Source organism: Silene latifolia, chromosome 2 (genome assembly GCF_048544455.1).
Source record: "Silene latifolia isolate original U9 population chromosome 2, ASM4854445v1, whole genome shotgun sequence".
Taxonomy (NCBI): domain Eukaryota; kingdom Viridiplantae; phylum Streptophyta; class Magnoliopsida; order Caryophyllales; family Caryophyllaceae; genus Silene; species Silene latifolia.
The window spans coordinates 194,734,342-194,806,430 of NC_133527.1; the positions used below are offsets into that span (position 1 = coordinate 194,734,342).

The following is a 72,089-nucleotide window of genomic DNA, read 5'->3' on the forward strand; positions in this document are numbered from 1 at the left end:
GCATGACGGTTTGGAGCATCTCAATGTCCTCCTTGCTCCGAATCACCTTCCCCTGGATCTGATGCATGCCCCTGAATTCGTTCCTCTGCTGGAAATAAAGGTCGGCGTGCCTCTGAACAAGGTCACACTTCTCCAGCAACTTTGCAACTTCGGCCGCAGCAGCCTCGGCCTTGGCTCTCTCAGCAAGGACCTCCTTTTCAGCGTCCTCCCTGAGTTTTTACTCAGCCAAGAGCGCTTTCTCAGCATCTCCCCTAAGCCTCTGCTCATTGAGGAGATCCAGCTTCGCCTTCACGTCCACCTTCTTAGTGGCATTAAGCTCAAGAGCGGATTGAGCCACGGCCTTCTCCTGCTCTATAATACGAGCATCGGTCAGCTCGTTCCACCTCGCCGACTTCTCGATCAACCTCGCTTTCCGCTACAAGCCGGGAGGGGAAGCCTTCAGGATGAAGAGTCAGTGATGACGTTTCGATCACCAGCCTGCAGTCGGGAGGGGGAAGCCTTCTGGGATGAAGAGTCAATGGCGACGTTATGATCACCAGCCTGCGCGGAGTTCTCCTCCACTTGTTGCTCAATAAAAGCGATGGCCGACAGCGGCTGATCTACAAAATTTAACGAAAGCATCAGTATCAACATGCATAGACATGCCCGAGAGCTGTCATCGCAGCGCCTAATGAACCAAGCTAAATCGAGCCACGGGATAGATCATTACCATGCTTGGCCTTCTTCGCCGGAGGACGCATTTTCCCAAAGCAGCAGAAGCAACGGCAGCGGTAGAGGCTGTCTCCTTTCTCTTACGGACAAGGGGAGACCCCTCCTCATCGGAGTCCTCCCCATTGGTGATATCAACGACCTCCACCGTCTCCTTCCGAGCAGGGGGGATGGGAGGTGGAACTGATGTCGACGCCATCGCCGCCGAAGACTTTGTTTTTCGCGTATGGCGCGGCATGTTACTAACAACCTTCGCCTGGGCCTCCACCACATTCAAGCTTTTCAGCTGCTGATCCATGAGATCATTCGGCGACGTCCTGCGGTCATGGGTTAGAGCCTTGGGATGCAAGTTAGCAACAGTTTTATCTTTGTGCAGCCCCATTCTCCGGAGGATATCCTCAGACAGGTCCGGTCCAAAGTGGTATGCGAAGGAAACAAAGCAAGTGTTAGGTAGAAGAAATAAATCGAAGTTCGAGAAACAGGAACATCGAGAGCGGTGATGGGCCTCACACCGACCCCACTCACCCTGTGCTAGGGCCGGTATGAGGCCGACATGGCAGAGCGGCTCATCCTGGAGGATGATCTGCGTTGGGGGAATCCATCTTTTCGGCACCCCACTCTTGTCCGCCTCAAAGAGCCTCATCGCCAGCTTCTCATCCTCCTTAAGAGGGACCTTGCTGGCATCCATCTTGAGCTTTTTCCGGGTGACCCATCTGTCGTGCTCCGCCTGATATAGGACCATTTTGCACTCTTTTTCCCTCTATTTTCATGCATATTCGACCCCATTTAAAGCGGTTTTGTACCCCCTTTACTCTCGTTTCTAGTCCCGATTCCCTTTACTATGACACTTTGGCCCCCTTGCAGAAATTGAGGCGGGAACGGGCGAAACGAAGCTAGAAAGACGGGATTTCTAAGCCTTGCATGAAAGAAGAAGGGAAGTATGCTGAGATGTACCCTCAGCCGGTAGGCCGGCAGCCGGCTAGCCGGCTGGGAGTACATCTACAAGGAAAATGAAGGAAGAATTGTGAAGAAGCACTCCCAGCCGGTGGCCCGGCGGCCGGCTGGCCGGCTGGGAGGACAATTGAGCTTAGGAAATGCAAAGAATTGGGAGAATGTTACAGGAAACTCCCAGCCGGTCAAATGACCGGCGGCCGGCTAGCCGGCTGGGAGTTCCTCCAAAGCCAGAAGTCAAGCTTCAAAGTCAAAGTTGCCTCAGCCGGTCAGTGACCGGCGGCCGGTTGACCGGCCGTGCACACCTGATGACCTCAAAAATTGTTCAAAACTCCCAGAGATCTCCCAGCCGGTCAAATGACCGGCGGCCGGTCGACCGGCCGGGAGTGCATTTACGAGTTGCAAAGCCCATTTCCAATTTCGGTCCTAATCCTTGTATAACCTATATATACCCCCTCTTAAACCCTTTTGTACACACAACCCTAGATCCAGAAATTTTACCCTTTCAAGCTTTAAACTTTCCTAATCTCTTTGTTAATCTTTCTTTAATTAGAGAAGTTCTTCAATCAATTAGTGATTGAATTTGGGTTTGTAAGAAGATTGAAGGATTTCCTTCTTTATTATTTCTATCCAAATTCCTCTTTCACTATTTTGTTGGTACTAATTCTCTCCCTATTTTCATTTGTTTACATTTTTGCTCTTCTTTTATGTTTGTTTGATTGTTTATGTTAAGATTGTTATTGTTGTTTGTTTGTTGTTGTTAATTCCTTCATTGTTCATCTTTTCATTGTTCTTCCTTCCCTTGTTCCTCTTTCTTTTGTTCATCCTTGGGTAGTTGTCCTCAAAGACTTAATCTTTGAGTTGATTTGGTTAAAGATTGTGTCTTTAGGTTTAATCACTCTCATTATTAGATTAAATCATCTTTCCTTACACCCATTGTTAGATTGTTGCATGTTTAGTAGTGAATTTCATCTTCTCACCATGTTTGTGACCAAAGTTTCCATCTTTATTGTTAATTTTGCAATTAGGACCATGATTAGTGAGTAGTCTTCCACTAGGGCTCGGTTTGACCCGACATGAGTAATTTCATTAATTGAATTTCATAAAGGCTAATTATTTGGGGAAATTGGTGAGGGTAGTTTAGAGGAATGACTTGGGTTATGGGTTGACTCTTGGGTAGTGTTGACTTACGACCCTTGACCACCAACGAGAGTTGGTTAGGTTGTGATTTGGGTACCCGAGACTTGACCCTATTGTTGACCTTGGTTGAGACCGAAAGGGAGAACCGGGGTAGGACACCTCTAAATTAGCGTTTGAAATCGACCCTCGAGAGAGGGAGTGGGATGACCCGGGTATTGACGGGGCTTAATGACCTTAGCGAATATCGGACTACCTCGGGAAAATGCATGTTTTTGGGGTAGTGGGGTATTGAGTTAGGGATTCCGACCTTCGAACCCGAGAGGGGGGTTGGTGGGTAGTGCTAGTGTCCTATTTCGAACCCGAGAGGGGGGTCTTAGGCGAATTAGAGCCGTCACCTCCTCACCTAACTACCTTTGTGATTAGCTTAGAAATTTAACCATGTGGAATTGCGAATAGTTTGGGAAGAACCGAGTCCTAGGCCTTTTTAACCATTTGAACTACAACTTATCTTTCGTTGTTGCTCATTTATCTTGCTTTTGTTTAGATTGCATCTCATTTCATTTTAGGTAGCATTAGTATATCAACCATCATCTTTTATTTTCGACTTAGCTAAACGATCGGATTAGAACAATTAGTAATCTTTTCAACTCCTTGTGGGATCGACCCTTAATAGTGTACAACGATAAAATCGTGCACTTGCGAGGTATAGCTTGATACCATCAAGTTTTTGGCGCCGATTCTTGCCGGGGGAGTTCGGCTAGATATTAATTGTTTTCATTCTTGTTTAGACTAAGTCCTTTGTTACTAATCCCTCTCTTGAGTGTGTAGGACTTTTTGCATGAGAAGGAGAACTCGAAGAGGTCATCCAATACGTCCGATTGACCACGAGATCGAAGCAACCGCAAGAAGACTAAATTCACTTCGTAGAAGAGGGCTTATAGAAACACCGATTCTTCAAGAAAATCCAGTAATTGAGAACCTTCAAGGAGGACCACGGGTCTTTGAAACTTTCGAAAATCCTTTTGCAACACCGGAAACGGAAGTAACAATGGCCGCGGTTCCTATGAGAGATAACTTGGCTCCGAAAAAGGTGGTGAATCCGAGTATTGTGAAGCCACCTATTCAAGCTAACAATTTTGATGTGAAAGCCACCTTGCTACAACTTGTCCAAGGGAACCAATTCGGAGGGGGAGCCACCGAAAACCCCAACGAGCATCTTAACGAGTTCTTGGATAGTTGTGACATGTTCAAGGCCAATGGAGTAACGGAGGATGCCGTACGCCTTAGGCTTTTCCCTTACTCTTTGAGGGGAAGTGCCAAGGAGTGGCTTAAAAGTTGTGAACCCGACTCTCTTCGGACTTGGGATGATGTCTCTAAGGCTTTTCTCAACAAGTATTTCCCACCCCAACGAACCGCAAGAATCAAGAGTGAGCTCCAAGGGTTCACCCAACAAGAAGATGAGACCCTTTATGAAGCATGGGAGAGGTACAAGGGCCTCCAAAGGCTATGCCCTCACCACGGTATTGGAGATGATGAGCTCATCAACAATTTCTATGAAGGGTTAAACAATGATATGAAGATGAACCTTGATTCCGGCTCGGGGAAGGGAGCTTTGGATAAGATAGACCACAAGACGGCGAAAGAGCTTATTGAAGAAATGGCTTCTCGTACCTTTCACTGGAACAATGATAGGCACAAGAGGAAGGGGAAGTCAACGGTCGAGTCGGCCAACAATGTGGAAGTGAAAGAGATGATAGAAGAGCTTAAGCAACAAGTTGCCTTGATGAGCTCAAGCAAAACATCTAGCAATTCTTCTATGAGGAACCAAGTCTATAGTTGTGAGCTTTGTGGAGACCAAGGACACCCACCCAATGAGTGTCCTTTGGTGGTTGGCGATGGAAGTAGTATGGAGCAAGTGAACGGGATATGGGAGTCTAGTCCGGCCAAGCAAGCATTTAACAACAACCAATATCACCCCGGATTGAGAGCCCACCCAAACTTCTCTTATGGCTCTCAAAATGTCCAAAACCCAACCTTCCAACAAAAGTCACAACAACCAAACTTCCAAACTCAAAAACAAAACACGACATTCAATCAAGGTCCACCGGGTTTCCAAGGGAGAACCTTCCAACCAAGACAACAACAATTTCAACCACTCAACCCACCAACCAACCCACCTTTCCAACAAACCGCCCAACCTTTCCAACAAACCACTCAACCTTTCCAACAAAACACCCAACCAAAGTCAAGCTTGGAACTCATGATGGAACAATTGATGACTTCCCAAAACCAACTTGTCAATACTCAAACACAATTCATCAACCATTCCACTCAAAAACATGACGAGACAACCTCATCCATCAACCAACTTAGGACCCAAATGCAAGCTTCTCAACGGATGACGGACAACCAAATCTCCCAATTGGCTACCCAAATGAGCCAACTACAAGCCTCCCAAGGTAAATTCCCGGGTAAAACCGAGGAAAATCCGAAAACCATGAATGCTATTCACTTGAGGAGTGGTAGAGATTTGGAAGACCGGGAATTTGTCAAGAAACGGAAGAGTAGTAGACCGGGCAATGTCATTGAACCTCAAATGGTGGTTGAACCTCCTAAGGTAATTGAAGAAAAGGAGGGGAAAGATGAGCTTGTAGAAATTGTTGTGGAAACTCCAAAAGTGATTGAACCAACAAGGGTGGTTGAAGAGCCTCAACAACAAGTGGTAAGAACTTATGTACCACCGGTTCCCTTTCCACAAAGGTTGGCAAGAGCCAAACTTGAACAAAAGTATGGGAAGTTCATGGACATGATGAAGGGTATCAACATTACCATGCCTTTCATTGATGCCGTAAAAGAGATTCCAAGTTATGGCAAGTTCTTGAAGGAGCTTATCTCAAACAAAAACTCTTTGAGCCCAACAACTACGGTGAGCTTATCCAAGGAGTGTAGTGCAATTCTCATGAATGAAGCTCCTCAAAAGCTTGAAGACCCGGGGAGTTTTTCCATACCTTGTAAGATTGGGACCGTGCACATTGAGAGGGCTTTGTGTGATTTGGGGGCAAGCATTAGTCTTATGCCCCTCAAAATTTTCAAGAAGTTGAAGGGTTATGAGCTTTCACCAACAAGGGTTTCTCTCCAACTTGCGGATAGGTCGGTAAGATACCCTATTGGTCTTGTGGAGGATGTCCCACTCAAGGTGGGGAAACTTGCATTTCCATGTGATTTCTATGTGATGGACATCCCCGAAGACTCAAATATTCCCATCATATTGGGGCGCCCTTGCCTTGCCACGGGGGGTGCCATGATTGATGTGAAGAATGGGAAGCTTTCTTTGCAAGTGGGTGAAGAAAAGGTTGAATTCTCCTTGAACAAGGCTATGAAAGAGCCTTCGGAAGAAAAGTCTTGTTATATGATTGATGTGGTAGAAGAATGGGTTGATATGAAGAAATTTGATGAAGACAAGGGTTTGCAAGGGTTCCTTGAGGGCAAGGTAAAGGATTGCAAGGAGCACCGGGAGTATGCTTTAGCTATGGAAGCAACAATTGAAGAAGACCCGGAAAAAGAATTTGAAAGTTTGAGAAGAGATGATAAGAAAGAGGAGAGATCCACGCCTCCTCAAGTGGAGTTGAAACCTCTTCCTTCTACTCTTAAACATGCTTTCCTTGGCCCTAATGATACTTACCCTATTATTGTCAATAGTGCACTCAATGACACCGAACTTCAAAAATTGCTTGATGTTGTGAGAAAATACAAGGATGTCATTGGGTACTCAATTGATGATATCAAGGGGATTAGCCCTTCTTTTTGCACCCATCGCATTCATTTGGAGGATGAGAGTGCATCTTCCATTGAGCCTCAACGCCGCCTTAACCCCGCTATGAAAGAAGTGGTTAGGAAGGAGGTGTTGAAGCTCTATGATGCAAGCATAATATACCCTATCTCCGATAGTGCATGGGTGAGCCCGGTGCATGTTGTGCCGAAGAAGGGCGGGGTCACGGTAGTCACCAATGATAAGAATGAACTAATTCCAACAAGAGTCACAACCGGGTGGAGAATGTGCATAGACTATAGGCGCCTAAACAAGGCAACTAGGAAAGACCATTTCCCCCTCCCTTTCCTTGACCAAATGTTGGAAAGACTTGCCCAACATTCTCATTTTTGCTACCTTGATGGGTTTTCGGGTTTTTTTTCCAAATCCCGATTCACCCTAATGACCAAGAAAAGACCACATTCACGTGCCCATTCGGCACCTTTGCTTATAGGCGCATGCCCTTTGGGCTTTGCAATGCGCCGGCCACATTTCAAAGATGCATGCTAGCTATATTTTCCGAATATGTTGAGAATATCATGGAGGTGTTTATGGACGACTTCTCGGTCGTAGGCACCTCATTTGATGGATGTCTAGCTAATTTGGGTAAGGTCTTGAAAAGATGTCAAGAGAGTGGTCTAGTCTTGAATTGGGAGAAATGTCACTTCATGGTGACATCCGGGGTTGTTTTGGGTCATGTAGTGTCAAGTAAGGGCTTGGAAGTCGATCAAGCCAAGATTGAAGTGATCAAAACACTACCCCCTCCCACTAATGTAAAAGGAATTAGGAGTTTTCTTGGGCATGCCGGTTTTTACCGGAGATTCATTAAGGATTTTTCTTTGATTGCCCGACCTTTAACTTTGTTGCTTGGAAAAGATGTGCCATTTGAATTTACTAATGAGTGTTTGGATGCATTCAATAGGTTGAAGGAAGCTCTCATCACCGCTCCAATCATGCAACCTCCCACTTGGGGAGAACCTTTTGAGTTGATGTGCGATGCTAGTGATGTGGCGGTGGGAGCGGTGTTAGGACAAAAGAAGAATGGTAAACTCCATGCCATATATTATGCAAGCAAGACTTTGGATGAAGCTCAATCACATTACACTACCACCGAAAAGGAGCTTTTGGCGGTCATATATGCCATGAACAAGTTCCGTTCTTATTTGGTGGGCTCTAAGGTTATTGTGCACACCGATCACACGGCGTTGAGACACTTGCTAATTAAGAAGGAGTCAAAGCCCCGCTTGATTCGGTGGATACTATTGTTGCAAGAGTTCGATATCGAGATTAGAGACAAGAAAGGTGTAGAAAATGTGGTAGCCGATCATCTTTCTCGGCTACTCCATGTCAAGGATAAGGATGGATTGCCAATTGATGACACATTACCGGATGATCAACTATTCGCACTAGCTTTGATGGATACCCCGTGGTACGCGGACTATGCAAATTATTTGGTATCCGGGGTCATCCCACACGGTTATGATTCCCATAAGAGAAAGAAATTCTTCCATGACCTTAAGCAATATTTTTGGGAAGAACCGTGTCTCTACAAAGCTTGTGCCGACGGGATAATTAGAAGATGCATCCCCAATGAAGAAGTCCAACCCATAATCTCTCATTGCCATGACATGCCAAGTGGAGGGCATGGTAGTTCACGAAAAACCGCCGCGAGGGTGCTCCAATGTGGATTCTTTTGGCCTTCCCTATTTCACGATGTGGCCTCCTACGTCAAGAAGTGTGACAAGTGTCAAAGAAGTGGTAACATCTCAAAGAGGCATGAAATGCCAATGAACTACATACTTGAGGTGGAGGTATTCGATGTATGGGGCATTGACTACCAAGGCCCTTTTCCCTCATCAAATGGGAATGAGTATATTCTTGTTACGGTGGACTACGTGAGCAAATGGGTTGAAGCAATTCCAACAAAGACTTGTGACGCAAAATCCGTGACCAAGCTCATGGAGACAATCATATTCCCCCGGTTTGGAGTCCCACGAATTGTGATAAGTGACCGTGGAACCCATTTCCGGGAGAGGACTCTTGATGCTTTACTCAAGAAGCACGGGGTGCAACATAGGCGGAGCCTTGCCTATCACCCGCAAGCCAACGGCCAAGCCGAAATTTCTAACCGTGAAATCAAGATGATCCTCGAAAAGACCGTGAACCGGTCAAGGAAAGATTGGTCTACCAAGCTCAACGATGCATTGTGGGCTTACCGGACCGCCTTTAAAACACCAATAGGAACTTCACCGTTCCGGTTGGTGTACGGTAAGCCTTGTCATTTACCGGTTGAGTTGGAGCATAAGGCACATTGGGCCATCCGTCTACTAAACTTTGACCTAAAGAGCGCCGGGGAGAAGCGGCTACTTGACCTCAATGAGCTTGAAGAATTCCGACTAGAGGCTTATGAGAGCTCTAGGTTGTACAAGGAAAAGACCAAGCGGTTCCATGACAAAGCTATTATAAGGAGGGAATTCAAGGAGGGGGACTTGGTTCTCCTCTTTAACTCGAGGTTCAAGCTCTTTTCGGGAAAATTGAAGTCAAAATGGTCGGGGCCTTTCACCGTGGTCCGAGCTTTTCCATATGGGTCGGTTGAAGTTTCCGATGGAGACCAAACATTCAAGGTAAATGGACAACGGCTAAAGCACTACATTGCCGGAACCCCTATTATCAAGAATGTGAGCTCAATTGCCACTTTTATTCCAAATTATTGATTGTCATTCATAACTCCGTCGAGCCTACGACATAAAACAAGGGCGCTTCATGGGAGGCAACCCATGCATCTTTGTATATATCATGCATTTAGGTAGAATTCGAGGAATTTTGGATGGATAATACTTGTCAATTTGATTGTTGTCGGCCATGAGTGTTGAAGATTTGGGGTTTTTGTTTGATGAACAAGCGTTTGACCATTTATTGGCCTTTATCCGACGTCCCGAGTCGGGTTTGAAAGTTGAAAACACGGAAAACGAGGCCAATAAATGATGGGAATTGGAATAAGGGGTTTATTGAAGAAATCATGATGAAAAGGAGTCCCAGCCGGGTGACCGGCGGCCGGTCCCCTGACCGGCTGGGAAGTTCCTGTAAGTTTGATGGAATTTTGATGAAAAACAAGGAAGAGTAGTCCCAGCCGGCAGGCCGGCAGCCGGTCCACCGGCTGGGAATGCGTATACAATTGAAATGTATCAAATTGGATTGAAGGGAAGTCCCAGCCGGCAGGCCGGCAGCCGGTCCACCGGCTGGGGATACGCTTATGAGGGATTGTCAACAAGTTTTCTTAAGAGGGAAGTCCCAGCCGGCAGGCCGGCAGCCGGTCCACCGGCTGGGAATGCACGTATGAAGGATATGGGAAATGGGTGTTCTCCCAGCCGGGTGACCGGCGGCCGGTCTCCTGACCGGCTGGGAGTTTTCTGATCTTTTTTATGGAATTTCAAAAATTGCACGAACTCCCAGCCGGGTGACCGGCGGCCGGTCTCCTGACCGGCTGGGAGTACTCTGATCGTGTTTTAACACCAAAATCACCCAATTTCCTTCATTATTTTCGACCCCTTCTTCCCCTCTCTCTCACTCTAACCCTAACTCCACCTCCCTCATCCCCTTCAACAACCTTTTTCGCCACCACCCACCACCACCTCAACCACCAACAACCACCTCACCTCCTTCCTAACCTTTCACCCACCATCAAAATCACAATCATGGCCCCAAAAAAGAGAGTGAGGAGAGGAGACTTGGCTCTTCAACAGGCGGAGGCGGTAGCGACGGACATGAGCTCCGACCCCGACTTCCCGGACATCCAATTCACCTCAATCACAATGAAAGGTAAGTTTGTCTTATTCAAGAAACGCCCTATTGTCCCTACCCGATTCATTGATCGTCAATCCATGAGGGAACTAGGATTAGATCAAGTTACTCTTGATTTATTTGATGGGGTGGGAATGAAAATGATGTATGGAATTCATGAGCGGACCTATGTTCGTCTTACTTGGGAGTTTTTGAGCTCCCTCCGTCTTGACAAACACCGCCAAACCCAAAAGGTAGCCTTTTTGCACTTTAGATTGATGAACAAGGACTACTCCTTGACCCTACCGACCTTTGCATCCCATTTTGGGCTTGACACTAGCCCTCCTCACAAGGCACCCGAGACATTTGACCATGGGGCCTTATGGAAGGCTATTACGGGTTTAGATGATGTTAAGGGGGTCAAGAGAGCCGCCAACACAGTCCACAATGCGGCTATCCGGGTTTGGCATAGGTACATGGGTTGGACCATCTTTGGCCGAGAGGAAAATCATAATTTCAGAACGGAGGAATTGGAAATTCTCGGCTCTTACCTTCGCTCCAACCCAACTACTTTCAAAATTGACATTGCCCACCATTTGGCCCTTACTTTACAACGGCTTAGCAATTCTCCGGCCTCTAATACGGCCGTTGTCGTGGGTGGACTCATTACCCATTTGATGAAGAGGCTCAATCGGAGGGTCAACTTGGGTGGGTTGCGTTCCATGATTGGTGATACAATGTTGTTCAAAAATTATATCCACCACAACCTCGGTTGGTTGAAGACCAACCCGAATGATGGCCTAGACTATTGGCAAATTCGGGTTGATGGAGTTGATCGGAATTCTATCCCTCTTCCCAACCCATACAAAATGAAAGTAGTGCCTAACCAAGAATATTACTTGCTTGAGATTGAAGATCTTGAAGATCCCTCCATCCCCCAACAAATTAACCCCAATCTTCGGTATGCTCGTGGCCGACCCATCATTCCCGCAAGGTCTACCTTGCGGTATGCCACACCGACTTCTCCTTTTGTCCCCGGCCCCTTGCAACAAGGAGAGGGGTCCTCCAGTCAACACCAACAACAATCGCCTCCTCTCCATGCCGACCTCGTTTCCTTCATGGCGGAGATGAAGATTAATATGACAAACGCCGCAAACGAGCGGCATGGCCTTCAACAAAGACTTGACCGGATTTACTATGACACCTCTCTTGGTCAATTTCCGGTCTATGACGATTGTATGAGGAACCATTACAAGCACCCCTCCGGCCTTCACCCCTCCTACTATTTATTCCCGGATGGCGGACATCCGGAAGACGGGACCTTCCGCTACGGAGATATTAACTTGCGGCCCGACTACTTTAGCGCTCCGGTTTTTCCCACCCCGCCTACCTCCCAAGGGGAGGGACATGACGCGAGGTGGTTCGGGGGTGCCCCTTCGATCTTCCAAGAGGGCGGGTCTAGTGGTGCCGGAGGGCACCCGGAGATGTTTGTTGGTATGAGCCAACCAATGGGGGATTTTAGCTCGGATGTCCACTTGAACACGGACGATTTCATTCGTGAATCCGAGTTCGGGGGAATTCAAGGTGATGGTGATGGTGATGGTGATGGTGATGGTGATGGTAATGAAGATGATGAAGATGATGATGACGATATGGGGTCTTAGTCCCCGAGTTGATGGTTTCGTTTATCCTCCCAATCAATCCAAATGACAAGTATGATCTTTTCCCCTTTATCCAAATTTCTCATCCATATTTAAATTTTTCGCATGCATTTAGTTAATAATTCATTTAGTTGCATCATATAGGATTGCATTAGATTTCAATTTTGTAATATATTGTCACATTTACTAATTGCATTCACTTAGCGTAATTTGCATTGTCATTTCAATTTAGCATATAGAATAGAGCATGCATTGCATTTTCAAAATAAAAACCAACTAAAAATTGAAAAAAATGACCAAAAAACCAAAAACATGTTAATTTATTTCACTAATATGCCCTCCCATGTTTATAAATAAGTGTGGGGAGGGCCTAAAAAAAAACAAAAATATGTCTTTTAATTTGTACTCCCTCCACACATTTATTTCCATTTGAAAGTAATGTAAATAAATAAGTGTGGGGAGGGAGTTTTCATAAAAAAAAAAAAAAAAAAAAAAAAAAAAAAAAACCAAAACCAAAAAAATATGTCCTTTTAATTTTTCAAAACAAAAATCACAAAAATATGTTATTTTCCCTTTGAAAAATCAAAAATCAAAAAAAATATGTTCCTTTCTTTTTCTTATTCACTCCCTATGCTTTTGTCCATTGAGGACAATGTACATATTAAGTGTGGGGAGGGAAATATCCACTTTGTGCATATTGTTAATATTTGTATATATTACTTGTAAATATTCAAGAGAAATTTCAAAATGACTAAAAATTGAAAAAAATTCAAAAATTCAAAAAATATTGCATTGTATATACATGTGTTCGGCTAACAAAGTGGCAAGGTACATTGACTATCCAAGGCAAAAAGGAGACTAGAAGACCGCCTGGTATAGACGTTCTTATCTCTTTCCTTTTTTTTCCCGTTCTTTCTCTTTTTATATTGTTGTATAATATGGAGGAGGATGGGATTTTTGTTGCTTTGGGTGTCTCCTTGGGAGACCGTTTGGAATTTCGGTGTTGATGTGCTGCTAGGTTTAGCCAATTTGTTGCATGTTTCATTTCATGTTTGTTTAAATTTCCGCATGCATTTGCTCACATGTAAATACTTGTTGCATTTCTTTCTTTTGCATTGAGTTTGTAAATAAGTTTTTAAGGAAGAACATGGTCAAAGGAAGGGAACCAAGTACCCCCATGATGAACTAATGTGCCCAATAGTGCCTTTCCCCTCCTCGTGACTCGCACCCGTGGCCTCTTAGTTAGCCGAGGAAGGGGGAGCTTGATCAATGAGTCTAGACCGATCTTGTGAGACCTAGGGCCGTAGACTAGACCTTTGGCTCGACTTAACTACTCAAAGGTAAGGGTAGAGCCTCCTAGGGCGGGTACATTCATACCCCGCCCTCATCTAGGTTTGAGAGTAGGTCTCCTCGCGAGGCGTGTCACATCATTACGCATAAATGTGTCGCATCGTCCTTAGACCATGAAATTGCATTACATTTTTGTGCATATGATTTGAAGCAAAAATCAGTTTTATGAACCTCACAAAAGCCAAATTAGCTTAGTTTCGTCCCTTGCATTGATTTCCTTTTTGATTCACCCCTCTGAGCCTTAGCCTATTCCTTTTGGCATACCCACTAAAAGAGCTACATCCCAAAAACACCCCTCCTTAATCAAGAATGGGTCATGATTTGTAGAAGTGTCTAGGTGGTGGAGTCGGAATTTGATGATGGACGAAGTACATGTCCATTGGGTCGAAGATTTTGTCTACATTTGGTGTTGTATATAAATAAGAGGTTTTGAAAAAGAAATGAAAAACAAAATAGAAAAGTGAAAAAGTCATGAAAAATCCAAAAAAAATGAGTTACTTGTGTTGTATATATTTGTTTATTGTCAAGAAAAGAAAAAGGCAAGCAACACCCCTACTCATCATTTAAAGGGGTAGAAAAAGCCGTTGCTAAATAAAAAGGGGCACATTGATGTTTTTCCAAAAATGAGTCGGGTTTGCACATTTTTTGCATGGCTTGGGAAACCGAGTCGTTGTTACGGTGTAGACGTTACCATTTGTTGAAATAAAAGGAGTTTTATCAAATTTTTCCTACTTGAGTTGGGTTTATGCAATTTTTGCATAGTTTTGGTCATCATTGCTATGTTAGGGCATAGACGTGTCTCATATGTTGCAATAAAAGATGGGATGTGATGTGTCGACGATTCTTGATTTGAGCTCCACATATCCAAACGGTGCTTGCACCAATCCCGTTTTGACCTTCTCCTTAGCCCCGTTGTAACCCTTGCTTCATGTTTGTGCATTTTCCCGTTGTTTGCATTTCATTGGACATAGGACGGTGTTACACATTAGATTGCGGGCGCGTTTTCGCTAGTCGAGTTAGGTGAGTGATTTTGGTTACTCTTTGTCACAAAAATCACCTTGTTCCTTCATTGAGTGACGAGTGAAAACCGTGAGGATGTCGTTGCCTTGGTCCCCTTAGTCATGGGTCCTTTGGTCGAATCTTGTGTCGGCCTTGTAATTCTCGGCGGTCTTGCCCTTTCTTCCCTTTCCCCGCTCTCGAATTTGTTTCTTGAGCATTGGTCACACAAGGGTTGCTTTTGTCACATTTAGGGGGTTGGCACCTCATTTGGCACTCCTGAGACGGTACTCCCGACCGAGACCATGTTTTGTTATTTGAAAAATCCGACCACTTAGATGAGGAAAGTGGATCATTTTGTTAGATGCATTCTATTTGTTGATTATGTGCTTTCATGATGAATGTGTCAAAAGTTTTGTAGCAAGACCCAACTTGCCTTGCAATAGGGCACTCTCCCCTCATGGGTGTCAAATTGTGAGTTGAAGGGGCGTTGAGTGCGCTAATACTCGATCGGCTTAAGTAGTAGTTTAGTTGAGTGATGCTTATATTGTGCATCCACTCTCCATGTCTATCATAATAATGCTTTGTACATTTGGTTTAAGGACTTACTCGGGGACGAGTAAGGATTAAGTGTGGGGAGGTTTGATATAGGACCATTTTGCACTCTTTTTCCCTCTATTTTCATGCATATTCGACCCCATTTAAAGCGGTTTTGTACCCCCTTTACTCTCGTTTCTAGTCCCGATTCCCTTTACTATGACACTTTGGCCCCCTTGCAGAAATTGAGGCGGGAACGGGCGAAACGAAGCTAGAAAGACGGGATTTCTAAGCCTTGCATGAAAGAAGAAGGGAAGTATGCTGAGATGTACCCTCAGCCGGTAGGCCGGCAGCCGGCTAGCCGGCTGGGAGTACATCTACAAGGAAAATGAAGGAAGAATTGTGAAGAAGCACTCCCAGCCGGTGGCCCGGCGGCCGGCTGGCCGGCTGGGAGGACAATTGAGCTTAGGAAATGCAAAGAATTGGGAGAATGTTACAGGAAACTCCCAGCCGGTCAAATGACCGGCGGCCGGCTAGCCGGCTGGGAGTTCCTCCAAAGCCAGAAGTCAAGCTTCAAAGTCAAAGTTGCCTCAGCCGGTCAGTGACCGGCGGCCGGTTGACCGGCCGTGCACACCTGATGACCTCAAAAATTGTTCAAAACTCCCAGAGATCTCCCAGCCGGTCAAATGACCGGCGGCCGGTCGACCGGCCGGGAGTGCATTTACGAGTTGCAAAGCCCATTTCCAATTTCGGTCCTAATCCTTGTATAACCTATATATACCCCCTCTTAAACCCTTTTGTACACACAACCCTAGATCCAGAAATTTTACCCTTTCAAGCTTTAAACTTTCCTAATCTCTTTGTTAATCTTTCTTTAATTAGAGAAGTTCTTCAATCAATTAGTGATTGAATTTGGGTTTGTAAGAAGATTGAAGGATTTCCTTCTTTATTATTTCTATCCAAATTCCTCTTTCACTATTTTGTTGGTACTAATTCTCTCCCTATTTTCATTTGTTTACATTTTTGCTCTTCTTTTATGTTTGTTTGATTGTTTATATTAAGATTGTTATTGTTGTTTGTTTGTTGTTGTTAATTCCTTCATTGTTCATCTTTTCATTGTTCTTCCTTCCCTTGTTCCTCTTTCTTTTGTTCATCCTTGGGTAGTTGTCCTCAAAGACTTAATCTTTGAGTTGATTTGGTTAAAGATTGTGTCTTTAGGTTTAATCACTCTCATTATTAGATTAAATCATCTTTCCTTACACCCATTGTTAGATTGTTGCATGTTTAGTAGTGAATTTCATCTTCTCACCATGTTTGTGACCAAAGTTTCCATCTTTATTGTTAATTTTGCAATTAGGACCATGATTAGTGAGTAGTCTTCCACTAGGGCTCGGTTTGACCCGACATGAGTAATTTCATTAATTGAATTTCATAAAGGCTAATTATTTGGGGAAATTGGTGAGGGTAGTTTAGAGGAATGATTTGGGTTATGGGTTGACTCTTGGGTAGTGTTGACTTACGACCCTTGACCACCAACGAGAATTGGTTAGGTTGTGATTTGGGTACCCGAGACTTGACCCTATTGTTGACCTTGGTTGAGACCGAAAGGGAGAACCGGGGTAGGACACCTCTAAATTAGCGTTTGAAATCGACCCTCGAGAGAGGGAGTGGGATGACCCGGGTATTGACGGGGCTTAATGACCTTAGCGAATATCGGACTACCTCGGGAAAATGCATGTTTTTGGGGTAGTGGGGTATTGAGTTAGGGATTCCGACCTTCGAACCCGAGAGGGGGGTTGGTGGGTAGTGCTAGTGTCCTATTTCGAACCCGAGAGGGGGGTCTTAGGCGAATTAGAGCCGTCACCTCCTCACCTAACTACCTTTGTGATTAGCTTAGAAATTTAACCATGTGGAATTGCGAATAGTTTGGGAAGAACCGAGTCCTAGGCCTTTTTAACCATTTGAACTACAACTTATCTTTCGTTGTTGCTCATTTATCTTGCTTTTGTTTAGATTGCATCTCATTTCATTTTAGGTAGCATTAGTATATCAACCATCATCTTTTATTTTCGACTTAGCTAAACGATCGGATTAGAACAATTAGTAATCTTTTCAACTCCTTGTGGGATCGACCCTTAATAGTGTACAACGATAAAATCGTGCACTTGCGAGGTATAGCTTGATACCATCACCGCCTTAGTCTCACACCGCAAATTAACTTGGTGCTGAAAGGAGCGGGGCAACGGATAGTCATCCGGCACCTTAACGTACACCCACCGATCTTTCCAGTCCTTGCAAGAAGTAAGTTTGTCAACAGAGACATAACCCTGCTCCGTTTGCACACTGTACCATCCGACGCGGCCAGAGATTGATGGCCGGAGATGATGAAGCCGGCGGAATAAATTCACCGTTGGGGCCTCTCCCTTGAAGAGACAAAGCCAGACAAAGCCAACTATGGTCCTCATAGCCAACGGGTGCAGTTGGGCAACAGCAACGTTCATGGCCCTAATTATGGCCATAACGTACTCATTCAGCGGAAACCGGAGCCCGTACTTCAAGTGCCGCATGTATACGCCGGTGTAGCCCGGTGGAGGGCAACAGACGGCCTGACCCTCCTCAGGGATAACAATTTTGTATCCCCTGCCAAAGAAAAAATGGCCCTCGAAAAATTTCTCGCCGGAACAACTGGCGAACTTATGGGTCCAAGCACGGTCAAGGCGGACCTTACAGGCGTCGCCGTGATCCATAACGTACTGCCTCCCCTCATTAGGACGAGCCTTTTCAGCATCATCACCATAATCGTCTGCGTCATCATCGACATCATCGTCATCCTCCCATTCCTCCAAAATTTGAGGATCAACTTCAGGAGAAGGAGACCTAGGGCCCCCAGACCTTATCAGGATGGCGTCTGGTTTCTCCTCCTCATCAAGACGCGACGGGGAACCCCCTGGCGCAGAAGTGCTAGTCCCGGCGTCAGCAGAAGACATGATAGCAATGATTACTTAACAAAATAAGAAGTGAGGAAATTTGTTTGTTTACCTTGAAGAAAAACACTCGCCGGAGTAACAACTCTGAAAATTAGAAGACAAAGAAGCCCTTGAAAGTTTAGAGAGAAGAAAATTTTGGAAAGAATGAAATTGGTGGCCAATTTCACGGAATAACTGCCCTATTTATAGGGAAAAGCCCATGAAGAAGGACCAATCAGAGAGCAGCCCATGAAGCGCCAGCCAATCAGCAAAAAGACACGTGTCAGACATGCAACCATGGAATGTCAATCGTTGCAACAGTTGAACGTCAATCAATGCAACAGTGACCAAGCGTCTTCAACACGCCCATTCACATCTCTTCGCCTATTCATCTTCCTCAACAAATTCCTAGGTATCCGCTCTCCGCCGCCACATGATCAACCAAGCTACATAGCACCGGCCGGGGGCAATCAAAAACAATCGGCACTCTCAACCCTGGTCTCGGCCAGCGTCACTTTCTCTTCCACATCGGATGTCCTTTACACATCCATGCGGAGGGGGGATATATATGGTACGGCCTAAAAAGAACCAGGCCGAGGTAGAAGAAGCCGGTGCGGAACATTTTTTACAAATTACTTGCGCAGAATATACGCTCAACATAAATCGGAGCCCATACCACGGCATAGACTACGCTGGGGGCAAATTGATGGGGCATATTCTGCACCGCTGATCAAGTCAACACATTGAGCAAGGTCAAGGATATCCACAAAGAATGTCAACGACTTAGATGACCCTAGCCGATGCAACCCATCGGCCATCACACTGGTCTCGGCCGCAGGCGGCAACCGGGCACATATCCACGTACTCATATCCAAGACCCTCGCCCGCCATGGGTCCATCGGCCGAGGGTAGAACGGTCTTTCCACCTGCTAGCCACTTGGCCACTTGGCCACTACGTGACAAAAGGTGAAAGTCTATAAATACTCTTCAACCTTCATTGAGGAAAGGATCCACAATTTAACCTAAGAATCACTATTTATCTGGTAATATCTCCCTTATCTCTCCACAATACGCATTAAGCCAAGTAACAACTTATCCTCTAAGTTCTTCGACTTGAGCGTCGGAGTGAAAGACGCAGCACGGCCAAGCCCCCGATTCGTTCATTGTTGCGGGAGAGGCCGAGAGAGAACGATAGAGACGAGGGATCCAACTCAAGACATCATTCTACATGGCATGGTGGCCAGAATAATACTGGCTTCCTAATTACAATCTTAACAAAAGTAATAAAAATAGTCTAAATATCTCCCTCTTATTGAAAAAAAGAAAAGGAAAAAAAAAATCCACTATTGGATCAAAATACACAAATTACAATCTTTTCCCCCAAGTTAAAAATCTGATTTAATTTATCCGAATCCTACTAAAAAACGACGCCGTAAAGTGTATGATAAAGTGATAAACTACCTTTTCTAGTTAAAACACCGTAATTAATTACCCTACTTAATTCTAACTACGTTAACTCCTTCTTCTCTCTGTACAATAAATTAGGGTTTCCGATTTCCGGCGAAAAATCCCCAAAATAACGTCCTCAATTTCTAATTAATTATTAATTATGGCACTGCAAGCTGGAATGGGTCTCTCCAGGCTCGTGTTCATAGTTGGCGCCGGTAATTTCAACTACTAATTTCTTCGTAATTTTGATTTTGATTTTAATTAGTGTTAATTAAGTTGTGATTATGATTCAATTATTCAGGTTATACTGGAACTATTCTAATTAAGAACAATAAATTATCGGAAATTATCGGCGAAATTCAGGTACTATCTTCAAACCCTAGCTGTTGTGTTTTGTTAGCTGAATTGTAGGTTGATTGTTGTTTAATTGTTGAATTTCGTTGAGTATAGAATTTCGTGAAGGGATTAGAGACTGGTGATTCTGCTAATGCCGACGCTGATCCGATTGCTGCTCAGGTTAATTTCTCGTCGTTTTAGTGTTGGAGATTAATGTTTGAATGGTTTTGTTGATGATTTTGATGATCAGGAATTCGGAGTTGTTAATTAGATATTCATTGTTTATAGTTGAGAATTACGCGACGAGTTATAGTTATCTGTCCTTCTCAATCATTTGTTTAACTTTGATTAAAATATCTCTCGCAAAGGATGAATATCGTAAACAGTTGGCTCAGACGGAGCAAGTAACTATCTTTCAGTTATTAAAGCTGTATATTACTGTGTGCAACAATTGAAGCATTGAAGGCCATTAATATGGTAACTAGACATTCTTATGATTGAGCAACTTCAAAATGCGAAACCTCTGTCAGTTCTTAGAAGATAGTGGTAGGTTAGTGTAGTAGTTTACCGCTCTTGCACTTTTGTCGCGAAAGTGAGAGTCAAACTCAAATTTGTTTACTCCATGATGAATGGTTTCTGTTTTAGAACTTGTTTGGTGCTTGTTTCGCAAAATATGTTTCAATTACTTCAATAAAAGCTTAGCAAACATGCAGGTGCGCTGGTTGGCACAAGAAGTTAGGCAATTGGCTAATGGAAGGCAAATCACAGTGCTTAATGGTAGCTCTAGCCAAACTGGTATATGTTCGCAGTTTGTTTTTTATATGTTCTTCGTTTAGCATTTCGCTGCTGCAATCTACATTAATTTAATCTCTTTATCTTACAGATTTGTCATTTCTTATTTTGCCGGCTGCAACAGTGGGTGCTTTGGGATATGGGTATATGTGGTGGAAGGTAAGTTGAAGCTATCAATTTTTTTTCCATCAGTTCACTTATCCTGTTACTCTGAAAGCGTTGTCTATGGAGAGGAGAGGGACTGCATACATTTGGCCCCATTACCTTGCCATATGCCGGAGCCTTTGTGACAGTGGCGTAGAAGTTTTGTAGTTCAGTAATTTACGTAATTTTATTTTTATGGAGTTTCGCGACAACAATGCTCAGGGTTTTTTATGCTATATTTCAGGGGCTTTCTTTCTCTGATCTTATGTATGTCACCAAACATAGCATGGCAGCTGCGGTAGCCAGTTTAAAAGAAAATTTGCAGAATGTCACTGAAGCTATTGAGGTTGACCCATCCGTTGCTTTTAAACGTAATTGTTGTTTATTCTCTGATGCTAAATCGCTAATCACCCTTTGGCAATGTTTGTAAATACTTTTTGACTATTTCCACCAATGTGATTTATGTAATTATGTAACATCTTGAATGACGTTGGCAATATTTATCGTTTCCCTTTGGTGCATTTTGTTCTGCAGATAGCAAAGAAACATTTGCTGCAGAAGATTCAAACTGTTAACGAAAAGATAGAGGAGAACAAAGAGTTGCAAAAGCTGACTTTGAATGAGGTGCACCTTGAGCATTTTTACTACTTTTGCTCATTATTCTAATTTGATTCCAGGTCCTTAATTCATTGGTAACTTTAACCAAGTTAGTCGGCTTGCCTATTGTTCCTTTCTCCTTTGATTTCTATTCTTTGGCTCTGAAATATGACATAAGTAAAGCACATAGCAAACCGAATTGCATGTCTCCCGAGTCCCGTCTATTGTAAAGTAGTTGCATCTCAATACAATTTTTAACATGGGTCTTATGAAAGCATTGCTTTCTGTTTTCTGCAAAGGGCTATGATTGCAGGGAATCGGTGTAATGTTGTTGTAGTCTGAGCTCTTATTCTAGGTTTATTTCAAAACTGATTGTCAGATGTTTTTGTAGTCGTATTAGGCTCTCATTTTAACTCCCCACCCTCTCAAACAGGTTCGCGATTTGCATGTAGACCTTGGGGATGCTCAAAATCAGATTCTCTTCTTGGTAGGGACAGTTGCCAAATTGGTGAGTGCATCATAACAGCTACTTGTTTCTTGCTTTTGCTTTTCTGATTGAATTTGACACACTCTCTAGCATTGATATTTGGCCCTTCCTCTTCCTCTCATGCTCTTGAAGTGTTGTGTTTAACTCGTTTTAGCTTGTCCCTAAGTATTTGCTTGCATGCTACTGCTGCCATGATTACCTGTATTCTCATTTGTGGACAGCTCTAACATGCAAAGAGAAGTAGGGTTCAAAGACCATATGCTGAATTTTCACAGTAATTGTCCAGTGATGAAAACCAATTTTGCAAAAATGGGGACCTTTTCACAATAGACCTGAGTCAATAATAGTAAAATAACAAATATGACTTTACATATTTGTAAGACTAGAAATGTTATTAGTAAGTTGTGGAAAGGAGTTAGGTAAACACAATAATAATACTCCCTCCATTTTGTTAGACTACCCCATGAACCCCCTTTTTCCTCAAAAGTGGGTCAATCTGGCTAATTCAATAAAATGATGCCTACACAATAACCGCTATTAGCATTTTTATGTACATCAATTTTTGTGCCAGTTACTTCGTGAATCGACAACTATTGACAACCTGTACTTGCTCACTTGAGCCATCTGGTTGTAATATATGGTGTTTATAATAAATGGATCCACTTTTTTTATATTTTTTGTTCTGGCCTGCTTCTCTATTTTTTGCTTCTACATTTTTTGGCTGTTTTAATCATTTTTTCCGCCCTATTCTGACAGGAGGATAAGATGAATGAAGTTGACGAAAAACAGGTAGAGTTGCTTTGATGTTTATATTGGGAGTCCAAAACCTTGCTTATCCAAAAATTATGTGTCCTCAAAGCTCAAACATGAAATCTTTTCAACGTATTGAACTTCCATGTTTTTAGAGTTAGTTTGGTGGATAGGTAATGGACAGGAAGGAATGCATGGGATTTAGAAACTAAAGCAATTAATGGATTCACTAACATCACTTTCCAGTTTGACGGAATTTTATCAAGAGAAAAGAGGACCACGTACTTTTGTTTGGTTCTTTTTACTTGGTTGTGTGTTTCTTTTCTGTAAAATTAAATTGGACAAGGATAATTTTTCTCACTTCCATTCCAGTGCCCTTGTTGTAAACTGCTTACACGATGACACAATGTTAGTGTGGCTTCTGATACAATTTTTTTAACTCAAACTGAATAAAAAGTGGTAGGACATAACAGATATCTTAACTTTCGTAATTATTTTGTTGCATTCTTATCCTCTGTACTTATGTTATATACTATACTGACTCTTATTTTTAACAGAATCTAGCACTTATGGGTCTCGACTACTTGGTGCAATTTGTCAATGGAAAGTCTACCAAAGCTCCTCAGTTTGCCCAGGTTTGAGTTACTTTTATGGATATCATGATGTCGATTGCACATTCTGATTTATGGCCACATGACCGATTGTCTCATAAATGTAGTCTACGATTACGTTATTTCTGGTTGACTAAGCATCATATTTGTGGATCTTGCTTATATGGCTGTTTAACATCTCTCAGGAATTCAGAAGTGCTGTCAAGTCTCGCTGTCTGTTCGAATCTTCAGAAAATCTTGGTCTCCAGGTGACTCATTTGTTGATCAGAATGACAGTCTTTTATATTTGTGATGATTGCATTATACTTTTAGATGCTGTTCATCTGGCTATCAGAATGACGTGAGAAAATCATGGCTTAGTTTAATTTCCAAATTACCTCCTATTGTGGAAAAAAAAAATGTTTTTTGGTTTTAATTTATAATGATGGCGGTTTTTGACTTGGATTCATTTGTCACTGCGATGAAAAATTCTATAAATATTAGGATGGGTCAGTGTTAATGTTTTGTCACATTTTTCTTACATCTGCAGGGCCTCTTGTCCGTTACGGAAGGTAACTTCGAGGATGCCCATCAACCAAAGAACTTTATAAGGTTTGAACTTCTTTCAATAACTCTTATCACTTCATCTCCCCCTATCCTCCCAATCGATATACACACGTAAAGATGAACGGTATATCACCAAAGAATAATGCATCAAATTTCCAAGATCATTCTTATCCCAACACTTCGAAACGTGTGTATACAAAACTTAATTGTAATAATGTATTCATGATAAATGTATCGAGTATTAGCGGTAGTGATAGCATTAGCATATCAGAATAATATCATCATGATGCTTTATAGGTCATAAACTCGTATAAATGTACTTATTACATACACTAATGAAAGGAAGACCTGTATGCAATTCTCAACACTCTAATCACACATACATATTGCACATGACCTTATATGTTCGTTGCACCCGAAATCAAAACATTATTCCTAATGTCTTGAAAGCTTATGGTGAATAGTGTTACGCAAATAACCAAATAATCTTTAGGAGATTATGAGTTCGATTAACCATTAAAAGAGGATTCTAATCTGAGCTATTTTTCATGGGTTTGTGCAGGTCTACTTCAGTTAAGATCGCAATCGTCTAGAGAAGTTGAGTTTCCTAGATTAGGAGGTTTTTATAGGAGGTAAGAAATGTTCTATCTAGAGTAAATAAGGTTAGAACGCCATGTATATTACTTCAGAGCGATTGGATTAAAATCATTATCTATTGCAATGGCTTCTATTATTTTTTACTCAGCATTTACTTGAAAACTCTTGTGGTTTTACTCTTGTAAATCCAGGTAGTTAGTGGTGACTTTGTTTTATCACCAGTGAGTAATCTATTCATTACGAGTAGTATTTTAGTATCCGTTTTCCTTCTCAAGTGAAATTAATTTTGAAACGGACCTGTTTATTGCCTTCTTAGACCGAAGATCTGCTTTTTTAAAAATTTCTTTCGGAGTATTCATTTGCTTGACGCAAGAACAGATTTTTATTTAGCACCAACGCAGATTCGTACACCAATGATCTTCCAGTAGTTTCAAGGAATAGGCACTCTATTAACTGAACTTGTCGAGGCCTGGGTAGAATTCTACATGGCTATGGAAACTAACTATTATACTTCACACTCAATTTGATCCACTTATCATCTAATAATTGTTCCCTTCTCTTTCTTCGGTCTTTGTGCCAAAACTAAAGGCAAACACATTACCGAGACAAAGGGAGTAGTTTACGTAAGTTGTATTGAATGGGCATAAACTACAAAGGATATGACGATATGACTTGTACGCTTTCACGTCGCCTATTAGTGGCTACTTCACATATTACATATAATCCTATATACCTTCTCCTTTTCACCTTATTTTCTACCTTTTCCTCCCACAACCGATTAAAATACCATATATCTTAAAAAGGAGAAGGTTGAAAGCAGACGGCGGATAGATACCCTCTTTATTTTATAATGATAATTTATGTAATTAGTACTTCCTCTATACTAGACATTATAATATGGTAAAAAATTGGATTTTTAAGAAAAGATGGTAAAAGCAGGGATAAAAGAGGAAAAAAATAGGTGGGGTATGTAATAGCATTTTGTGTAAATATCAAGTGGGTATAAGGAAAATTTGGTAATTTTGTGAGTCAAATAAGGAATGTTATCATTGGTGTGATACGACCATATTAGGTAAGTGTTACCGGTAACACAAAATCTCATTGTAGACGGCGATATCCGTCACAAGCTGAAGACGGATACCATTTCCTCTCACAAAATACCCATGAGAGGCAAGTGGGGAAGCACATGGGGGATGCCCCACCTTGTCCCCTCTCCCTTTTTGTGAGAGGTCTTCAGCTTGTGACGGGATTAGCCCGTCACAAGCAAGACACTTTGGGCCGGTAATCATCCGACTGTAGTTTACCTGCCTTTAGTTTCCTTGCAAGTCCTAAAATATGTGTTGCACCCCAACACTCGTGCAATTGTCTTCGGCAGCAATAAAATGAAGATGACATTATTCACATTTATGCAGCGGACTTGTCTTCTTGTAAACTCAAACAGACGAAGAATAAACAATCTAATATATGTCCACGTGCCACGGCATAAGACATGACTCGACAGACTTAATATAATTGTTTTCCACAAATTCTCATTTGTGACGGATGCTATCCGTCACAAGGTGAAGACGGGTCGAATAGTATCATTTTACAAGGAAATGGGTCGAATATAGAAGCAAGTGGCTGGTTTGTGTATTATTTGTAGCTTTTATAGGTGTGTAGGGAGTATTATTATATTACGTAGGTAGTACACTACATCAACACTTTTTTCACATTTGCGTCAGACCTTCTTTCTTCTTTATTCTTTTTTTTTTCCTGTGAACTTCTCTCTTCTTCTACACAGTTTCATTTTGATTTTTAAAACCAAACAACTCCCTCTTTCTAAAAACCCTAAAATCTCACAATCTTCATCTGCCTCTTCCAACCAATTCACTCCCAAATCGTCATCTAAAATTGCACAACAACAACAACAACAACAACAACAACAACAACAAAATCAGAAATGGAAGAGGAGGCAGCTACTTTGACGGTTTAGAGGAGCAAATTTATGTTTTCGAGAACGATGATGGTTTATTGTTTGACGGTAATTGATTACTTTATTGGGTTTTTGTTTTATTTATGTTAAAAAGTTTGAATTTTTTGTGTTTTTTTTATTACTTTAATTTGATTATTGTGTTGGGTTTTTTTTATTTATTTAAAAAGTTTTAGTCTCTATGTCATTTTTTAACTCAAAGTTGATAACTTTAGTAGGATTTTGTTTGATTTATTTTTAAAAGTTTGAATATTTTGTTTTTTGATGTAGAGATCTGGGATTGTTATGGCAAAATATGAGGTTTCTATCCAAATTAGAGAGGCTTGGAGTCATAATTCAGGAGAGAAATTTGCTTTTATTTGTTTCAATTTGATCATTTTGTATTTCCACATGCTTGATCATCAAAAAACATATTTGCAGCTTGAACATGTGAGGAAGATGGTACGATTTCATATCTATGTATCTAGGAGTATGCAGTGGTAACACTGATATCTGAAATGGTAACATAGTTAGAGTGTGTTGTCATCTTAGAAACTGTAATAAGATGTTACTATATTCAGAATGTTACTATTATATTTTTGTTGACATAAAAACATATATGAACTAAGATGGTGACATTGGGGTCGTTTTAGAAATGTTATCGTAATGTAACCATTGTATTATGTTTATTTCGATTTGAACGAATCTTATAATGGAGATCTACATGACCAACTCCACTGACAATTGAGTTTGTATACAAATGTTACCACCTTATTTTGGAGATGTAACAATTTATGAGATGTTTTAATTTGCCTTAAAGTCTCTTAAGATGAAAACATATAACAGCACAAATGGTGATATGAGTATTTGTGTAGAATATTATCATCTTAAAAAACATATAAGAACAAGTTTGAGTGTGTTGTCATGTTAGGAGATGTAATCAAATGTTACCATATTTGGTCTAAAATGTGTAGGTCCGTAGATTGAAATGGATGCCGACGATGAGGAAGATTGAGTTGATCTCTCGCATACATAGCCAAATGGCAATGGAGCTTATGAAACACATACGACAATGAAGGTAACATTTTTATACCAAACTCATGTCACTGTGTGTCTTTATATATGTTATCACTATAAGATTATTCCTTCAAAGCAAATGATGGTAACATTGGAAGTGACTGTCAAATCAAACATCTCGGAAAATTATTACATTTCCAACTTAAGGTGATAACATATTTAACACAAACTCATATGTCATCATGTTTATTCAAATGTGTTATTATTAAAGATCATTTAATTTCAAAATAACATATTGTATAATTGTTACATTTCAGATTAAGATGATATCATTTAAGTGTTACAATATATTTGTTTGGATTTGAATGAATCTCATAATGATAACATATATGAATACAAATGATAACATTAGGGTCTGGGTAGAATGTTATCATCTTTGTAAGTAGATGTAACAAGTTTACAGCATGTTCATTGATTTGAATAAATTTTATAATGATAACATATACGAAGAAACATGGTGACATATGAACTCGTGTTAAAATGTTACTATCTTAGTGGGTAAATGCAACCATTTTATAGAATATGTGAATTTTTTTAAAAGATTCTTAAATGGGAACATATATGACTAAAAATGGTATCAAACTATCAACGTGTATTTGTGTAGCATTGTTATCATCTTAGACATAAATGTAACCATTATACAATATGTTTGTTTGAATTTGAATGTATTTTATAACTATAACATATATAAATAAACATGGTGACATCTCAGTTTGTGTATAAATGTTACCATCTTTGTTTGGAAATTAATATCTCACCCATAGTGCCGTTGCAAAGGAGCCGTTGGCTCCACCTCCAATCAAGCCTTCAAGAATATTTTCCTTCCTCTGTTTTGTCAATTCCCTTATCCCCTTCCATAAATATGATATCTTGTTTGTATATAAATAGAGTAGTCAACCCATGTACACAGACAACTTGGCAAATACTAAATACAATATTACAATTCAGTCTATATCTCAATATATATAATTATAATATGGTATCATAGAGCTAGGTCTTTTATTGGCCGTCTCTTTCGTTTTTTTTTCGTATCTATCGTCTTCTTCTTCATCTTTCACAAATCATGACTAATTCTGAAACCGTCAACACCGCTACGACTCCATCATACTCTTTTGTTCACGTTGAAAACACGGGTCACAGTATCACTCCTGTCGTTTTCAACGGGAACAATTATGATGAATGGTCCCGCTCTTTTCATCTTGCTCTTATGGCGAAGGGCAAACTCGGGTACATTGACGGTACCATCTCCAAACCAACAGCCACTGCCACAAATTTCGAAACATGGCAATCAACAAATGCGTTGGTTACCATGTGGATATTTAATACAATTGCACCTACGTTACGTAATCAAATCTCGCTTCGACCTGAGGCAAAGCAAGTATGGATGGACATCAAGAATCGTTTCTGTCAGATTAACGAGGCCCGCATCTATCAACTACAAGCGGATCTAATGGCGTGTCGCCAAGGCCCAACCGAAACCTTGGTTTCTTATTACGGCAGAATGACTGCAATTTGGAACGCAATTATGGAGCTTGATGCTATTCCGTCGTGTTCATGCAGTCCCTGTTCTTGTGATTGGTTGAACATCATCAATGCAAGACGAGAAAAGAAACGGGTACGCGATTTTTTAATGGGTCTTGATGACCGTTTTGCTACTACTCGCTCTCACATTATTGGTATTACTCCTCTCCCTTCTTTAGATCTTATTTATAATCGACTCTTGCAAGATGAGGGAGTTCGTAATTTATCGTCTACCAAAGTTGACACGACACCCGATGCTATGTCTTTTGCTGCCCGTGTTTCTCACGGGTCACGACAGTCAGGGGGAGGGGGGCGTAGTGATGGTCGACAAGAACGTCGCAATTCTGGTGAAACTTCGAAATATTATTGTATAGCATGTAAGAAATCGGGTCATAGCTTGCGGTTTTGTTTTCAAGTCACGGGAAATTTTCCCGAATGGTGGGGTGATCGCCCCCGTAACCGTATCTATATAGACCCAAATGCCACTGATTTGAGTGGTGCCGTCTTTGTCCCGGATACGCGAAATAAATCCCAGGCAGACCGCACCACCCAACCTGCTTCTGGACCACCTCCCAAAGCCCATATGACAAATGCTCACTCTCCTGGTGCTTCGTCCTCTCACCCTCCACTTGCCAAGTTTGACAAACTTGATCTCAATTCTTTATCTCCACAAGCGTTGGAGGAATTAAGCAACTACTTACAGGCTCGCAAAACTGATCAAACATCAGACCGTCTCAATGGTAATTTCTCTCCTTTTACTTGGATTATTGATACGGGAGCATCCCATCATATGTCGGGTTGTCTCTCCCATTTTTCAAATCTTAAAATAATTAGTCCCCTCTCTGTTGGGTTACCGAACGGCGATCTTACGATCGCTACTCAAAGTGGTGATGTCCATTTATCCTCACGTCTTGTCTTACACAATGTCTTATATGCAGCCAATTTGCAGTGCAATTTAATTTCAGTGTCAAGTCTCTTAGTTGATACATCCCTGACTATCCAATTCTCTCATAATTTATGTCTTATTCAGGACCGTACCTCGAAGACGGTGATTGGTGCGGGTGAGCAACACGAGGGGCTCTATTATTTAAAGGGGGTCCGACATGATGCTGCACACGCGTGTTTGACCGGGACTGCTGGATCTATAGAGCTTTGGCACCGAAGGTTGGGGCACCCCTCTTCCCATATATCCCGTTTTTTACCATTTCTTGATAAAAACTCTCAAACTCATACAAGTTTTCATAGCAAAACATGTGACATTTGTTTACGCGCGAAACAAACTCGCGAACATTTTCATTTATCTAATAGTCGTGCTATTTCTTCGTTTGATCTTATTCATTGCGACCTATGGGGGCCATACTCAAAAAAACGCCTCTTGCGGTTCTACATTTTTTTTAACCATAGTGGACGATTTTTCACGTTCCACGTGGGTTTATCTTTTACGTAACAAAAGCGATACCAAGCAAACTTTGTTAAATTTTTTCAAAATGATCGAACGTCAGTTTGAAAAGAAAATCAAAATTTTTCGAACAGACAATGGTACCGAATTTCGACCCCTTATACCGTTTTTCAAAGAAAAGGGCATTCTTTTACAAACCTCCAACGTTGACACCCCTCAACAAAATGGACGGGTGGAACGCAAACATCGTCACATTTTAAATGTCGCTCGTGCCCTCCTCTTTCAAGCAAGTCTACCTATATATTTTTGGGGAGAATGTGTCTTAAGTGCCGTTTACTTAATAAACCGCACTCCGACACAACTTCTAAATGGTAAAACACCCTACGAATTACTTTTTAATAAACCTCCACCATTCGAAAATATACGTATTTTTGGTTGTCTCGCTTATGCCCGTAATTTAAATCGCTCTCATGATAAATTCGCTTCACGAAGTCGAAAATGCGTGTTTGTTGGATATCCGTTTGGAAAAAAAGGGTGGCGTCTTTATGACCTCGAAACCGGGTCTTACTTTGAATCTCGTGACGTTATATTTGTTGAAACTGAATTTCCTTACAAGAATTTAAATATACATGATTTTGATCATGAATTACCCAGCTCGTCACATGACACTTTGGCTCTCACACTTGAGCCTTTTGTAGTCTCTACCTCCAACGCCTCCACTCAACCAGCCGAGGCCACCACTCCCTCAACTTCTCCGTCTGTCTCACACGAGACTCCCCCAAGTCAGCCCACCACCACCACGGACACACCTCCCACCTCCCCTACCACAAACACGCCTGACTCGCCACAATTGGGACGGGGTAAGCGACTAAAAATACCAAATTCAAACCTACAAGATTTCGTCGTTCCCAAAGCTCGCCCCTCGTTGCACTCACTTGTTGCCACACCATCGTCTTCAGGTACCGCTTTTCCGATATCTCATTATCTAAATTATGAAAAGTTTACTCCTAACCATCAAATTTTTTTATCGGCCGTGACTCAACATCACGAGCCTAGTTTCTTTAACGAGGCCGTAACCATTTCAAATCTCTTAAAATGAAAACATATCGTACTACCATTGGCGACATGAGGACCTGGAAGTTTGGAACCATGGTAAGGAAGACAACATAAGTTAGTAAATGTAACCATTTTACAATTTGATATATGACAAAAATGGTTACATTTTGGTCTGTGTGGAATGAATCAGCAATGTTGCATATAAATTCGTCTTCAAATGTTTTAATATTAGTTAGAATGTGTCGTTGTCATATGTTTATTGGTGTTAAAATAAATGCAATATAATAGTAACATATTGATACTCATGCTCTGCAGAAATTCGTATGCAACCGCAGCCGATAAACGTGGCTAGAATAAAGTGCGTTAGACCTCAAGTACCATCTTCGGTACACCCGTGCTATAGTGAAGAAGGGAGCAACTAACTTGGGCGGTCCTCCAAAAGGTGGCAGTGCAGCCAAGTAAAAATAAGGATGATGGCAGACGTCATTAAAGGACTTTGTTATGTATTAATGTCAGTTGTTTGTAATAAGTAAGACATATGTTTAGTACTTGATAGTTGTTTTGAAAATATGTTAATTTTGGAAACAATTTTAGTCCCTCATGATGTCGGGATCTCAGATAATGTTTGTTTTGTGTGCACGTTATTATAAAATAACATCATTGATGTCTATTTTAGTTAGATTGTAATTGTACAACTAGATGGTACCATTCTAACTATTCACTGGTTACATTAAATGTTAATGTTTAAACATTTTAAGTTTATATGCTGACAATGTGTCCATATTTACCCAACAAAGAGACATCGGCTATGTTAGTGGCACATTCAACAAAACGCCATATCTCACTTTTGGGGTGGAAAACTTTTTGGGTAGTACATGCTATGTAGTGCTGCAAGGTTGTTATAACATCGTGAACGTACATTTTGTAATCAGAAGTGCTTAAATTGTTACAATTTTACATTAGTATGTCACCAGTTTAACTAAATATGTTACCATTTCACATCAGTATGTCATCAGTTAACTAACATACATTTTGTAATTTAAATGTATAAAATTTGTTATAATTTTAGTAATCACCTATTCATTAAGAATTATAACATATTTAGACGTTTATGGTGACATATTTAATATTGTTAAGAAGAAATGTGCACATTTAATTTAAATAAATAGTAATGCCATTTTATAATGAGGTGGTCACAAAACAAACTATCTCTTAGATCCCTCAGACATGAGAGACTATAATTATGTTCCAAAATAACATATCCTATAACCAACCATCAAGTACTAAACATAAGTTTTATTACAAACTAACAGTTAAACATATCATAGTCATCCATAAATTGCCCCTGTTCCCTTCTTTACTTTTTCTTGGCAACACCCTATTTGTGAGGACCGCCTAAGTTTGTTGCTTCATGTTTCTCTCTAGTACGGGTGTACTCAAGACCGTACTTGGTGTCTAACGGTGCATTCTCAGTGGCGGTAGTTGTACCTCCTCGCAATTTCCCAATGCCGATGTCCTCTAGCATGATGCCCAAGTTAAATGAGGGTGGATGTTGTTGTTAGCTCGGTTGACTTTCTCTTTGAGGTCTGACAACATTTCAAACAAGGTTACATTTCGATACTAAACTGGTAACATTTATAACACAAATCATATGTCACCATGTTTATTCATAATTGTTATCATTATAACATTCATTCACACATTCTAACTAATATGTCAACATTTCAAGCATGGTTACATTTTGATACTAAAGTGGTAACATTTTTAACACAAATCATATGTCATCATGTTTATGCATAGATGTTATCATTGTTACATTCATTCACACATACTAACTTATATGGCAACATTTAAAACACGGTTACATTTCGTGAGTAAGGTGGTTACATATTTAACACAAACCATATGTCACCATGTTTATTCTTGGATGTTATCATTCATTATAACATTCATTCAAATCCAAACAAACATATTGTATAATGGTTACATTTCGTTCTAAGGTGACAACATTGCTACAAAAACCCCCATGTCACATTTTTTGTCATATATGTTTCCATTTTAAGAGGTTTTGAGGTAAAACCAATTAACTCGTATAATAGTTACATTTTCCGCTAAGGTGGTAGCATTTTCTTATGTCACCATGCTTATTCATAGATGTTATCATCATAACATTCATTCACACATTATAACTAATAGACAATATTTCAAACAGGGTTACATTTCGATACTAAGGTGATAACAATTTGAACATAAATCATATGTCACCATGTTTATTCATATATGTTTACATGTTAAGATTCATTTAAACTCGAACAAACATAAATATAATGTGCAACACACTTAAACATAAGTACATTTCTCGGCTAAGGTGGTCATATTTTCAAAAATAACACATATGTCACCATATTTACTCATTTATGTTAACATCTTAAGATTTATTTTAATCAAAACAAACATTTCTATAATGTTCAACACACTTAAGCATAGGTACATTTCTCAGCTAAGTTGGTCACATTTTAAACACCAACACATATGTGACCATATTTACTCATTTATGTTAATAGGTTAAGATTCAGTTTAAACCCAAAGAAACATAAATATAATGTGGAACACACTCAAACATAGGTATATTTCTCAGTTAAGGTGGTCACATTTTGAACATTAACATATATGTCACCATATTTACTGATTTATGTTAACAAATTAAGATTCATCTTAAACTTAAACAAACATAAATAAAATGTGCAACACGCTCAAATATAGGTACATTTTAAAGATATGAAAGATATGAAATATGTTATGGCCACATTTATAAATTCAATTGATCACATTTTGCAGATAAGAATTTCACATATATATTAACAGGGTCACATTTTACACATAACAAAAATGTCACCATGTGATAATTATAGCTGTTACCCTGTTAATGTTAGTTTAAATCACCCAAATTGGTCACTTTTTGCAGATAACAATCTCACGTATATATTAACAGGGTCACATTTCGGCATAAATTGGTCACAATTTCCAAATGTCACTATGTCATTGATAGATATGTTATGATGTTATCACAAATGCAAACAAGTTTACTAATTTACCATCTAATACCCACATTGGTCACATTTTACAGCTAACAAACATGACAGGGTCACATTTATCAGTTAAAGTGGTCACTTTTTGCAGATAAAATGGTCACATATATAGCTTACCATCTGCCGTGCTCCTCTCTTCCTTGCTTATCTTCTTTGCACCAAGAAATGCGGCCATTTTCACCACTTTATTCAGCACCTCTGCCAAACCACCATCACCACTGCCTTCCTCCTCTGCACTGCCTTCTTTCTCCTCCTCACCACTGTCTCCCTTCTCCTCCTCACCACTGCTTCCCTCCTCATCAGTGTCTTCTGTATCCTCTGAGATGTCGTCTGACGCATCACTTTCTTCCCTTTCATCTGTTTCCATCGGCTCTCTAAATGAAACCCCTAACATTTTATCAACAAAAACACATCTAATTAATTCATTTTACCAACAAAAACAAATTCAATAACCCTAATCTCAACAAATCTGACAAAACTGACTACCATTACAATTTCTAAGCAAAACCCGACTTCACCTGACATTATTGCATACTAAACAACACTAACAAAACCAGATCTGAACTTTTTTTTCCCATTACACTAATGATACCATCCTTAATAACAAAACCTGATCCGATTTTAAATACATTAACCATACCATCCTTTAGAAAATTAAAATCACCATGTTCAACAACTACATTTTTTAAATCTACTCATGCATGCACGGTTCATCAACAATATTTAACAATAAAAACCATTTTTTTACCTTATCTTTTCTGACAAAACATTCAACAACAAACAACATTCAACAAATTCAATAAAATCATACCTTCCATATTTTTCTTCGGGGGTGTCCTCCTCGCCATTTGTTTCTTGCCCATCGAATATTCAATTATTGAAGAGATTAAGTTGATGGACGGAGCTTTCGAAGCTGTAAGACTGAGAAAATGGCGATTTTTAATGGCAAAATGTCTATTATTGTAGATGATACAGTGAGAGTGATGAGAGAGAGTGAAAAAAAATGGTGTTTACTGAGAGTGATGAGAAATGAGAGAAGTTGAGGTTGAATTATTGTTCTGACAGTAGACGAAATATGGGGAGCTCCCCATTTCTTTATTATTTTTCCTTTTACTTTCCCAACATGCAATATATTAAATAATAAGTTACACATGGCCCACTAGTATCCACATTACTCAATTTGGTATCGATTTGGCCCGTCTTCACCTTGTGACGGATATACTCCGTCACAAGAGAGACTAATTGTTTTCTCAAAGAGTACAACAAATAATATACTAACACACTTGTAAAGGTTCGTCGTTTATTACCCTCAAAATATTTTACAACTTTCACCTAAATACACACCTATCACAACGGTTGCAATCGTAAGCACCAAAAAAAAAACAACGGTTGCAATCGTCGATATTTTATAACGACTCATCAACATTTTTTTTGTATTTTTGACGAAAATGCCCTTGCCATATTTCTTGAGTGCTCTTCCATAGAGTCCCTTCTCCATTCTCTCTTCTCTCTCAAATTCTTCTAAAACCAGCTTAAAATAAAATAAAAAATAACAAAAAAATACAACATTTTGAAGATCAAAATCAATATCGAAAATCAATCATCGGTGAAGAGTTAAGAACGATTAACACCTAAGAGGGGGAGGGGGTGAATTAGGTGTACCTTTTCAAAATTTAATCCTTAGCTTAGTTAATTAGTTACTTTAAGCTAAGAATAAAGAAGTACAAGACTTGAGAAACTTAATTGAATGTAAGTTCACAAGTGGGTACAGCAATTCTATGTCACAGTATAGGTGACTGTGACACAGAACTTGATTAGGTATATGCGATAAATAGCTAAGTGGAAGAACGTAAAAGTAAATGAACAAACAAACGACATTTAAAAATTGGTTCAGCCTCTACTCCGAGGCCTACGTCCAACCGTTATTTTATTGCTTGTTTAGAAATTTACTCAAACTTACTAAACCCCTTACAATGAAAATAACTCGCCAATCTACTCCAGTTGCACTCAAACTTAAAGCTACTCCGCTTCAAGAGTTTATGGGTTCTATCTCAAGGTGTTACAGAATCTTGAATCTCAAGAATTCACTTAAATGAACATGGAGATTACAATGAAGATCTAACACGAGAATCATGGAACAAACTCATCATGTCACAGTACAGCGAACTGATACTTGGAGGTTTTACAGTTTTTTTCGAAAACAATTTTGAAGACTTAAAATCAGAAAAACGTTTTGCAAATACTTGAAGAACAAAGCTTTCAATGCACAAATGATTTGCAAGGTTTTTACAATAAATGCTTTGGAAGTCTTGAGAAATAAATGTGACTAAGACACTCTAGTACACTTTGAAAAATTAAATCCAATATTAAAATGATAGCTTTGAGTGATGGTAAGTGTTAGACTTGTAGGCTTGGGGCTTAAGAAATCAGAAAACTTAAGCTTCTACACTCAACATGTGACAATTTACCGAAATGGCAAAAAGCCTTTCTTACTTTAGAAGTTTGACAAGTCTTCTTTGCCATTTTGGTAAAAGGTGTTTGCACAAATCTAGAGGCTTAGTCAAGTGGGCTTGTGACTCCAAAATTTCAGATTATTTTCAAGCTTTTGAAAATTCAAATGTTTAAGGTTTAAAGTTTGCAAAGTTTGCAAAGTTTTGATACTTAAAAACATTTGGTCGAAATTCCTTCTCCGTATGATAGTACCAGAAACCACAGTACAGCGTACTGTTGCATGGTTTTGCCATTACTTGACTTAAATGAGAATGTTACACTTACTCTTACATATGTCGACTAAGGCTTGGAAAATATCATTGTCTTGACTTCCTTGATTAGCTTGATCATCTTGAATCATTGTTGAAAGTCCATTTGATTGCTTCATTCACTAATTATTTCAACTAAGAGCAAACAATCAAATAACAAAGGGACTTGGCATCATCAATCCAATGTGTTCTAACAATCGGTAAATTAACTAACTTATAATCTCAAATTGTAACTTTTTTGGATGAATATCCTAATAATTAGCAACTTTATATATTCTCATATTTGGTATGTTCGTGATAGATTGGACCAACAATAAAACTACCCTCACACAATAAAAGGCCAATAAATGACAAGTGCTCCTGAAAACCACCTACAGCAACGTTGACAATCAACATTGATCTCATGCAAGACGTTAACAATCAACGCCCTACCCATAACATTGGTTGAAGATCAACGTTCACGCCACCTTCAAACTTTGATCTCCAATGTTTCAACCACCTACATCAACAACTTACAACAACAATGCTAAACAATAACAACCCCAACAACAACAATAGCAAACGAGCGGTGTTGAGCAGTGGTGGCAGTTGTCGCTGTTGCGGTGGGGGAGTGGTGGTAATCGACTTGTAAGAAGGAGTGAGAGTAAAGAGTAAGTAAGGATGAAGGCGGGTGGCGGCAATTAGGGCAGAGTACGGATCGGGTATCCGATCCAAAGTACTAGTTCGGATCAAATATCCATATTAGAAATCCTGAAGTTAGATATCCAATATCCAAACCAAATGTTTCGGATATCCAATGTTCGGGTATCCAAAATAATCGGATCGGATGCGGATATCCATCGGATATCCATAGTTTTGTATTTACTTTAAAATTAAGTTTGAAAACGATTATATTCATAGTCATGATGATCATTTTCTTTAGTATTCCTACTCCAATGTTCTCGACGTAAAATTTAAGTATCATTTAGATATTTCTCTAATATTTTTGATGGGGCATATTCTGCATCCGATGACCGAGTCAACATATTAAGCAAGGTCAAAGATATCCAAAGCAAGTCAACACCTTGGACAGCCTAGCCGACGCCACCTGTCGGCCTGTCACTTGGGTCTCGGCCAGGCAACTCGCCGGTGGGCACGTATCCGCGTACTCACATCCAAGACCCCTCGGCCGGCCTGACATGGGTCCATCGGCCGAGGGTAGAACGGTCTTTCCACCTGCTAGGCACTTGGCCACTTGGCCACTACGTGACAAAAGGTGAAAGTCTATAAATACTCCTCAACCCTCATTGAGGAAAGGATCCACAATTTAACCTAAGAATCACTATTCATCTGGTAATATCTTCCTTATCTCTCTACAACACACTTAGCCAAGTAACAACAACTTATCTCTCTAAGTTTCGACTTGGGCGTCGGAGTGAGTACGCTCGCCAAAGCCGAGCCCTCAGTTTGTTCATTGATTCAGGAGAGGTCAAGGGAGGAAGTCAAGCAAAGACGTCATTCTACAAGCTACGAGTGGTGACAATACTTGCTCTGGAATTACACCCGGAACAATTGGCGCCGTCTGTGGGAAGATACTAGAAGCTAGTCACATTCATTCCCAAACAAAAACCCACCCAACAAGCTAAGAAGATGTCAAAACAACCAGAGGAAACTTGTGGACCGACGAAACCGAATTCGGCCAAGATGATACCGTCCACAATTCTGAGATCGGGCCGTCCTCCACCGGCCGAGTAATTCAACCGGCGTACGGGATGCCGATACTACCAGAAACACCGCTGCCCGCCGGCCAGGTCACTATCATGGGACATGTGGTCGATGCAGCCAAACTGAAGCTACTCCTGGACCTGATGGGTAATACGCCGATCACTCCCGCCGCAACGACGGTGACGGCAGCACACCCGCAGGTGACTCGGACCCACAAAGTGACCCCGAACAACTTGTCGGGGCGGTCAAGGAGCGGAGCATACTAGGACGCCGGCGGAGCCCACATCGCGATGGCCGACCAAAGTCCTTCCCCCACTCGCGGGAGGACAGCGTCGCCGCGGCAACGAGGCCATCCCGGAGGAAAGCGGACCGCGCAAAACCTCGATCACCTCGGCCAAAGCCGGGAGTGACGGGGAACGAGCCGACATGCTAACATATTTACGACGGCAGACGGCGCAAAACCTCGATCACCTCGGCTAATTAAGACCAAGGGCGACGGGGGAACGAGCCGATATGCCTAGATATTTACAACAACAGACAGCGCCAAAACCTCGATCACCTCGGCCAAAGCCGGAGTGACGGGGAACGAGCCGACATGCTAACATATTTACGACGGAGAGACAGCGCAAAACCTCGATCACCTCGGCTAATTAAGACCGAGTGCGACGGGGGAACGAGCCGATATGCCTAGATATTTACAACAATGCAGACAAGCGCAAAACCTCGATCACCTCGGCCAAAGCCGGAGTGACGGGGAACGAGCCGACATGCTAACATATTTACGACGGCAGACAACGCCAAAACCTCGATCACCTCGGCTAATTAAGACCGAGGGCGACGGGGGAACGAGCCGATATGCCTAGATATTTACAACAGCAGACAGCGCCAAAACCTCGATCACCTCGGCCAAAGCCGGGAGTGACGGGGGAACGAGCCGACATGCTAACATATTTACGACGGCAGAAAGCGCCAAAACCTCGATCACCTCGGCTAATTAAGACCGAGGGCGACGGGGGAACGAGCCGATATGCCTAGATATTTACAACAAAGAGACCGCGCCAAAACCTCGATCACCTCGGCCAAAGCCGGAGTGACGGGGAATGAGCCGACATGCTAACATATTTACTGACAGTGAGATTAGGCGCCAAAACCTCGATCACCTCGGCTAATTAAGACCGAGGGCGACGGGGGAACGAGCCGATATGCCTAGATATTTACAACAGCAGTCAGAACGTAAACTCAGTTGCCCCGGCCAAAGCCGGGAACGAGACGAGGGAAACGCGACTTGCTCTCGGCAAATTAAGACCGAGCTTAAAAACGTTAAGTACAGTTGAGATACGCATTCTAACTGCCCCGACTAGGCCGATGGTAGAAACAGAAAAGAAGCACTCAATTAATAACGTAAGAAGACAACTCAGATGAAAATGAGATAAAGACCCCGGCCAAGCCGGAGGCAAAATAAACAAGCTTTATTAAAAATGATCGCAGAATATACGCTCAACACACATCGGAGCCCATACCACGGCATAGACTACGCTGGGGGCAAATTGATGGGGCATATTCTGCACCCGATGACCGAGTCAACATATTAAGCAAGGTCAAAGATATCCAAAGCAAGTCAACACTTGGATGACCTTAGCCGACGCCATTGTCGGCTGTCTGTCACTGGGTCTCGGCCAGTAACAACTAGCGGTAGGGGCACGTATCCGCGTACTCACATCCAAGACCCTCGGCCTGACATGAGTCCATCGGCCGAGGGTAGAACGGTCTTTCCACCTGCTAGGCACTTGGCCACTTGGCCACTACGTGACAAAAGGTGAAAGTCTATAAATACTCCTCAACCCTCATTGAGGAAAGGATCCACAATTTAACCTAAGAATCACTATTCATCTGGTAATATCTTCCTTATCTCTCTACAACACACTTAGCCAAGTAACAACAACTTATCTCTCTAAGTTTATCGACTTGGGCGTCGGAGTGAGTACGCTCGGCCAAAGCCGAGCCCTCAGTTTGTTCATTGTTTCAGGAGAGGTCAAGGGAGGAAGTCAAGCAAAGACGTCATTCTACAAGCTACGAGTGGTGACAATACTTGCTCTGGAATTACACCCAGAACAATTTTAAACACTAATTAAGTTGTTGTACCAAATAAAATTTTATTTTCTCGAAATTATACTAGAAAACTATAGTTTCGGATCGGGCCGGATATTCAAATATTTTAATTCTAATATCCATATCCAAACCAAAATTAAAGATTTCGAATCAAATATCCAAATCAAACTTAACTTTTGGATCGAATATCAAAAAATTCGAATCGGATATCGGATCGGTTTGGATAATCGTATTTTTCGCTCAGCCCTAGCGGCAATGGTGAGGAATGGTGACAGTGACGGTGGAGCAATGGTGGGGGAGTTTGAGTTTTAAAATTGTGAAAAGTAAAAGAGAGGAAGAAAGTATGAGAGAGGGAGAAAGGGTAGAAAACGTCTTTTTTTTTTATGAAAAATGTCGACCATTCGTTAGAAAACGTCAACGATATTTCGTAATTTGGATCTTTTACTCCCAGGTAAAAAATACGAATCCTACTAGGTTACTACAACCCGTAATGATTATGATAAACTACCTTTGTAGTTAAACAGCCTATTAATTCCCCTACTCAAATTTTAACTACGTTAACCCCTTCCCTCCCGACAATAAATTAGGGTTTCGATTTCCGACGAAAAATCCCCAAATTCGCTACCTCAATTTCTAATTAAGTATTAATTATGGCTTTGCAAGCTGGAATGGGTCTCTCCAGACTCGTGTTCATAGTTGGCGCCGGTAATTTCAACTACTAATTTCTTCGTAATTTTGATTTTGATTTTGATTGTAATTAGTGTTAATTGAGTTGTGATTATGATTTAATTATTCAGGTTATACTGGAACTATTCTAATTAAGAACAATAAATTATCGGAAATTATCGGCGAACTTCAGGTACTATCTTCAAACCGTAATTGTTGTCTTTTTTTTTAGCTGTATTGTAGGTTGATTGTTGTTTAATTGTTGAATTTGGTTGATTGTAGAATTTGGTGAAGGGATTGGAGAGTTCTGGTGATTCTGCTAATGCTGACGCTGATCCGATTGCTGCTCAGGTTAATTTCTCGTCGTTTTAGTGTTGGAGATTAGTGTTTGGATGGATTTATTGATAATTTTGATGATCCGGGCTTCGGAGTTGTTTTTTTGATAGGTGGGGTTATAGTACACCGTCTTTCGCAGTCATTTGTTTAACTTTGATTAACATACCTTACACAAAGAATGAAAAATCGTAAGCACTTGACTCGGACGGATGGAGTACTATTTACTGTTATTAAAGCTATATTTTACACAACTCTAGAAGTTTTGAATAGAAATCTGCAACAATTAAAAAAGGTTTACTCAAATGTAGCCGAGTAGATGGTTTTTAGCTATCAGTGACAATGTAGTAGACGGACTAGACGTTCTTATGATTGAGCAACTTCATAATGAGAACCTCCGTCCGTTGTTAGAAGATAGTCGTAGCCTACAGTGTCGTGGACGGTCAAAACTCAAATATCTAGTTTACTCCACGATGTATGGACGTATGGTTTCATTTTTAGAACTTGTCTGGTGCTTGTTTCCCAAAATGTGTTTCAATTACTTCAATAAAAGCTTAGCAAACATGCAGGTGCGCTGGTTGGCACAAGAAGTTAGGCAATTGGCTAATGGAAGGCAAATCACAGTGCTTAATGGTAGCTCTAGCCAAACTGGTATATGTTAGCAGTTCGTTTATTATATGTTCGCAGTTCGTTTATAATTTGGCTGCTCCGGTTTACATTAATTTAGGCTTTTTATCTTACAGATTTGTCATCTCTTATTCTTCCGGCTGCAACACTGGGTGCTTTGGGATATGGCTATATGTGGTGGAACGTAAGTCTAAATTTTGTCATCAGTTCAGTAAGCTTGTTACTCCGAAAACCTCTCTATGGGGAGGGGAAAGGCAACATACATCTGGCCCCATTACCTTGCCATAGGCCGAAGCCTTTGGAACAGTGGGATAAAAGTTTTGTAGTTCAGTGATCTAGTAAATTTTATTTTTATAGAGTTTCATGACAACAGTGCTCAGAATTTTTTGTTTCTAAATTTCAGGGCCTTTCTATCTCTGACCTTATGTATGTTACCAAGCATAGCATGACAATTGCTGTAGACAGTTTGCAACAAAGTTTGCAGTTTGTCGCTGAAACTATTGAGGTTGGCTCATCCATTGCTATTAACATAATTGTTGTATATTCTCTGATGCTAAATCGCTAACTAGCCTTTGGCAATGTTTCCAACTTGAGATGATGTTTGTAAATACTTTGACTATGTCAACCAATTGATTTGTGTAATTATGTAACGTCTTGAATGATATGAGTAATGTTTATTCATTTCCTTTTGGTGCATTTTTGTCTACAGAAAACAAAGAAACAATTGTTGCAAAGGGTTCAGAATCTTCACGTAAAGATAGATGAGCAGCGAGAGATGTCAAAGGAGATTCGGAATATGGTGCAGTATTTTTACTGTTTTGCTCATTTTTCAAATTTGATTTTCCTTCCAATTCATTGGAATCATTAACTAATTTAGTCATCTTGATTATTGCCTATTGTTCCTTTTTCCTTTGAATAAAAAACTGCTTATTATTTGGATTGGAATATGACATAAGTAAAGCAAATAGCAAACCTAATCGCCTGCTCCTCGTCTATGGTAAAGTAGTTGTATCCTAATGCAGTTTTCAACATGGGTCTTTTGAAAGCAATACATTCATGTTTCCTGCAGAGGGCTAAGGTTGCCGGGATTGGATGTAATGTTGTTGTAGTCTGGGCTCTTATGCTATGCCTATTGTTAAACTGATCGTCAGATGTTTATGTAGTCATCTTAGGCTCTGATTTTAACTCCTCGCTCTCTCAAATAGGTTGGCGATATGCATGAAGATTGTGTGGAATTTCACTGTAAACTTAACTACTTGAAAGAGGTGGTTGAGAAATTGGTGAGTGCATCATAACACGTCTATGTACTTGTTTCTTAATTTCACTTTTCTGATGGAAGGAAACACTCTCTAGCACTATTGGGTGCTTCCTCTGATGTTCTTGAAGTGTTGTTTTTAACTTTGTTCGCTTTTCTCTTATTATTTACCTGAATATTGCTGGCTATGATTAGCTGTATTTTTAAGTTGTAGAGGACAACTCTAACCTGCAAAGAGAACTGGGGTTCGTTTTCACACTAATTGCCCAGTAATGAAAACTAAATTTTGCAAACATAGGGACCTTTTCACAATAGACCCGAGTCAATAATAGTTGAGTAACAAATATAACTTTTACTTATTTAAAAGACTAGAAATGTTATTAGTCAGTTGTGGACTGGGTTGAGGTGAACACTAAATAGTTAAAATATTGGGTTTTTCTACATGGTACCCTTATGTTTATTAAATTCCGTGAGGTATCCCTGGTCTTTTAATGTGGTACCATGAACCTATTATTAAAAGAAATATTTAAAAGAGGCGTATTAGAGAATTTGGGGTATTTTAAGAAGTTTTCATTAACTTTAGTTGTACCATTGATGTTTGTACAAAATGAGGAGTACCAAGTATAATTCAAAAAAACAGGAGGGTACCAATGTACCATGTAGAAAAAACCTAAATATTTTGGGTTTGCCTAGTATACATTAGTTGATGGTAGTATTGGATACAACACAATAACCACTGTTGGCATATTATGTTCAACTATTTTTGTGCCATCGACAAATTTTGATGACCTGTACTTGCGTCATGCGGTAGTAATGTAATTGCTATTTATAATACATGCACCCATTTTTTGATAATTTCTGTTCTGCCCGTTTCTCTAGTTTTTGCATCTACATTTATGGGCTGTCTTAATCATTTTTTTTTTTGGCCCTATTCTGACAGGATGATAATATGATAGAGTTTAGCAGACAACAGGTAGAGTTGCTTTCTAATAACCTCTGTGGAACAATATCTGATTTTACCTTGCATGAGAACAATTCTTTGATGTTTATATTGGGAGTTCAAAGCCTTGCCTATCCAAAAATTATGCATCGTCAAACATGATATACTTGCCACATCTTTTCAACATATTAAACTTCATGTTTTTAGAGCTAGCATGGAGAATAGGTAAATAGGTAATGGTGAAGGAGGAATGTATGGGATTTAGAAACTAAGGCAATTAATGCATTCACTGACATCACTAACCAGTTTGACGGGATTTTATCAAGAGAAAAGAGGGCCACGTATTTTGTTTTTTTTGTTGGTTGTGTTTCTTTTCTATAAAATGAAATTGGAGGAGGATAATTTTCTCACGTCCATTTCAGTGCCTTTTTGTTTAAAACTGCTTACACGATGACACAATGTGGCATCTGATTCATTTTTTTTAACTCAAACTAATAAAAATGGTAGGACATAAATATAAACTTTCATAATCATTTAGTTGCATTCTTATCCTCTGCATTTATGTTGTATACTGACTCTTATTTTAAACAGTCTCTTACGAATATGGGTGTGGCATACTTGGTGAACTTTGTCGAGGGAAGGTCTACCGAAGCTCCTGCACTCACTCAGATTGCCCAGGTATGAGTTACTTGTATGGATAGCATGATGCCTGATTTCACGTTCTAATTTATGTGAACATGACAGATTGTTACATTAGTGTTGTATACGGGCTGACTAAGTATCCTGTATATTTGAGAAGGAATATGTGTTAATCTTACACAATTGTTTAACATCTCTCAGGAAGTCAAAAGTGCAAGTGCTGGCAGATCTCGTGGTCTCCTCCCATCAGAAAATCTTGGTCTTCAGGTGACTCATTTGCCGATCAGAATGAGTCTTATATTTGTTATGTCATATGTTTCTTTTGCATCCGATTGCATTATACCCTTAGACAGTATTGTTCATCTGGCTATCAATACAACAACAACAACAACAACAACAACAACATTACCCCAGTGCCTCAATGGCTCCCGCAAATTGCAGGGTAAGGGGATCGGATGTACGCAGCCTTACCCTTGTGTTGGCAACACAAAAAGGCTGTTTCCGAATGACCCAAGATGAAAATTGCGTCGAGAACTGCATCGAAGCCAGTCCGTCTCATTGAAGACGACCACTATCCGTCACAAGCTGAAGACGGATAGTGGCCCTCTCACAAAATGCAAGTGGGTGGGCAAGTAGGGGTATCCATTTCCCCCCACTTGCACTATCCATTTGCATTTTGTGAGAGGGACACTATCCGTCTTTAGCTTGTGACGGATAGTGTCCGTCTTCAATGAGAATCTGTGTTTCCAATTACCCTCTTTTTGGGAAAAAAACGATTTCTGGTTTATAACGATGCAGTTTTTGACTTTGTTTCATTGGTTGCTGAGATGAAAACTTCTGTAAATATTTAGGATGGGGGTTAATGTTTTGTATAACATTTTTCTTGCATCCGCAGGCTCTCTTGTCAATTACTGAAGGTAAATTTGATGATGCCCAGCAACCAAAGAACTTTATGAGGTTTGAACTTTCTATAACTCTTTGTCACTTCATCTCCCCCTCTCCTCCCAATCGTTATATACGCGTAAAGATTAATGATATATATCACCAAAGAATAATGCATCAAATTTCCAAGATCATTCTTATCCCAACACTTATTCTTCCATATGTTGTAAACTCCTATATAAATGTGCTTATTCCATGCACTAATGAAAGCAGGACCTGTATCATATTGCACATGACTTGTATAGTTATATGTCGGTTGCAGCCAAAATTATAACATTATTCCTAATGTCTTGAAAGCTTATGGTGAATATCGAATAATGTTAAATAACCCGTTTTTCAAATAATCTTTCAGAAGATTATGAGTTGGATCACCATTGAAAGAGGATTCTAATCTGAGCTAATATCCTTGCATATTTTTCTTGTTCCATTGATCGGTGCAGGTCTACTTCAGCTTTGGCTGCAAAAGTCTAGAGGAGTTGCGTTTCCTAGATACCTTTAGGAGGCTTTTATAAGAGGTTAGAAACCTTATGTCACCCGTCACAAGGGAGACTTATTGTATATCTAGAGGGAATAAGGTTAGAATGCCGTGTATATTACTTAAGAACTGCCAGATTGAAATCATTATGATTATTTTTGGATTACTGGATGTAAATGAGACAGTGGAATAAAATACCCTCTATTTTTTTTCAAATGACTATTTAATATATAGAGTAATATTTTTCCCCAAACAACTATTCCCGCCGTCCCGATTAGTTGTTTACTTATTCCATTTTGGGCTCGATTTTTATCTTTCTATTTCAAGAATCCTTTTAATGGGCAATTTGATCATCCACGCTCAATTTGATCCACGTGTGTTATCTAGGTAAAAACTAAAGGTAAACAAATTATCGGGATGAACCAGTGAATAGTTTACGTTTACTTTATCATGTGAGGAGAAAATAAAGTAAACGTAAACGTAAACTATTCACTAGGACGGAGGAAGTATGTTGTTAATTCGTGGAATCTCTCCATCTTCAAATTATAATCTTCATCTCATGCAAATAAATAATGTCAAAACAATAATTCAATTTGTTATACACACCCGGCACCCTAGTTTATTTATTTCCTAATTCTAGTCAAATAAGTAAGATAATTGTATTAGCTTTAGGAAACACAATTAGAGTCGGTTTAAGCATGTGTTTAGGTGAAATTTAACTAGTGTTTTAGTAGGTTTGGCTTGTTCAACAAGTCGATCTATTAGTATGATAACAACAAGATCCGGCAAAAGTAATCCAATCAGAATGACCCGTCGTGAGTAACCCAATTTGTATCCAACTCGACATCTTGATTGAGGATCCCAAATTAAATTGACTTGATCAAAATATCCGACCCGAATATTCACTCTTGCACACGATTCGTTATCCCTAAACACCTTAATAATAATAATAATAATAATAATAATAATAATAATAATAATAGGTCATCTCCTCTTTCCTTGCACACGACCCGAATATTCACTCTTGCACACGACCCGAATATTCACTCTTGCACACGATGTGGTTGTTTCGAAGGGATGACATTATTTAGTAATAGGTCATCTCCTCTTTCCTTGGTCTTTGTACCAAAACCAAAGGACAACAAATGACCGAGACGAAGGGAGTATAATAAAAAAGAAGTCCCCTATGGGCTATGCCCCCCCAAAAAAACCATGAAATAATACAAGTCTCCAAAAAATCTCAAGAGTCGTTGCAAACTTGCAATTCAAAATCAACAAGACGACATAAAATACCAAAATCGTGGACTTTTAAAACGAATTCTAAAACACTTATTCAACAATTTATAATTAGAAACTTATTTTTAAATTATAAAATTTATAACCCAGATAATGTTGGGGCTTGAAGCCTAATACATAATTAATAGTTATTATAAAATTTAACTTGAGAAAACGGAAAGAGCTTAACTAAATTAAATGGAGCTGAATCAAAATTTTGAGTACAAGTATAATATGGGAGTAGCTTGTATAAACAGGCATGTGAAATTCCGTCGAGCCCTCGAGAACTTCAATAGAGGAGCCCTTACTCCTTGAAACCATCTTACTGAAGATTCTTCAAAGGTCATTAGAAAGCAACTCTACCTGTTTTCCGTCAAACTCTTTCATCATATCGTCCTGTCAAAAATAGGGCCAAAAAAATAATTAAAACACCTAAAAAAATGATTAAAACAGCCGTAAAAAAAAAGTAGAAGCAAAAACTACAGGCAGTAACATCCAAGTAAATACTCCGAGACAAGCAAATCGAGAAACAAGTAGCTGTTAATCTGTTATGATGCACTCACCAATTTGCGAGCCTTCTCTTCCAAGTTGTTAAGCTCATCGTGAGCTTTCTCAACTTTTGCACGTATATCTTGAACCTGTTTTGAGAGGGCGGGGAGTTAAAATGAGTGCCAAACTACTCAATTGGGTAAAATTAGAATAATGAGGAAAATAGTAAAAATGCTCAAGGTGCACCTCATTCATAATCCGCTCTGACAACTCTTGCTGCTCAGCTATATTTTCGTCAAAATTCCGAACCCTCTGCAACAAATGTTTCTTTGATTTCTGCAGACCAAATTACACCAAAGGGAAACGAATAAACATTACTCGTATAATTCAAGACCTTACATAATTACATACAGAGTATTTTAATTGCTTAAATTTCTATGTATGGACCAACCTCGAGAGCTTCATTCATACGCAGCACATTTTCATTCAGACGACTGGCTACTACAGCTGCCATGTTACTCATGGTGATAAGATCAGAGATTAACAGGCCCTGATAAGATCAACGTTTAACAAATGATTGAGACCGAGGGAGTATTAGACGCATGACCTTTTTTAGCGCTATACGTTGATAACAAAAAGAAATCAAAAGACAACCTCCTTTCCACTATTTTTGGATTGAGAGGTCGACATTGATAACAAAAAGAAATTAAATTAAAAGCATCTTAAAATTGAAATCAAAGGATTAATACGTACATAAATTCTTATTTGAGACGGATTAATACCCCTCTTATGTTATCAATGTCGACCTCTCAATCCAAAAATAGTGGAAAGGAGGTATTATTATCTCCAAACTTAGCTTTATCTATACGAGTTTTCTGTTGCCAATAAATGCGTTTATAGTCAAGTAGCGCATCTCGTTTTTTCAGCCATTTCAACCGTGCTACTTCTAAAACCGTAATATGGGATGAACCAAGTTGGTTTTGAATATTCTCTAATTTTTTTTCGTTAATTGAAAGTTCTCTAAAAATATTTCCAAAGGTAGATTGATGTCATTTCTTAGCCTTTTGCTTTACTAATTTGCATTTTTTAGAGAGACAAAACATATAAGATCCACGAAATTGGTACTGCCAACTACTTTTAAGTTTTAACCATCTTAGGGAAGTCATTTCGAAGAGTCCACATGAGTTCAAAACGAAACGGAGGTGCTTTTTTATGAGCTTGCTCATGAAATTTCACGGAGATAGGACAATGGTCAGAGCTAGTGAAAGCATGGTGCACAAATTGTAAGTTTGGATAACTACCAATCCAATTTGGAGAGGCTAAGGCTCTATCTAGAATTTCAAAAACATTTTCAGAGCCATTTTTCTTTTTTCTCCAAGTAAAAAAATTAGCGGAAAAGGGGAGGTCTATAGAATTTGTATTATTTAGAAAGTTACTCAGTTTTAAAATACGTGCATTTGTAACTTTTGCTCCCCTTTCTTTTTCACTCGGACTCTTAATTTCATTTAAATCCCCGAGTAATAAATAAGGCAAAGTAAGATTAACAATGAAACTTTGTAACTCACTCCAAAATTCTGGTTTTTCAGAAGGTTGAGCCGGAGTGTATATAAAAATGAGGCAAAAACATACATTATTCAACAAGTCACAAACCTCACGGCAAATAAATCTACTTGATTTAAATTTTAAAGGTGACATTAATCGAGAAGGTCATGGATATAGTTTCTTTCCAAAAAAGCCAAATCCCACATGAAAGGCCTACACTTGGAACGAAATCACAATGATTGAATCCCAGAGTAGCGATCAAGGAAGGTGCAGGCATACTTTCAAATTTGGTGTCACAAACAGCTAAAATCTTAATTCCGTTTGAGGAGCAACAAAAATTAAGTTCTTCACAAAAGTTCTTTCTTTTAGTACCCCTAACATTTCAAAAAGCAATATTTATGGAAAAAAATCATCCAAAAACGAAATGATACATAAGTGACTTTGTAATGTCACCCTCTGCTAAATTTGCTAAACTCATTGAACTGGTAAACAGCCAGAGCCTATTTATACTTATCAGTTAATGTATTATACAACTGGTTGTATATACAACTTATTCCATATAGTTGAGTTTTGTTACAAAGTTGTCAAGCTTTATTAACAAAAGTATCGAGTTATTGTACAAAGTTATTAAGCATAACAGAATAATTATTAAACTCAATAACTTCGTAAAATAGCTCAATAACTTGTAAAATAGCTCAATAGTTTTGTGTAAGAGCTCAACAACTTTGAGGCGGTTGTACAATGCTATTATCAACTGACCGTAGGATAATATTTGTACGCATTGGAGTGGTAAACAGCCAGAACGCAATGTGCCAATTGATTCAGTTTCAGATCACCTTTAGGGGCCGTTTGGTTCAACAAGTTGGAATGGAATGGAATGGAGTTTGATAGTATAGTAGTATAGGGTTCTAAATCATATTGCCTAACTAGTTTGAATGCCCGTGCGTTGCAACGAAGTAATTAACTTATTTATAATGCAAAAAAATAAAAGGGTTTACATATTATTAAAATATCTCTTTCAAAAAAATAAAAGATTAATATATACGTGGGTTAACTCTTATTTATAATCATATAATCACTCCCACCTTATACTAATCTTTCTATGTGGGACAATTCTACTATTTATAAGTAATATATCCACCAAACTTGGATTATTTTTCTGATGTGCGACAATTCTACCATTTATACGTAGTATATCATCAATTTGCATTGTTTTTCAATGTGGGACAAATAACATATTCAGAATTACACCATCTTTTAATAAGTTTTTCTCTCTCTAGTTTTCTCTCCCCCTTCTCTCTAAAAAACAAAACCCTAAATCCTCCCCCTTTGTTGCCGTCGTTCTCCTCCTTCCTCCCACCCATCAACCCCCTACCATGTCGCCGGGGATGGGGTCTCTTAAGACCTTTCTCCGGCGACCCGTCTCCTCTCTTCCGATTAACCCTACTCCCCTTTCTTACCCACACCCGGTTCTGGATCGTATGGGTCTGCCCGTTCCTCTCGGTCTGCGTGGTGTATGTGGGCTGTTCGGGTCTTATCGGACGAGTTTGTTGAGGTGGTGCGGCAGGGTGGTGCTTGGATCTGGCGGTGTTGTGGGTTGGTAGGGAGGCGGTGACTTCCGTTTTTTTCTTGTGTTCCGTTTTGTTTCCTTTATGTTTTTTGTTTAATTTCCGCTTTCATTTTTGTTTCGTCTCTCTTTCTGAGGGCTCTGCCCCCGTCTATCGGTGGTGTCCTTCTCTCAGTTTGAGAGCTTTCGTTTTCTGGTTCGTTTGCAGTTTTCTAATAAGTCAGCAGAAGATCAGCGTTGTTATAGATCGTTATATGGTTTTACATATTTTGTCCGATTTATGGCTACAATCAATCACGTCAGAAGAAATGGAAGTGTCAAGGAAGATTCGGAGACCCTCTTATGGATGAAAGCCTTTTGCGGCGAATCGATGATAGAGACTCTGTTGCAGTGTTTCATTCTTTGAACAAGAATTTATTTCCGATGGTTGTAATCGATTTGTATCCGATTGAGCTTGGCATATGTTGTAGATGTCGTATGACTTTTTATTAATGATAATGATCTTTTCTCAAAAAAAAAAAAAAGAATTACACCATCTTTTTTGCACTTAGTTTGACATTCAACCAGATCCCGAATACCGAATACGGTTAATTGTTACTCATTATATCTAATAGTTATATTTAAATTTAATAATATGATCAAGTACTCTCTATTATTATTTGTCGTTGTTTTTCTTCATTTTTTTTATCATAGTTGAGATACGGAAATTTCCTATGGTACCCCTTAATTTTGTCAGATTTTTCATGTTGCTCCTACTTTTAAGAATCTGTCTATAGTATTGTTGAGGTTCCACTTTTTTTGCCCATGGTACCCCCTAATATAAAGGTTGTTAAATGGACGTTAAGTTTGATGGCGTAACAATAAAATAACAATTAATAATACCCCCTTTATTGTTTTATTGGTACGGATATCTCTCTCTTTTAAATAACAATTTAATTAACTATATCATTATAATATTGGAAATTTCTCATGGTAACCTTGAACTTTGATAGATTACACATGATACCCATAATTTTAAGTTTCTACAAATGGTACCCCTTGTGTTCACCTTTTTCTTTCCCAGAATACCATTTGACAACTTCCGTCATAATGTCATTACTCCTATGACTTTTGACGCCTTTTTCTTTTGTTATCGTCTATTACACAAACACTTCATCATCTAATTCTTAAATCCATATTTTATTTAATAAACTAACATTTAATACCTAAATAACAAAACACATGAGTAACGGCGTTATGAAAAAAAAAAGTAAACACAAGGGTATTATATGCACAAACTTTAAATTAGGGGTATTATGTGTAATCTAACAAAATTCGAGGGCAACATGAAAAATTTCCGCTATAATATTAACCATTTTATCGATCTTTCTCCCACCTAAAAAAATGTTGCAACTTTAAAAATTAAACATTTAATTCAAGGTTATGTTTAAAGCCTCTTATATAATAAGTATACTTTGAGAGATTTAATATATTTGAGGTGATACCTAAGTTCCAAGGATAAATCCTAATTATAATCATTGGATCACCCCACCTATGATAATCTTATGGTGTGGGATAATTCAACTATTTATACGTAGTATATATATTTATCACACCTACATTATTTTTCAATGTGAGATGAATAACATATTTAAAAGTACACCATATTTTTTGAACTTAATTCGACATCCAATTCGATTTAATAATAAGCAAATACAGCTATTAATATTCATACGTTTTTTTTTTGTTTTTTTTTATCATAATTAAAATATGTGCAAATAATATGAACCTATACTCTAATGATAGAATTTTTTTAACACAATTTTAATTATATTATTTAAACGTAGTATATTTACCACACCTACATTATTTTTTTTAACACAATTCTAATTATATTATTTAAACGTAGTACATTTACCACACTTACAATATTTTTCAATGTGAGATATAAAATATAATGATATAAACTTTTAAGAGCTCGAGATATAAAATATAATGATATAAACTTTTAAGAGCTCTCCAAGACAGTACTTAAGAGACTCAAAAGATTTTGGGTTGCTGCATAAGTTCCAAGTATGCCTCCTATTTATAATTATAGAATCACCCATCTTAACTAATCTTTCAATGTGGGACAACTCTACTATTTATATGTAGTATGTTCACCACACCTACTTATTTTCCAATGTGGGACAAAACATATTAAAAAGTATACAATTTTACATATTAAGAAGTACATCAACTGTAATATGTGCAAATAATATGAAATTTATACTCTAATGATAGCATTTTTTTTTACCACAAAGCTAATTATATTTTTTTCATAATTTTTTGAACGATATTTTTTTTGACAAATGAAATGTAAAAGTTTGATATAAAATTGGAAATATCACTTGAATATAATTTAGGAAATATACATATTATAATAATTAAAAGATTTTCCACTTTATTTTTTACATCAAAAATTATACTTTCCTAAATTTATTTTTGATGATGTGGACGCTCTCAGATCGCTCGAAAAAATTCTCTTTTATATATATATAGATTTTATTTGGTTCACCATAAATTATAAAAGGGGAGGAATGGAGTTTGAATCCAAGATAGGAGGGTGGGTATGAGATTCCAAGGGGTTGGGGTGGAGTTAGAATCCATTGAGTATCTAACTCCATTCCAAATCACCCCAACCAAATACTCGGATTGAATCCATTCCAATCCATTCCAAAAGCTCCAACCAAACACCCCCTTAATTTATGGTCAAAGACATTAAGACATTAGGCAACTTGTTTATTTTTTCAATCTTATCAATATTAATACAAAAGACAATACTCAATCCTCAGTGCGCCACTTCATTAATGCAACCTCTTTTTTTTTTTTTTTTTTTTTTTTTTTTTTTTTTCTGGAAATTCATGTTATGGTGGGACCCGTTAGTGTGCAATGTATTTATTTCTTCAGATTTCCGTCTTTTCAAACATGCGATAAATTCCGTCTTGCAACAAATTCTATGAAATAATATTATGAAAAAATTCTATGAATTAATATTATGAAATAATTTTATACATTCCGTGTAAATAAAATTAATAACATATACGCAGAATGAATTACAAATGGGGTAAATGAAATTGAATTACATAATTTTAAAACAAAATTAAATAATAATAAAATTACATAATTACGAGAAGGAATTACATTTATATACGGGATAGAACATAAAACGCCAATGAATTACATACATAATTTTTTAAAACTACATGGTACAATAATTTTTGTTTAAAAAATAATTCTTGACGGAGTATTTACTTGGAGTATAAAATATTCATGTATTTTGGTTAATATTATTGTAACATGCAGCAACAACATAACAACATAATTTTTTAAAACTACATGGTAAAAATTTTTTTGTTTAAAAAATCAATCATGACAGAGTATTTATTTGGAATATAAACTCGCCAACTTAACTATCAGCCGCGCACACCGAAAATGCACAAATATTATCCTACAACTGGTTGTATAAGAGCTACGTACAACCGCGTCAAAGTTATCGAGCTCTCACATAAAGTTGTTGAGTTATTTTACAAGTTATTGAGCTATTTTACGAAGTTATTGAGCTTAATAATTATTCTGTTAAGCTCAACAACTTTGTATCATAACTCGATAATTTTGTTAATAGAGCTCGACAACTTTGTAACAAAGCTCCACAACACTGAATAAGTTGTATATACAACCGGTTGTATAATACATTAACTGCCGAAAATGGTAGGTGGCAATGATAGGCAACGAGTTAATTTAGTCTTCAACTAGCATTTAAAGCAAATTTTAATTTTTTTTACTCTAAAAAAACAAATAAATTTTAATTTAATTTACAAGTGATTAAAATTTTTTTAATAATTTTTTTTTAATTTTTTTTTTAATAAATAATTCACAATTGTTGTAATAAATATTTTTTTAATAATAACAACACGATAAGTTAACAGTCGAAAAACTTTAAAATATGTTGTTTTTAGAAATGCAAAAACAAATATACATCCAAAAACATTAATACTGGCCCAAATACATACCCGTGCAATTTTGCACGGGTTTAAAACTAGTAAAATAAAAATGATAAATTAAATTGGTTTCCCTATTTGATTTGATTTTCTTTTAACTTTTTTTTTCGTTATTGTAAATGGCAGTCAACGCCGTCTCACGTGCGCGTACACTACACCCATATCGTGACATGTACATCAGTACATGTGCCTTCAACTTTTAATCCAAGCCACTGATGTACGTACGGCTGAGATTAGAAATTTAGAACCAATACACCACAACTCCTCAATCCGTGTGCTCTACAATCGGATAATCTAAGCCGTACGATTATTTTATCCAACGGTTTAGAGGTATTGTTAGATTCATACACGGATCGTGGGAGATAAGGTGGTGTTTCTTTCAATCTTTTAATTCATTACCGCCTTAATTTATTCGTTAATGTAGTGTTATATTTCAAGTCAATGTTTGAGCAGTTAGTTTTGCTAAAAACGGGTTGGAGCAAGTGACGGGTAATGTCACTCACAAAACGGATAGGGGGAACAAGGTGGGGGCACCCCCATGTGCTTCTCTCTCTCCTCTATTTGGGTCATTTGTGAGAGGAAATGGTATCCGTCACTCCAAAGTGACGGATACGTGCCGTCTTCAATGAGATTTTGTGATGTTTGAGTTTATTTTTGGGGGCTGATTTATATCGACGACGTTTTAGTAAATATCGACGACGTTTTTCATAAAAAAGACGATCACTGCCCTTTTGACTTTCTCTCTCTAAAAAAAATTCTCTCAAACTCAACTAAATTAAAAACAAACAACAACAACAATTAACAATATGTCGGATCTCGATTCAACGGTACGTAAACAACTTAATCATTTGCTTAATTTTTCAATTTTTTTTGCGCATCGTTCATTCTATTCGATAGTTGAATTAATTGACGTATTAACTTAGTAGTAGTGAATGTTTGAATTTGTTGCGTAATCTGAAAAATGTCCCCCGAAAGATGAACCATGGCCAAAGTTGGAAACCAACGTTCAGACCACGGTCCAAACGTTGGAAACCAACGTTTGCCACGGACCAAACGAAGGCTTTCCACGTTTGGCCATGGTCCAACGTAGGATTTCAATGTTTGGCCGTGGTCAAACGTTGGAATTTAATGTTTGGCCGTGGTCAAACGTTGGAATTCAATGTTTGGCCGTGGTCAAACGTTGGATTTCATTGTTTGGCCGTGGTCAAATGTTGATTTTCATTGTTTGGCCGTGGATTAAAGTTGGTTTTCGTTGTTCGTCCGCGGTTGATCGATGGAAAGTAATGTTTCGCCGCGGTCGTTTGTTAAGTCTCGTGTTTTAGGCATGAATTACTCGTTTTCTACTCGTTTTTACATGTTTTTCTTTCGTTTTACGCAACTTATGTTGTTTATGAATCCTTTTTATTGTCTTACTAGAGTCCTTATTGCTTGTAACAGGAATCGTGGGAGGATTTTGGCGAGAATCCAATTGATTACAACCCGTTGTTCGAGACTACTATAGATTTCGAAACGCGTGACGATGCTTTCAATTGGGCTCAGAAAATCGCATTCGAGAATGGGTTTGCTTTGGTTAAAGCAAATAACGGAGCTAAAAATAGGAAAAAGAACGGGTTGTTGACAAGTTATTTTCGATGTAAAAGACATGGTAAACCAAAAGAATCGGACGATCTTGATAAGGCAAGGAGGTCGCAGAAGTGTTCATGCAAGTTTCGTATTCGTGCCGTTCAAAATTTCGTGTCTAAAAATGATAAAGAGACGGTGGTGTGGAACATTGTAACCTCCGAGGGTGCTGGACTACACAACCACAACGTAGCCGTTTATAAGGACGGGGATCGGCACTTTGCGGGATTGGACGCGGAAGAGAAGGCATATGTTAGGCAACAAACATTGGCCAGGGTTCAACCGAGGGATATTAAAAATGGTCTTCATTTGAGAACCCCCGAAAAACTTCAACCGTCAAGCACCCAACTGTATAATGAAACAAGGAAAATTAAGAAAGAAGAAATGGGTGAAAGAAACACCGCTCAGCAAATGTTGGCTCTAGCGGTGGAAGCGAAATACGTCTACTTCTACGAGATTGATTCCGAGTCAAAAGAGTTGACTCACATTTTCATGGCTCATCCTGAAGCGATTAAGTTGTTCCGGGCTTATCCTTATGTCGTCCTCATGGATTCGACTTATAAAACCAACATTTACAAGAATCCACTCATTGAGATGGTTGGTGTGACACCCACGGGATCGTCCTTCTTAATTGCATGTTCGATGATTCCTACCGAGTCTGACGTGAATTACAAGTGGCTGTTGAGAAAGTTAGCTGCGATTTTAGATGCCACCGGAGTAGCGCCCCCTGCTGTATTTGTCACCGACCGGGAATTGGGTTTGATCAGCGCTCTTGAGCAAGTTTTTCCCCGGACTGAGCATTTGTTGTGTAGATGGCATGTGAACAAAGCCATCAATGCAAAAGCCTTGACATCATACAAAACTGAAAGTATGAGGAAATTTGTCATCTCAAATGAAGAAGATGGTTGGTTTAGGGTGATCAATGCAGTTACCGAGGAATCGTTTCAGCGTGCGTGGCAGTGTTTCCAACGTAAGTGGCCGAAAATGGAGGATTATGTACGGACAGCTTGGGGTCAACACGCAGGGAAGTTCGTTTTATGCTATACAAACGAGGTCTTACATTTTGGTAACACGGCAACTTCCCGTGTTGAGTCAGCACATTCTCTATTGAAGGCTTGGTTGAAGTCAAAGCATCTCACACTTGACTCGATGTGGTCTCGTATCCACGGCATGCTTGAAAGTCAACACTCGAAGATTAAGAAAGAACTCGAAGATGAAATGAGTAAACCAAGGAGAACATCTCGTACTTTCTCCTTATTGCAAGGAAACGTGTCTACTAAGGCCATAGAGTTAATGGAGAAAGAACTTACTAGAGGCCTTGGTTTGGGTATCGGAGTGGATGATCGATGCCGACACGTGATGCGAACGACTCATGGATTACCTTGTGCATGCAATTTGGTATCTTTGCACGGAAGAGGTAGGAGGGTCCATCTCGAAGATATTCATGTCTTTTGGAAGACATTGGTGTATGATATTCCTCAACAAATGCCGAAAAATGACGGTGATTTATGGGAGAAATTAGTGGATGATGTGAGGCACAGTGACCCGGTTTAACTAAGGGCGGCCATAGACTTGTTGCGTGATTTCCACCACCCGGAGGACCAAGAGATTTTGCCACCCTCTATTAATGAGCACCCGAAAGGTCGTCCGAGATGTTCAACAAATAGAAACAAGTCGGGTTTTGAGCATGCAAAAAGGAAGTTCGGGACACCAAGTACTCACTGTTCAACAAATGCAGATGAATCACAACAAAGACTTGGTGATTTTGAATCAGGAACTCCCGGTGCTCCTTTGGGAAGGAACTTTACCATTGGCTTTATATCAACATGGGTCAAACGGTGGGGTATTCCTGAGGTTTTATGGGGCCACTTCGATGGTTGGGTGGATGTTGGAGATGACGGTCATTGTGGATTCCGGGTAATATCGCTGGCCCAGCGAGGCCAAGAGACAGATTATATAGTTATGCGGGAATGGTGTTCGAGGGAGATGAAGACCGACTCTATCTACGCAGAGTTATAATTAAATATCGTTGCATTTAATTAAATATCGTTGCATTTAATTAAATACCGTCTCCAAACAAAAAGACAAACATCTGAAAATAAAAATAAAAACATAAAAATTATCCATACAAAGATACGAAAAAAACCATACAAACATAATCCAAACAAACATAATCCAAACAAATAGAAAAACATAAGAAAATAAAAACAAACTAATCATCATACACGTCTTCATAGTAAGGACGCATCCCCGCAAACAAATCCTCTATAGTATCTCTCTCAGCCTCCTCATCATCTTGCTGGAAGACATTCTTGAACTTACGACTAAGAGCTAGGGCGACTTCCGGCTCCTCATGAAACTCGACAGACCGAAAATGGAGGCGGTGTGAGGGGGGTAAAGGTAAGGGTGTGAATGGTCTGCATACCAAGACATGTATCCATCAGTACACTCGAAAGGCATATATGCTTTCTTTGACAGGTTTCGGAGGTGTGTGATGGATATCTCGGACATCCATGTCCTATCGGGCTCTTGCCCGAAGTCCAGCCTGTAAGTCCCGTTCGCGGGCCGAGACTCATTAACCGCAATAGGCATCGAGACCGGGAGAGCCTGACGGTACCCAAACTGACGCATGCACCGATCCGGCTGGTACGGCTCTACTATATCAAGATGCCTGATAAAACCCGAGTAAAGCGATACTCTGCAAGCTCCCTGAGGACGGTTCCCGTAAGGCAACCATCGGACATGCTCCGACCTAAGATCGTCCAAACTATGACGATACATCTGAAAAGTATGAGAATCGCCCTTACCCCGAGGCAAGGTGGCCCAAGCCTGGACAAGAGGACGATCCTCAAAAAAGAAACCACCACCGGGTCGGAACCTGGGAAAGTACTCGTATATCCACGCCTGGAGTAACGGTAGACACCCAGTAACACCACTACTATCTCGGCGCGATGCTATCCCTAGCTGTCGGTATAAGTAAGCCAAACAAGCCGCACCCCAAGCATATGAACCAACCCGCTCAAGACTATCAAACAAGGGCAACAACTGAGCGGACACCCTATCACCACTCTTATCCATGAAAAGAGTATGACCCAGTAACATCAAGAGGTAAGCCCGTAACGAGTCAGGCTCGTTCCCTAGGTAAACAACATTCCTCAACTCCGATGTTAGTAAACCACCATTCTTGTAGAGCGGTGGTACAACATCGGACTCAGGAACTCCATAAAACCTCGCAATCTTGCCTCTCAGACCACTGTCATCATCCTCGCCCGAACCGCCCACAAGCACCCGATCACCACTAACAGGTATCCCAAGAATATGCTGGACATCATGGAGCATGATACTAATCTCTCCAAAAGGCATATGGAAAGTGTTAGTATCCGGGTGCCACCTCTCGATAAAAGCACTAAGGAGGTTATCATCTAGACCGGTGGTAAAACACTCCTTCAGAACCCCAAGCCCGCTCGCCTGTACCCTAGCTGCAACGCCCTCAGTGAGAACCATGTGCCTAATCTCCCTCGCAGCTTTCGGCCTCTCGTAGAGCTTGATCCACGACCTCATATTCTCCGGGTTAGGGTCCGACCAACTGTTGAACGCAACGTGACCACCAAAACTCCGTAGGGTGACAATGTTCCTAGGACCACCAGGAACGGGCTCTCTCAGGATCCAAGAACTATCCTTCATCGGCCTCCTCGACCTATCGGTGTTATAGGACTCTCTAACACTCGAATAACGTCCACTCCTATCCCGGCCCAACTTCAGACTCAACACTCTCGACGGTGGCGGGTTCGGTTGGACCACATACTCTCCAGCATCCTCCTCCTCCTCCCCAGAACCGTCATCCGACGGCTCATCCTCTCTATCAGCAACCTCCCGTGACCTCGCCTCCTCCGTCTCGCTAACGACGTGACCGAGAGTAGGCATCATAACCATTCCAGACGTCTCTCGAAGTGGGGGTGGCTGCTTGTGGGCCTGCTTAACTCGCAAACGACGCTTCGAGCCCGTAACATTACGCCCAACAGTACGGTCGTGTATGTTAGGCGGAGGCGGAGCATTCATGATTGCCTTTCCTCTCTCATTTCGATCTGCCATCTGCATTAGGAAATTATAAGTTGTTAGAAAACACGTTAATCGACTAAATATCATATAAAGTAACAAAAAACGGCAAATAATAGCATAAAACGGCAAATAATAGCATAAAACACGGTTTTTTAAAAAAAAAAAATAATTTACCGCAGGCGAACAAAAAAGCCCCTTCTTTGACCGCGGTTGAACAAAAAAATACCTTGTTTGATCGTGGCTAAACATTTTTTTTTTACCACGGTCAAACATTTTTTTTTTAACCGCGGCCAAACTACAAAACTGGCCGCGGTTAAACAAGAATTGAGTGTACAATCCAATTTTATTATTAAAAAATTATTGTTATATGTTGTTTGCGAAATATAGTTGATTGGGAGTGATTTTTGAGTCGATTTTTGTTGTTGTTAATCGGATTGGGAGTGAATTTGAATCGTTTTTGGGTCGACACCATGTTTCAGCCACAGCCAACGTCCATTCCCCACGTTTGGCCGTGGTGTCGACCCAAAAACGATTCAAATTCACTCCCAATCCGATTAACAACAACAAAAATCGACTCAAAAATCACTCCCAATCAACTATATTTCGCAAACAACATATAACAATACCAAAATTTACATGTTAACAACTAATTAACATGAATTTTAATAGAAAAACTAACAATTTCTAAACTAATTCAATTAATTTTAATAAAAACCTAACACATAACCTAATTTACTAACTAATTCAACTATAAAACAAAATCCAATCAATTTAATTGATTAAAAATAACAATAAAGGAAAGAAAACTATTTAATTTCATAGTTTAATTCAATTAGTTTCAATTTTTAAACTAATTTAACAAAAATAAAATAAAATAAAACGACACTTACCTTGTTGGTGATGTCGGAGGCAACGTGGTGGTGGCAAGGTGGAGGCGGGGTGGTCGGCGTGGTGGTGGCAGTGTGGTGGTGGTGGTTGAGTGTTGGTGGCAGTGTGGTGGTGGTGTTGAGTGTTGGTGGAAGTTGGAGGTTGAGTAGAGAGAATAGGGAGAATGGTTAGTGAGAGAATAGGGGCAGTGAGCGTCTTTTTTTTTTTAAAAAACGTCGTCGACGTTTAATAAAACGTCGTCGATATTTACGAATCCGGTTATTTTTCTCTTCACCAACCGTCCCCACCCTTTGAATCAGCTTTCGTGTTAATATCGGGATGACTAATTGTCAGGTTGAAACATGTTAAAGGCCGATCAGGGTTTGGACTTTGGAGCCATCTCGTGTTGGACCGGGGTTGATTGCGCCTTTATTTTAACAATTAGTCTCGTTATAGACATATCCGTCTATAGCTATAAACGGTTCAAATATGCTTAAAATGGTGATATTTTTGGGCTCCATCATGCAACTTGTTACTTGTCTTATGCGTAAAGTAGGTGAATATTTGACCCGTCTATACCTATAAACGTATATACCCCGTCTATAATGAGAATTTGTGTTATCTTAATCGGATTTTATAAGGTAGCGATCATAATCGCGCTCTACCTTAATCTTAATTTAAAAAGTTGTGCAATTGGTTTTACCGGTCCAGTTAGCTTTAGTCAATTTCAGGTTGGGTCTATTGTCAGGGGTCGAATTGGGTTGAAACATATATACGGCCTACTCGAGTTACGAGGCATATCGTGTTGGGTTGAGTTCTGTTATGGGTTTACCTTAAAATAGTTTCGTAGGGTGACAAAGTCATTACCAGGATTGATCGAGTTATCCTTGGTTTACACTATTTCCTAATCGGGGTTTGCACCGACTTCAGATTAGGTCGCTAGGGCAATGTTGATCGTTTGACCTACCTTTGTATATGAGATATGCAATAATACCTCACAAAAACATCAACCGACTCGGTTCAGACCGAGTCATCTTAGGTTTGCAAGGACCCCAATCACACTAAGTCGTGTAAGATCAATTCGAATTGGGTTCCTTAGCTATAGTTAAAACTTCCCAATATGGAAAAGGTACAAGAAGTCCCCGCAACTCCGCAAGCATGTTTCAACCGACTCAACTTCGTCACATCAGCTCTTTTCGGGCAACAGGTATTATAATCAAACCTTGGTAGTATAGATCATTTCAGATTTCGGATTGGATCGCCTAGTTACAATTTGAATTGCCTTATTTTAAAAGAGATGCTTTAACACCTCGCAAGGAGGTCGTTTGGTCTTGGTTTGGATGAGGGTGAGGCTAGCTCATGTCCAAACTCTTTGGCTGTGTAAGGATTTCAATGAGACTGAGTTAGGTCAGACTATTTCGAAATTCTAACAATCCCTTGGAGTAGGTCATACTCACTTTATTTTAAAAGAGAAGCACCAAAACCCAAAATCTCATAAATGGGTTAACTAGATCCAATTCGTATCATGCTAGTTAACACATACGTTAATGCAAAAGAGATAACCCAAGACTCGGCAAACAAGGTCATCTGTTAAAGGTTGGATTAGGCCAATTTAGGTCAATTTTTGTTGGTTTATAACGCTTATGATAAGACAAAGTCGATGAAGATCATTTCGAGTTTTGGACCGGTCGCAGAGGTAGGGTCACACTTACTTATTATAGAAAAGATACATCAAGGCTTCGCAAACTGGTCAATCGATCCGGGTTCAGACCACATTAGTAATGGTCAAGTCATTTTGGCTTTTCAAGAATTGTTATTAAATCGAATTGAGACAAATCATTTCAGATGTGAGTTTGTTGCACAAGTAAGGTAAGCACTGAGACTTGCTCTAGTATAGAAGAGAATACACCACGACCAAACAAACAGGTCAACCGTTTCAGGTTTGGATCATATCAGTCATGGTGAGGTCATTGCGGGCTTATGAGGGTTATGGTAAGAGAGTCATTTCCCCGTTTACCATTATCAAGGTCTTTCGGATAATTGTCGGTTTGTAACAATCAGATCATATTAGGTTAGGTGAACTCAAGTTGGGGTAATGCTATGATACTCATTTCAGATACAGCACAAAATACTCGAGTCAGGTTATATAGATCGGGTCAATTTTATCGGATTTATATACACCTTCCTTAGATGAAGCCTTTATTCTTTTAAAATACATCTACCCTACCTATTATTTTGTCATGCATATTTTATTCTAAAAATCAAACACAATATCCCCACCAACCCACCCACCACCCACTCATTATTTAATTATTTAATTTATTTTATTCAAAATCATCCCACATAAATAACAACACACTCTCATAGTCTCATCTTTAATCTCCTCTCCATCTCTTCCCCTCTCTACAAATCCACCCCGGCCAACACACTCCCACCATAGCAAACACCCATCCTCCTCCTCTACCTCCCAATCAAACACATCATACAAATACAAATCTTTATCCAATTTATACCATAAGCAATGGACAAACTTTCATTCTTTCATCACAGCATTTCTTCTATCAAACCAACCAATGCCTATATGATTTTCTTTCATTTAAGGGCACCATTTTTACCAAAGATTCACCCTTTTCCATTTTCCTTATCATTTACCCTTTTTTTATTGACTTTGTTCATTTTGTTTATCCTTTATTCTTTTATATGCAATATTTTGCATTCATTTGTTGATTGATTTTTATTCAATTTTTTCAAATTTAATTTCAGAAATTTGATAAATTTTTACTCAATTTTGTATGTTTATTTACATAAATTTGTTGACTTTTTTCATCATTTTTTTAGAATTTTATTAATTTTTTGATTCTTCATATTGATTATGGGTAGGCTTGACCTTGTGCCCTTAGGAATTTTTAACCAATTTTAACCACTATACCCCAAATCTCTTAGGCTATTAATTGGGAGATTTTTATATGCTTTAAATTTTATTAAAAAACCCTTTCTTTAATTAAGACAACTTGTATTTTTTTTAATAATAAAATTGGATTGTACAGTCAATACAAGCGCATACACTCAATTCTTGTTTAGATACGAAATTCTGAACAATCCTCCATTAATCCGTGTCCTCTCAATCTTACAAACCTCAGCCGTTGGATAATTTTTTATCCAACGGCTTATAGGAAATGTAAGATTAGCACACGGATCGATCCTTCGTTTTTGGTTTCAATTTTTCAAATTTCGCGCTATAAATACAAAAGCCATTACCACACTTCTTTCATTCAATTCACATCCACTTTTCCTTCTCCCTTAATCCAAATATGAATTACATCATAGTTGGAACTATGCCCCAGAGCAATCGTTATGAAATGTTTTTGAACAAATTTCATACAGTATAATTATTAATGGGGATTAATAATTAGATGACTTTTTCTTATTATCTTATTAATTAAGTAATAATACGATGATAAATCCTTGATTAAACTGGTATACTTGACATCATAATGGAGATTATGATAATGAGAGTCGAGTATTATAAAGTTTAGTCTAAAAGTGTTCTTGGTTGTTGGATTATCAGAACGGGACAATGATAATCCGGATAGACCAATATATTGATAACGGTACTCATAGGATGAGTATTAATGGATCTCATTCATTAAGTTATAATATAGATAATGCATATGGAGATATGATTATTGAACGTGATCAACAGTGAGATTTCCCAAATGGTTATTATTACCTATGCACTGTCAATGTGGAAATTCTCTTAAGGAATAGTTATATATTTTATCCTTTGACCTGAGATCATCATTGTAGTTAATAGACTACTTATTGTACTTAGATACCGGACACCTAATGTGTAAAAAATGCTAGTTGAATGGTCATTGGGTATAATTGAGTACCTATGCAATTAGTGGTGAGTCAAGATGGAATCCGTCAGCTCAAGGTAATGAGTTTGAACTCTATGTTGTCACTAATCTTATTGGTCATATAAAAACCTTGGCCAGGGTAGACGAATGATTTAAGAAAGGAGTTTCTTAAAGTCATTCCCGACCAATAATGATAGACATGTAACATAATGGTCGTCTAGTGGGGTTTGACAGTCAAACCATACCCTAGGATGATCCGGCGTTGGAACGATGGAGGGAAATAAATACAGTATCCTTTACCAGGTTCGAGTACAGTGAATATTGGTATTCACGCTATCCGGCCGACGGGAGTGTTGTTAGACGCCAACCTTGATTAATAGTTAATGAGATTAATTATTACCGGTTTAGCGATGAACCTATGTGGTCACACACTTACGGTCGATATTTAACGTTTACGGTTATTTAATTTATTATGAGATAATTAATTAAATAATCTCGACGACATATTTTTATATTGTCCGCTAACACGGAAATATAGTTAATATCGGAATAACGTTTGTATGAGAGACGGATCGCAATGGCCTTTATGACCCACGTGTCTTTCAAGATAATGACGATGATTCATTATGGGATAATGCTAATCATCATAGGCTACGTGCATGCATATGTCATTTGTGAGTTCCTTAGCCAATTAAAAGGTGACTAATACAACTTTTGCTTGGGCACTAAGTTTCTCTTTTGCCTATAAATAGGCATGGGCCCTTAGTTTTTAAAGATACAACAAAAACTTATTTTTAGAACTTTGTCTCTCGTATAAATACAAAGTGAGAAAAGTGTTTTCTCTATATCTGAGGTCGTCTCAAGGGTTGAGAACGTTAGTTTATCTACCGGTGTGGATACACTAGAGACTCCGTATTTTCGGGGTTAGACCAATTTATTGTCTACACATAAAGTATGTGTGCTTTTACTCAGTTTTACAAGTTTTTAAATGCAATAGGTCTCAAGAGGAGCGCGTTTCTGTCTTCCGCTGCTACATGTGATGTACCGCGGTTCCCTTCAATTGGTATCAGAGCCAATTTTGCATTTACATTTTGTAAATTTGGGTCTCTCGAGAATAGTTCTCGCAATTCGTTGAGTAACAAAACTATTACATGCATGCGTAATTAGCTTTGGTCTATTATGTGGATATAAAAGGCATTTCCACTTTAGTGCTAATCATTGTTTCAAGCATTGCATTTTGATCATTTATTGGTAATATAATGTCATTGTAATGTTTGAGTAACATATGAGGATGTAAGCTGTTTTTAATGCTTATGGTTGCTATTTAGCATGCAAAGTATATGCTGACAGGAGCCGACTCTTGTATGAGATATGAGAGTTAGTCTTATCAGTTGGGTTATATTACACTACTACAGATACAGGCTATAACAACGGTTAAAAGCCGTTGTTGTTGGGTGTTCTCCGTTGTGGAAAGTGTTTCAAAAATTTGGAGGGAATAATATAACAACGGCTGTCATATGTACAATCGTTGTTGTAACTTTCCCTCCAAAATTGTGAAGTCTTTTAACAACGGTTTTATTCTAAATACCCGTTGTTGTAACTTTACCTCCAAAATTGTGAAGACTTTTAACAACGGTTCTTAGTTTAAAACCCGTTGTTGTAACTTTACCTCCAAAATTGTGAAGACTTTTAACAACGATTCTTCGTTTAAAACCTGTTGTTGAATATTATGCGCGGTATTTGTGAAAGTCATTCACAACGGTGTTTTTTTTATTAACCGTTGTGAAAGGTCTTCACAACGGTTTTTTTTAGTAACCGTTTTTATTACGAACTCCTAATGTTTTGAAAAATTAAATTTGTTTCATGCCATTCAAAACCTGCATATATCAAAGAAAGCACCATATACCAAAGACAAAGATAAATCACATTTGGGTTCATCGAACTCAATAAATTCAATTCAACCAACAAAGATCATATATATATATATATATATATATATATATATATATATATATATATATATATATATATATATATATATATACTTACAAGGAGTTAAATTTACATGAACTAATCAGCATTCCCTAACTACAACAAATTTTTTACTAATAAGCTGATCTAAACTCTGAGTATCATGCATTTCTATTTTCTAAGACGTATTTGCCCAACATGTCCCTTACCTCGTCTATATCTACACTTGAGTACTGCTGAATCTCTTGTGACGGGTTGATTACATAATGCGGAAAAAACAAAGACAAGACATTATTGTAACAACATCAAATACCGCATAGCAACATCATGGTATAGCAGCAAGGAAGACAACATCAGCTCTAATTTAAAAAAAGTAATAAACACATTATTAAATTACTAACCTTCTCTGGAATAAGGATATATCTTCGCCTAATAATCTCCAACATGAACCGGCAAACGTAGTATCCACATTGTATGCGATCCGGCTGGCGAGGGGCCTATTATTACATCAAAACAAACAGACGAGAGAAGGCTCACATCAGAATCTTGAACTTTATGTATTGTATTAGTATTAAACACAGATTTTTGCACTTAATGTATTGTATTTGAGCACGTACCCCTGTTATCGAAATAAAATCAGGGCTAAGATCAGAATCTTTCGTACGTTGATCCTGCTCGTTAGCTCTTCTCTTCTCAAATGCCCTTTTTTTTTAAAATAAAAAAGGAGGCAGAAACTCATTTTTTTAGGGGCAAAAATGAGCTTTTTGCTATAAAAAAAAATTGAAACTTAATGTTATTATAAATAAATCAGTATTATAAACTTACTTATTAATCAAGCGCTTAAAAGTCTCGCTTGGTTGATGATGTATAGAGTCCAACAAAAAAACTTTCTTCTTTGTCGGCATGATGGCTGCTAGCACCCAATGAGTCCTACATCAAGAGACATCATCATTATTAACAAGTACATAAATTAGTTATGAAAATTCAATTGTAGGGGGAAACGTAATATTAATTTGTTTATTACCCTTTTTCATTATAATCGCCAAAAATCAGCTTCTTGGGTGTCGCCAATTGCTGAGCAATATAATCTACCCGTTCTTCGAACGAGAATTCCGCAATAAATAAAGATAAAACCTAGGGGCACAGGAATCCGTATTGATCAACTGGAATGTTCTTCTCGGGGATCGCTCTCAATTTCAATATCCTACATTATTACGGTATTAATTCCGGTATTTAATTAAAACACTATCTAGTAGTCAGAATATTAGAATATGAAATTATTTATTAGGAAACTTACTTCATCCAAACAAATACGTGTTGGACATCAATCAGGTCTAGGCCAGCCCAAATGGCTAGCATATCCCATGACATAAGTGCTTCGCGCTCAACCCCTAGAATATCCTCCTCGAGCGGAATAATTATCAATTGCTCGGTTTCTATGCGACTGGCAGCCTCCTCATGCAGTTTCCTTATCGTGGCCGTTCTTACTTTTTGCATGTAATCCTTCCCACTATATTGTGTGTCGTTTAAACGCCTAACTTCTTTCAGGCCGGGGAAATAATGATTCTTTGATTTTGTGCTACTACCACCAGCCTACACATGTAGATAATTAAAATAATAAAAAATCCAAAAGTAACATATCCTAGTTGGAGTAATAAAAATAAAAGCGTACTTAACTAAATACCTCGTCAACCTGCTCTTTCAATGATGAGGTAGTAGTAGCAGAGGACTTAGGCTTATCAGTCTTTTTTGTCCCCTACACAAAATTACCATGCATGCTTTTTAGAAATACAGACAAAATATAAGGGAGCGAGGTTTTTAAAACAATGGAGAAGTTAATTAAATACCTCATCAAGTTGTTGTCTGGACGAGGTAGTTGGCATGTCCGGGGACTTAGGCTTATCCGCCTTAGCCGGCTTTTCGGTTCCCTACATACAAAAAATTTTCATGCTTTTTAGAAATACAGAAACAAAAAAAATTAAAGGGAGGTTTTCATAAAAATGGAGAAGTTAATTAAATACCTCATCAAGTTGTGTTGTTGTCTGGACGAGGTAGTTGGCAATTCCGGGGACTTAGGCTTATCCGCCTTAGCCGGCTTTTCTGTTCCCTACATACAAAAAATTTTCATGCTTTTTAGAAATACAGAAACAAAAAAAATTAAAGGGAGGTTTTCATAAAAATGGAGAAGTTAATTAAATACCTCATCAAGTCCCCGGACATTAGGCTTATCCGCCAAAGCCGGCTTTTTTGTTCCCTACAAAAAAAAAATAACATATAAATTTAACATATAAAAACATTCAACAATTAAAAATGTAACATATATATAAAGGTATTTCTTCTAACCCCAACTGCTTTCGGCTGCTTAGGCGGAGACGACCGAGCCAAGTAGAGGTGAGATTCAGGCCATTGGATGAAACTCTCAACCGCATCTCCCAGAATGGTAATGCCGTCACGAACTGGGACAGGCAGTTGAAAGTTTTCATGGCCTGGAAAGACTGTACTTATCTCTACTTTTCTATGATTTGGCAAAAGTTTTTCGCCATGAACTACTACAGTTACCGCTGCTGATTTGGTTTGCATTTCTACGAGACCCCGGCCAACACGCACATTTGGATTTTCGAATTTAGGGTCAGCAAGAATAACTACTAGCCTCTTGTTTACGGCCTAAAGAATATACACATACATTATTATATCCCAAAATTTACTAGAATTCATTTAAATTTAACTAATTAAACACTTCATGTATGCATACCATCGAAAACAGGAACCGACTTGAAGGGGATGTATCTTTGTTTTCAGCAACTGTCTTCTCAAGTTGCATCTCCTTTTCAGACCCATTATTTACCTAATAAAATTAACCAATGGCACGATGTCAGAAGTATTAGCTGGCAGGGAACACACCCCTTGATCTTACACAAAAAAAAAAAAAAAATTAAGGAAGTATTAGGTGGTACCTGATCGGCTTTAGTTGTTACAGCTTCAGAAGCATTAGGTACCTGATCTTTCTGAATCTCGTTGACCGATACTTCCTTCTCATGTATTGGCAAGGTAGTAGCGGCCTCTTGACCAATCTGTTGTACCTTATTACCCCCTTTGTTAATGGCATCCTCCATCATCTTTACTTCTACTTCGGAAAGCTTGCCTCCAGCATTCAACTTTAGTATTACGGATGCCATTAACTGAAGCTGCGTGCCAAGAATGTAATGTTTCAACAATATTTATCCCAACAATAACATGTGTATTGAACTTAAATGAAAATAATAGAATAAATGTTACCATGTCAGCCTTCTCAGACTTAGTCTTCCTTTTCTTCTTTATCGGGGCAGTTGTCCCATAATATTTCGTTACTCCAACCTGTAACGGGACGCCCCTCAAACGACCTGGATGTTCGGGTCGGCCAATCGCTCTAGCAAGAACGTCATTACGACCACTAGGAGTGAATATCCCTTCTTCTACCTCTTTCAATACGTTGTCCTATAATATATTAAATAAACTTCAAATTATATTTGTGACTAAAATAATAAAGTTAGTAATGAACTCGTCTTAATAAAATAATGCTTACTATGTTGGCCAACACTTCCTCATCATATTTGTCACGCGACCGGGATCCTTTAGGCGTGTGCCCTTCTTTATAAGTTACATGCCGATCCAAGTTGGTCACTCCCTTTGCCACCTACACATTAACATGGTAACATTTATACATGTAAATGTGTATCAATGCAAGTCCAAGTGTGATTAAAAAAATAAAGTCTCACAGGGGAATAATGCATGCTACTTACGAGGTTCTCTTCTATCTTTTTCAGAATCGCCTCGAGAACCATACCATTTTCCCTTCTTGCATGAAATGTTAGCACGATTTCTTCTGCTAACGGCCTTCAAATAATTATATAAAAGCGCAAGTAGATGAGATAATAAAAAGATTATATAAAGGACTCATTAATTAAAAAAATGATAGGTAAATCGTTAAAAGGCGAGGATATTTAACCTGAAACTTCTCAGTAGTTCTCATCTCTTTGAAAAGATCCCATTGTTCCTGACTGATGGTGGGACACTTGTTTTCCGGTGGGCTCTTACG

At 39.1% G+C, this 72,089-nt stretch overlaps 3 protein-coding genes, 1 long non-coding RNA gene and 1 other non-coding gene across 6 annotated transcripts; 3 read left to right on the forward strand and 2 right to left on the reverse strand.

Moving 5' to 3' along the window:
• Nucleotides 1–4,216: 4,216 nt before the first annotated feature.
• Nucleotides 4,217–4,323, reverse strand: LOC141644559 (small nucleolar RNA R71). The gene has a single exon (XR_012544172.1). It is a non-coding gene; the product is annotated as a small nucleolar RNA R71 (small nucleolar RNA).
• Nucleotides 4,324–19,369: 15,046 nt separating this feature from the next.
• On the forward strand, nucleotides 19,370–24,349 carry LOC141644178 (uncharacterized). Its single transcript, XM_074453648.1, has 13 exons — nucleotides 19,370–19,561; nucleotides 19,648–19,709; nucleotides 19,797–19,862; nucleotides 20,396–20,477; nucleotides 20,566–20,633; nucleotides 20,863–20,964; nucleotides 21,153–21,242; nucleotides 21,649–21,723; nucleotides 22,459–22,491; nucleotides 23,010–23,087; nucleotides 23,249–23,311; nucleotides 23,593–23,654; nucleotides 24,172–24,349. The coding sequence occupies exons 1-13, from the start codon at nucleotides 19,507–19,509 to the stop codon at nucleotides 24,200–24,202; spliced, it is 867 nt and encodes a 288-aa protein (XP_074309749.1). The 5' UTR covers nucleotides 19,370–19,506; the 3' UTR covers nucleotides 24,203–24,349.
• A 1,586-nt stretch (nucleotides 24,350–25,935) lies between these two features.
• LOC141632398 (uncharacterized) lies at nucleotides 25,936–31,857 on the forward strand. 2 transcript variants are annotated; one of them, XR_012537782.1, is made up of 4 exons: nucleotides 25,936–26,226; nucleotides 26,446–26,616; nucleotides 27,129–27,232; nucleotides 31,523–31,857. It is a non-coding gene; the product is annotated as an uncharacterized LOC141632398 (long non-coding RNA). The 2 variants fall into 2 exon arrangements; XR_012537781.1 differs by lacking the exon at nucleotides 26,446–26,616.
• Nucleotides 31,858–32,563: 706 nt separating this feature from the next.
• Nucleotides 32,564–34,671, reverse strand: LOC141632404 (uncharacterized). The gene is made up of 2 exons (XM_074444954.1): nucleotides 34,414–34,671; nucleotides 32,564–32,793 (listed from the first exon to the last, which is right to left on the reverse strand). Exons 1-2 carry the CDS (start codon nucleotides 34,661–34,663, stop codon nucleotides 32,726–32,728), a joined length of 318 nt encoding a protein of 105 aa, XP_074301055.1. The 5' UTR covers nucleotides 34,664–34,671; the 3' UTR covers nucleotides 32,564–32,725.
• Nucleotides 34,672–40,967: 6,296 nt separating this feature from the next.
• LOC141644179 (uncharacterized) lies at nucleotides 40,968–46,996 on the forward strand. The gene is made up of 13 exons (XM_074453649.1): nucleotides 40,968–41,573; nucleotides 41,666–41,727; nucleotides 41,817–41,885; nucleotides 42,437–42,518; nucleotides 42,611–42,678; nucleotides 42,898–42,999; nucleotides 43,204–43,293; nucleotides 43,700–43,774; nucleotides 44,690–44,722; nucleotides 45,281–45,367; nucleotides 45,530–45,595; nucleotides 46,224–46,285; nucleotides 46,711–46,996. The coding sequence occupies exons 1-13, from the start codon at nucleotides 41,519–41,521 to the stop codon at nucleotides 46,739–46,741; spliced, it is 882 nt and encodes a 293-aa protein (XP_074309750.1). The 5' UTR covers nucleotides 40,968–41,518; the 3' UTR covers nucleotides 46,742–46,996.
• The last annotated feature ends 25,093 nt before the right edge of the window (nucleotides 46,997–72,089 follow it).

Bases quoted from the DNA above. Each gene is read 5' to 3' on its own strand.
- LOC141644178 (XM_074453648.1), top strand. From the start codon at position 19,507: ATGGCACTGCAAGCTGGAATGGGTCTCTCCAGGCTCGTGTTCATAGTT. The intron at 20,478-20,565 runs GTATATGTTCGC...TTTATCTTACAG, and splicing joins TGGTAGCTCTAGCCAAACTG to ATTTGTCATTTCTTATTTTG. The intron at 23,088-23,248 runs GTTTGAGTTACT...AACATCTCTCAG, and splicing joins AAGCTCCTCAGTTTGCCCAG to GAATTCAGAAGTGCTGTCAA.
- LOC141632404 (XM_074444954.1), bottom strand. From the start codon at position 34,663: ATGGAAACAGATGAAAGGGAAGAAAGTGATGCGTCAGACGACATCTCA. The intron at 32,794-34,413 runs GTAAGCTATATA...AAATGTTGTCAG, and splicing joins AGAGAGGAGCACGGCAGATG to ACCTCAAAGAGAAAGTCAAC.
- LOC141644179 (XM_074453649.1), top strand. From the start codon at position 41,519: ATGGCTTTGCAAGCTGGAATGGGTCTCTCCAGACTCGTGTTCATAGTT. The intron at 45,368-45,529 runs GTATGAGTTACT...AACATCTCTCAG, and splicing joins CACTCACTCAGATTGCCCAG to GAAGTCAAAAGTGCAAGTGC. The intron at 46,286-46,710 runs GTTTGAACTTTC...TGATCGGTGCAG, and splicing joins CAACCAAAGAACTTTATGAG to GTCTACTTCAGCTTTGGCTG.